At 35.5% G+C, this 72,089-nt stretch overlaps 1 long non-coding RNA gene across 1 annotated transcript; it reads right to left on the bottom strand.

The window, feature by feature from the left end:
* Nucleotides 1-13,637: 13,637 nt before the first annotated feature.
* Nucleotides 13,638-39,028, bottom strand: LOC117071185. The gene is made up of 3 exons (XR_004432186.1): nt 38,988-39,028; nt 16,092-16,748; nt 13,638-15,781 (listed from the first exon to the last, which is right to left on the bottom strand). It is a non-coding gene; the product is annotated as an uncharacterized LOC117071185 (long non-coding RNA).
* Between the last annotated feature and the right edge of the window lie 33,061 nt (nt 39,029-72,089).

Here is a 72,089-nt window from a genome sequence, read left to right as displayed (position 1 = left end):
GGATACAAACTAACAGCAGAAGGAATTAGAGAAGTGACATCACTATGAATTATATAGATATTAAGGAAATATTAAAACCAATAACAGTATATCAATAAATTCAACAATGTCAATAACAAAGGCGCATTATTTAACAACCTCAAACTACTAAAGGTCATGGAACAAGGATAACTGAAATAGCCTTATATTGACTAAATAAATTGAATTTACAGTTTAAATCTTCCCATAAAGAAAACTCTGACCCTATATGCCTTCACTAGTGAATTCTATTAAACATTAAGGAATAAATAATACTAATTCTACACAAACTCTTTCATATAATTGAAGATAAGGAAATAGTTCTCAACTCATTCTATAGGTCAGCTTTCTCCTAATACCAATGGGACAAAGACATTACAAGAAATATAAACCCACACAAAAAACACAGACCTATATTCTTATAAACCTAGGCACAAACATAGGTGCAAAACGTAGGTGCAAAAACTTTATAAACATGGGTGCAAAAATTTTAATCAGCAAGTTAGATGAAATGACATTTTTAAAAGTATACTATGTTATGAGCAAGTGAATTTATGGAGACTTGCATGGTTCTTATTTTTGAGACAGCATCTCGCTGTGTTGTTCAGGCTGGAGTGCAGTGGTGTGATCTCGACTCACAGAGACCTCATCCTCCCAGGTTCAAGTGATTCTCCTGCTTCAGCCTCCTGAGTAGCTGGGACTACAGGTGCATGACACCACATCTGGCTAATTTTTTATATTTTTGAGTAGAGATGGGGTTTCACCATGTTAGCCAGGATGGTCTCAATCTCCTGACATCATTATCCACCTGCCTTGGCCTCCCAAAGTGCTGGGATTATAGGTGTGAGCCACTGTGCCCAACCTGGTTCTTTTGAACATTTCAAAATCAGCTATGGAAAACCATCACATTTGCAAACTGAAAAAGAAAAAGTGTATGATTATCTCAATGGATATAAAAAAAGCATTTGGCAAAAATCTAGTATTTGTTCCTGATAAAACTATCAGAAAAATAGAAACTGAAAATGACTTCCTCAACTTTATAAATAGCATCTATGAAAAACTTACAGCTAATGTTATATTTCATTGTAAAATACTGACTGATTTTTCCCATACAATCAAGAAAAAGACAAGAATGACTACCCTCACCACTTTTCCTTAATATTATACTGAAGGTTGTAGCCAGTGTAATATGACAAGAAAATAAAATCAAAGGCATACAAATGGGGAAAGAAGTTAAACTGTGTTTATTAGCAAATAACCTAGTCATCCATGTGAACAATCTGATGAAATCTAAAACAAATCTACTAAAACTAGTAATGAAGTTTAGAAAATATTCAGTGTAAAATATTGCTTTGAAACATATCAGTTGTATTACTATCTGCTGGCAGTAAAAATAGAAAAACTAAAATTAAAAAATGTAATTTACAATGGCATCACAAACTGTTCAATACTTAAATAAACCTTACCTAAAATATGCAACACTTGAACACTGAATAAAAACACAACATTGCCAAGAGAAATTTAAAAAACATAAGTAAATGGAGGGATATATTTTGATCATGCGTAAGAGTATTTAATATTGTTAAGGTAACATTTATCCCAAAATTGATCTGTAGAATCCACATAATTCCAATAAAAAATCCTATCAGTTTTCTTTTTGTAGAAGTTGCAAGCTTATTGTAAAAATGCATGTGAAAATGCAAAGAAATCAAGAATGATCAAAATAACTTTGAAGGGAAACAAAGTAGGAACACTAACATTACTTAATTCCAAAATATAAAGCTAAAGTATTTAATATAATTGAGTGTGATATTTGCATAAAGATCGACAAACAGTTTAGTGGGTCAGAACATGAGTTCAGAAATGGACAACAAATTTTTTGGCGAAAGTAAAAAGTATTTGTGTGGAGGTAGGATCAGCATCTGGTGATTGAATAATTAAAATTCAATATCCTCCCTATTTCCTTATAAAATGAACTTATGTCTACCCAAATACAAAAATTTTAACACAAATCGGATCTTATGGTTAAGTGTAAAATATAGAACTATAAGATATCTAAAAGAGGCCAGGTCCAGTGGCTCATGCCTGTAATACCAGCACTTTGGGAGACCAAGGCCTGGGAAACACCTAAGATTGAGTTCAAGACTAGCCTGGCCAACATGGTGAAACTCTGTCTCTACTAAAATTACAAAAATTATCTGGGCGTGGTGGCAGGCACCTGTAATCTAAGCTACTCAAGTGGCTGAGGCAGGAGAATCACTTGAACCCCGGAGGTGGACGTTGCAGTGAGCTGAGATTGTGCTGCTGCACTCCAGCCTGGGCAACAGAGCAAGACTCCATCTCAAAAAAACATAATACTAATACATAAAATAGTAAAATAAAATATCTAAAAGAAAACAAAAAATCTTTGTGACTATATTAGCCCATTCTCACACTGCTATAAGGAACTACTTGAGACTTAGTAATTTATGAAGAAAAGAGGTTTAATTAACTCACAGTTCTGCAGGCTTAACAAGAAACATGACTGGGAGGCCTCTGGAATCTTACAACCATGGTGGAAGGTGAAGAGGAAGCAAGCATCTTCTTCACATGGCAGCAGGAGAGAGAGGGCGAGGGAACAGGGGGAAATGCTACACCCTTTCAACTAATGAGATCTTGTGGAAATTCTATCAGAAGTACAGCAAGGGGGAAGTCCACCCCCATAATTCAATCACCTCCCAACAGCTCCCTCCATGAACACTGGGAATTACAATTAGACATGAAATTTGGGTGGGGAAACAGAGCCAAACCATATCAGTGACTTTGGGTCCCATATGTTGCAAAAATAATGAAATAAAAAGTTGAAAATTTTGAATTTATCAACATTAAAATATTTAGTGCTTCAAAGGACACTGTTAGGACAATAAAAAGAAAAACTACAATGCCAAGACCAGCTCAGTTGGGGAGATCCTAACCCAGCAGCGCTAGAGGAATAAAAGATACACACACAGAAATACAGAGGTGTGAAGTGGGAAATCAGGGGTCTCACAGCCTTCAGAGCTGAGAGACCCGAACAGAGATTTACCCATGTATTTGTTAACAGCAAGCCAGTCATTAGCATTGTTTCTATAGATATAAGATTAACTAAAAGTGTCCCTTATGGGAAACCAAAGGATGGGCCGAAATAAAGGGATGGGTTGGGCTAGTTGTCTGCAGCAGGAGCATGTCCTTAAGGCAGAGATCGCTCATACTATTATTTGTGGTTTAAGAACACCTTTAAGAGGTTTTCCACCCTGGGTGGGTCAGGTGTTCCTTACTGTCATTCCAGTAAGCCCACAACCTTCCAGAGTTGGCGTTATGGCCATCATGAACATGTCACAGTGCTGCAGAGATTTTGTTTATGACCAATTTTGTAGCCAGTTTATGGTCAAATTTTGGGGGGCCTGTTCCCAACACTACAAACTTGTAGGAAAAAAATTGTAAATAATTCTTATTAGAAGATATAGAGAAAATATAAAGAATCCCTAAACTCAATAAGAAAACAACCAAAAATAAAATAAAAAAGAATTTGAACAGATACTTTACTAAAGAAGATATATGAATAAAATATAAGCATGCAAAAATAATCAATATCATTAATCAGTATGGGAATATAAATTGGAACCACAATAAGAGATTACTATATACTTATTGGATGACTAAAATTAAAGACTGACCATACAAATTGTTTGTAAGAATGCGGAGGATCTGAAATTCTAATTCATTGCTGATAAGATTAGAAAATGGTGCAATCATTTAAAAAAAAATAGTTTGGCAGCTTTTAAAAATATGGAAAAAAAAAGAAATCCCTACCATTTGATCTAGCTATTGACTTTTAGGTATTTATGCAAGTGAAAATACAGCCTATAGTCATACAAAGATTTACACATAAATGTTCATAACACTTTATTGTAATAGCCAAAAACTGTAAATGATCCAATTCTCCATTAGCAGGTGAATTGATAAACACATAGTAGTACATCCACACAATGGAATCATATTCAGCAATAACAAAATGAACTACTAACACAAACAATATAGATAAATCTAAAAATAATTATACTAAATTAAAGAAGTCAGACAATAATCTTTATATATTGCCTGATTCCATTTATCTAAAATTTGAGAAAATGTAAATCAATTAATAGAGACAGCAAGGAGATCAGAGTGATTCCATGTGGAGGGCTGCGATGAAGTTGGAGGGAGATATTATATAGATGGAGGGTGGGATTACATAGAAGGAGGGAGGGATTGCATAAAAGCAGGAAGAATATTTGGAGGGGGTGATGAATATGTTCACTACACTAATTCTAATGACGGTTCTTCAGGTGTATGGACCTGTCAAAACTTTCGTTTTAACTTTAAGTATGTGTAATTGATATACATCAATTGTACCTCAGTTAACAAGGCAAATAAAAATATTAAACCTTTTAATTCTAAAAAATTGCATTCATGTGTTTGACTCACATATAAAACCAGTTTGATCTTATAAAAATAACTGGACATTATCCTGTAGTTTTTACTCTGAGGGAATACTTCCTTATGTTCTTGTCTAATTTAAAATAAATTTCTTCAGTCTTACTGAGGTAGAGATAAATAAAACAGCAAATTAGCTCCTCTGTCTAAAAATGCCCATTAGTGTTCTCTTCTAAGCAATTTACTTTTCATTAGTAATCAGATCTCATTTTGGCAATAGTAATTTTCATTCCTTTTCTCTAAGCCATAGTTTCCTTGTTCATTCAAGGGTACATTAGTCGCTAGAAGATCTTGTCTAAATCCTAGAGGAAAATAGTTGACATATTCTAATTCAGTGATTCTCACTGGAGTCTGAGAATCTGGGCTAAGCAGAATTTATATGTATCACCTGGAGAAGTTTGTTAATATTATCAGTACTTGATCCACACCTTTGTAAATTCTAAATCCTATCAGGAGTGGACAATCTTTATTTCTTAAAAGGTTTCCTGTGTTGATATGTAATGCATGGCCAGTCTTGGGAACCACTGGATGTTTCTGAACAGTAGGACTTCCTAAGAAGTGGTAAGAAGTAGAAAAATTCTGATAAGTGGATTTGCATCAATTTATAAGATCAAGGAAATACGTATACATTTCTTCAAAGGAGAGACTCGACTGTGATTAACAATTTAGATCAGCTAACTACTCAAAAAAAGTAAAAAGACCTGTTTCCTTAACTACAGAAGGAAAGGGGGAATATGGACACTTGCCAAAGAGCCCAGGCAAGTGTAAAATGAAGTGAAGAGTAAATGTTTCTTTAGTTTATATCCTGATAGAAGGATATAAAATATAATAATATGTTCAGACTATAATTATAGAAATTCTGACTGATATGATAGTTTTACCCCTTGCCATTCATTACTTCCTAAAAATAAATAACATTCTGAAATAGCTACAAAATATTTGCAAAACATAGTTATGTCTTGTTTTGGCATGAATTATTTCGATGATTTCTGCAATGCTCCACTTAATTTAGCTTGAAACTAAGAATGGTTTCAATCTTAGGCTAAACATTGGGGAATTACTTTTGCAGCCAAAGCTCACAGTTTTGCCTTGCATTCCAATAGTATTTCCCTTCCCAACTACCCACCCAAAACTCATTAGTTCCCAAATCATATTTTAGCGATCATATCAAGGATCATTGTATCCAAAATCCCTTCTGGAGAATTCACTGGAGAATAATTAGAATTTAATGACAGAAAGGCTAGCATGTCCTTCCTCAGACAATTTCCACACTGCAATCAAGCAAGAAAGCCAGAGATTTCCATTTTGTTAATGTGTTTGACTAGATACGCTGAATATCTTTCTATCATAAAGCACTTAAACTTATGGATAAAACATTGAAAAACAAATATTACAAATGGACAGCTAAACTCTCAATAAAGTAAATAAAATATTTATGTTTCAGATTGATGATGAGACGGAAAATTAGAGTGATAAATTTAGGAGGTGATGATGCAGCTTTAGTCTCAGGGAGGAAAGAAATTTTAGTAGCTTGGTTACAATGTTTACATTAGAATAGAAGATGAAGTAGAGAGTGCTGGTAGTGAACTGAAACTGAGATTTTCAGCAGGAAGTGCTAGATCTGCAGAAGTGCTATACCTTCACTGGAATGATAGAATAAGAAAACGCAATTTTCTTCTGGCACAGTAAGACAAATTACACCAGTCATGGTGGCTCACGCTTGTAATCCCAACATTTTGGAAGACTGAGGCAGGGGGATCACTTGAGGTCAGGAATTTGAGATCAGCCTGGGCAATATGTAGAGACCCTGTCTTTACAAAAAATACAATAAAGAGCTAGGCGTGGTGGTGCATGCCTGTGGTCTCATCTACCCAAAAGGCTAAGGTTTTTTATTGCTTTTTTATTGTGACTTGGTCTCTGGGTAAAGAGTAAAAAACATCCTCCTTAGAATTTGTAATCAGATATTGAGGTTCTATATCACATGCTCTGTGTCCATCTTCAATTTATGCTACAGCTGTGGTAGAGACTTTCTATGCGTTTAGTGGAGTCCTCAACTCATGTAACTGTCCCACCCCCCAGCTTTTCTCTAAAGCCCATAACCCCTCTTGGACAATCCTCAATCAATGGAGGATGGAAATTAGGAAAAACATTTCTCAACTCCTTTCCAAAGGAAGATTCTGAGGGATATTTCACATTGTTTCTGAGAACAGCCCAGAAGTGTTGAGCTCCATCTCCCTCCAGCGATGATGACAGCTTAGTAGCATACACTTTATTGGTATCATGTTCTTCACCGCCCCATTCTGACTTACTGAGAACCCCCTCCCAAATATGCCACCTATACATAAGTCATTGTATCAAGCAATGCTTTCAGGAAAATACAAATTAATACAATGCATTTCATGACATGTGAATCTGGGCTTCATTTTTTCAATTTTCTATAAGATGTGGGCATCCTCAAGCTAAAAGTATTGGTGTCAAATTATACTTAGATCAGTGGATCCCCCATGTATCTGACAAAAACAAGTGCAAGACACTCTGATGGTAAACACTCTAAAACCAAACCACCTGGTGTCATTCCAAATAAAACTCTTCCAAAATGAGTTCAAAATACAAAATGGCAAACCAGGAGAAGAAATAATCCATTCAAAGCAGTATCCAGCACTAAAGATTGTGGTATTTAACTTGCTTAGCAGCTTAAAGAACACTAATCATATTATCTCTCAGTTTTTAAGGGTCACACACTCAGTGCAGAGGGGTGCTTTCTTTCCGCTTCCACATTATTTGACATATCAGCTGGAAGACTTGACGGCTCACTGATTTGAATTGTCTAAAGAATTCATTGGGGATAGAGAAGCTGCTTCTAATGTTACTTCACACGGCTGGAGCATTGGCGCTTACTGCTGGCAGTCAGTCTCAGTTTTTTCTCCATATGATCTTCTCTACATGGCTACTTGAGTGTCCTCAGAACATGGTAGCTAACTCCTCCCAAAATGAGCAAAATGGAAGACTAGAGAGGAGGCTGTAAACTTTTTAATGACCTAATTCCTACATCACACACTTTCACTTAAACAATATTCTATTTGTCACATATGTAAGTCCTATTAATTGTGGGACAGAATTATATAGGAGTGTGAATACCAGGAGCCAGTGCTTACTAGGAAAATATTGAATGTTGGTTACTACAGAGACCATGGTGGATTTGTCTTATATGCCAAATGAACTGAACTGGAATTGCATTCCCCAGAATTCCCCTCCAAGCATAGTTCTTTTGTATTAGTCCATTTTCATGCTGATGATAAAGACTTACCTGAGACTGGGTGATTTACAAAAGAAAGAGGTTTAACATGGACCTATAGTTCCATAGTGGCTGGGGAAGCCTCACAATCATGGCAGAAGGAGCAAGTCACATCTTACATGGATGGCAGCAGGCAAGGAAAGAGAGAGCTTGTGCAGGGAAACTCCCCCTTATAATACCCTCAGATTTCGTGAGACCCACCTAACACCACGGGAAAGACCTGCCCCCATGATCCAGTTACTTTCCACCAGGTCCCTCCCACAACACTCGGGAATTCAAGATAAGATTTGGGTGGGGACACAGCCAAACCATCTCATCTTTGTTAGTGAGGGCCATGAGAGATATTTTGTATGAGATTTGGAAGGATGAAATGAAACAGCATCTATATTCTTTGTATTTTCAGAAAGTCAGCACTGGGCACATGGCACTATTGTGGCACATGGCACTGTTGTAGCTCATGCAGGTGTCATTTATCTGTGGGATCACCTTGTTGGAGTAGGGCAGTAGCTAGGCCCTCAGAAATGCCACAGCTGCCAGACACCCACTTTCAATCACTCAATTTGACTTTCAGTGAGGTATAGTTTAGCTCATAGCAGCTCCTCCTGCAGATGGCCCCAACTTTGAAGTTGGACAAATGGAAGCAGGGTTGCAACTCTGTCCTGATAGATTCAGGTTTATTCTTGCAGGTACCAGTTTGTCTTGCTTCCCTCATTTTACGTCCATTTTATCTTTCAGACTGTGTGTGCTGATGACTTGAGGCTCAGCACTAGACACACAAACAATAGCTTCACAAAGACTTTTTAACAGTTTCCGCAAATATATAAGGCAAATCCCTATTACAAATCCCTTATTATACACAAATCTGGTGGTACTGCTTCCCAGATCAAACTCTGACTGACACAGAGACTATAAAATAAGTAGCTTTAAATTGAATGAAGCAGGAAAGAGGAAATCAATTACTATAAGAGATAAGGTGACATAAAAAGCAGATATATTTGAAAAGAGACCAAATAGAAGTCATAAAATGAAAAATATATTAAATAAGAAAAACCTTCTAATACATGGATTTATTAGTTAGGTATACACTCTGAACAGGATATAGGTGGCTTTGACAAAATTCCACATAAACAGTAGTTCAAATAAGATAGATGTTTATTTCTCTCTCTCTCTTTTTTTTTTTTTTTGAGATGGAATCTCGCTCTGTTGCCCAGGCTGGAGTGCAGTGTTGCATCTCGGCTCATGCAAGCTCCGCCTCCCAGGTTCATGCCATTCTCCTGCCTCAGGCTCTGGAGTAGCTGGGACTACAGGCACCTGCCATCACGCCTGGCTAATTTTTTTGTATTTTTAGTAAAGACAGGGTTTCACCATGTTAGCCAGGATGGTCTCGACTTCCTGACCACATGATCCGCCTGCCTCTGCCTCCCAAAGTGCTGGGATTACAGACATGAACCACCGTGCCTGGCCTATATCTCTTTCATAAATTGTAAGCATTTCAGGACTTTGATGATGGATGACATTTTCACATTGTCAACAAACCAGATCCTTTATTGTAACTTCCTCAATTAGCTTTTTAATCAGAGTCCAGCTTGGATGCTCCACATGCAGCCATCATGTCTGCACCCCTACAGTGAGTGTGTTATTAGGTTGGTGCAAAAGTAATAGCAGTTTTTCCCACTGAGAGTAATGGCAAAAAACGTGATTACTTTTGCACCAACCTAATAGTTTAGGCTGCTGTCACAAACTACTATAGGCTGGTGGTTTAAACAATAAACAGTTGTTTCTCATGGTGCTGGAGGCTAGGAAGTTCAAGATAAAGGTGCTGGCAGATTATGTGTCTGTTGAGGCTCACTTCTTGGTTTATAGACTACCAAGGTCTTCTTATTTTCTTATGAGGGGAAGAGAGTTAGCTACTCTATAGCCTCTTCTTATAAGAGCACTAATCCCATCCATGAGACCACTAACATTATGACTTAATTGACTCCGAAAACTACCACCTCCAAACACTATCACATTGAGATTAGGAATTAGGGTTTCAACATATGAATTTGGGGGGCCAAAAACATACATTCCATTGTAGTGGGAAAGAAGAATGGGAAGGCCTACTCTTTTTCTTTTAAAACTGTGATCCAAATGTTGTACAACAATTTTCAGGTATATACCATTTATCTGACCCAAAGTAGCTGCAAAAAAGGCTGAAAAATGTTGTATTTAGGTAGATGGACACATATTCAGCTAAAACCAACATTACTACAAGAAATATATGGATATTCAGAAAGCAAATAATAGATTGTGACACAATGACTAAAAAGTGGATAATTCTCAACAGGCAATTAACAGAGAGAAAGAACTGAGGATTTTACAGATACTAAAAGCAAATTTGAGAGATAAATAAGATACTAGATTAAAATGGGATAGATTGAATGAAAGACTAAGAGGGAATAAGATGGTAATTATGATTTTTTTCAAAATCAGTAGCATGAACCTAGTATTTGAGAAGCACACTGGATCTGGAGCAAGATAAGATAAAGTTCACACACACACACACACACACACCCAGTGCTAAAACCAAAACCAAACACCCAAGATATAAAGATCTTCAAAATCAACATAAATAACCTATGAGGAAAACTACTAGCTTCTTCATAAAATCTACATTTCAATGCATTGCTGTGTTTGTGGGAAAATAAGTAAATCTCTAAGCACTCCTTAGATAAGCAACCTAATAAACATGCAAAAAATGACCTGAATCCTGAGATAGAATCAAAGAACAGTGCGCTGCCTGCAAGATACAAATGGGAAAGTTGGAGCTAGCCTGAGACAAATGTTGATATTAGCATTGTGTTCCAGAGACTAAGCCTGAGGGAGCTGATCCTGGAAACCTGGCATTATGTCAGCAAGCCTGGTCCCAGGTCTTACTACACCACACTCCTGGGAGAGATCATTTCAAATTCTACCCTGGAGAAAAATTTGACCCTAGGATACCTAAAGATTAAGATTAAAGAAATCAAGCCATGGTGAGTGAGACAGCAGAAACAACAAATAGCAAACATCTAATTAAGACTCCCAAGGGCTTCAGATATAGAAATTATCAGAAATTGAATGTAAAATGATTATATATGAAATGTTTAAATAAATAATAGGTGAAATTACAAAATCAGTAAACACGAAAATGTTGTCATGAATGAACAGACACAGAATTTTACTTCTGGTCATGCTGATTAACAGAGACAGAAGCTTTCGTAACATTATAAATATCTGGAAAACTTGGAAAATGTATGAGTCAAATTCTTTCAGATATAGGAGATTAGGCAATTTAGGATTACAGTCCAAGGGAACTGGAAACAAAGTGAGCTCTATCAACCGCTGGGAATCACTTTGCAACCTGTTGTGCAGAGGGGGTCACTAGCATGATCTCACTGAGCTGAGTAAACAGAGATCAGAGTTAGGGAAGGCTGAATTACCTGGAATATAGAATATGTAGGGCACATTACCAATGAGAAGGAAAGTAGGTGAAGGAGGAGCTCCAGGAATATGCACAGGGGTTTCCTTGAGAATGTTGCTAGGTACTAAGTTGTACATGCATGGGAAAAGTCAAAGGCTGGGAACTTTAAGCTAAAGGACTCCCAGAGCCCAGGTAGGGCAGGGAAATGTTTACTTCTCAATCAACCAGAACAGATTGAACATCTAAGACATTCAGTGGAAACATGGGAAGGGTCAGGCCTTAGTATAAGTGCTAAAGTAGTCCCGAGGTAAAGAATTCTCTAAGTCCAGCCTAAAAAGCTTAAAAGCAAACCTCTAAAGAATCACACTGGGCCGGGCGCGGTGGCTCAAGCCTGTAATCCCAGCACTCTGGGAGGCCGAGACGGGTGGATCACGAGGTCAGGAGATCGAGACCATCCTGGCTAACACGGTGAAACTCCGTCTCTACTAAAAAATACAAAAAACTAGCCAGGTGAGGTGGCGGGCGCCTGTAGTCCCAGCTACTCGGGAGGCTGAGGCAAGAGAATGGCGTGAACCCGGGAGGCAGAGCTTGCAGTGAGCTGAGATCCGGCCACTGCACTCCAGCCTGGGCGACAGAGCGAGACTCTGTCTCAAAAAAAAAAAAAAAAAAAAAGAATCACATTGATCCACAATTACATACTGAGCAAAATGAAACTGACATTTGTAAAAGGACGACAACAAAATCCAAACACTCAACAGTATAGCTCTCATAGTTTGGGACCAAATTTAAAATTACTGTACATGAGAAGAAGCAGGAAAATGTGAGCCATGACCATGAGAAGAATCAGTGAAGAGAAACAGAAACTGAAAATGGATTTATACGAGTAGGGCTTCACAAAAGCTGTTTTAAATGTGCTCAAAAATTTTAAAGGAAACATGAATAAAAATAGATATGGACGGTATAAAAATGAAGAAAATGCAAAATTTAGTATTAAGAAGTAAAATATATAAAATAAAAAATTCTTGATTTTTAATAGTAGCCAGACACTGAAGAAGAAAAGATCAACGAACTCAGATATATGATATAAAACTATCCAAACCGAAACACAAAGAAAAATAATAAAAAGCCACTGAACAGAGTCTCAGTGATGTGTGAAGCAATTTCAAGGGGCATAAACATTATGTGATTGATGATATAGAAAGGAAGATGAAAAAATATTTGCAAAAATAATTACCACAAATTTTTCCCATTTTGAATTAGACTATAGACAACTAGGTTTTCAAAACTTAACACACCATTGTCTTTGTATAAAGAAAAAGAAAATCACAGTGAGGCACATTATAATCAAATTGTTGAAAAATCAGTGATGAAAGAGAACATCTTTAAAACAGCTAAAGAAAAATTACACATTACTTACTCAAGAACCAAAATAAGAATATTAGCACATTTCTCATCTGAAATATTACAATCCAGAAAACGATGACACTATATGGTTTATATTTATGTGGGTAAATACATTGTTTCTCCTCATTTAAAAATATTTAGAAATTGTTAAAAGCAAACAGATTATAACAAGTGGAAATAAAGGGAATGTCAATAATAACAATTATAACAATAAAAGGATGAGAAGGGCCAGGCACGGTGGCTCACACCTGTAATCCCAGCACTTTGGGAGGCCGAGGCAGGTGGATCACAAGGTCAGGAGATCGAGACCATCCTGGCTAACATGGTGAAACTCTGTCTCTACTAAAAATACAAAAAATTAGCCAGGTGTGGTGGCGGGCGCCTGTAGTCCCAGCTACTCGGGAGACTGAGGCAGGAGAATGGCATGAACCTGGGAGGCGGAGCTGGAAAAAAACAGAAAAAGGATGAGAGGTAGGAAGTAGAAGTATACAATTGTAAGATTCTTACGTTGTAAGTAAATATATGATATTGGTATACTATTACTCAAAGATATAATACGGAAAGTTTGTAAACATAAGAAGAACTACAATTCACACTTGAACAACTCGACCCCAACGCAGTCGAAAATCCTTGTATAACTTTTGACTCCCAAGAAACTTAACTGCTATTAGCTTCTTTAGAAGTCTTATCAAAAACATAAACAATTGACACATATTTTGTATGTTACATGTATTATGTTCTGCATTATTAACATAAGTTAAGCTAAAGAAAAGAAAATGTTATTAGGAAAATCCTAAGGAAGAGCAAATACGTTTACAATTTATTAAGCAGAAGTGGTTCATCATAAAAGCCTTCATCTTTATGAGCTTCACCTTGAGTAGGCTGAGGAGGAGGAGGAAGGGAGGGGTTGTTCTTGCTGTTTTGGGGTGGCAGAGGTGGAACAGTTGGAGGAGGTAGAAGGAGAAGCTGGAGAGAGGCTGATGTACTCAGTGTAACTTTTATTGAAAAATATCCACAGACAATTGGACATGCACAATTCTAACTTGTGTTGTTACAACGGCTAACTGTGCTACAAAATCAAAAAGTGGGGCATAGTTACTAAGCCAATATTAGAAATAAAAAAAAATACTTAAAACTACAATATCAATTCAAAACAAGGCAGGAAAAGTGAAAAAATCCTAAGTAAACAGTAATATACAACATGTTAATAGATTGAAAAATTCAGTATTGTTAAGATAATTTTCTTTCATTGAGCGCAGAATAAGCAAAATCCCAATTAAAATCTCAGCAGGACTTTTGTAGAATTTGGCAAACTGGTTATAGAATTTCCATGTAATACAAACAATTTTAAATAGCAACAGTGATTTTAAAAATTAACAGCAATATTGAAGAACTTACACTACTAGATTTCAAGACTTATCATACACTGCAATAATAGATGGAGTGGGGTATTGGCATAAGGACACATATTTAGGTTAAAAGAATAACATAATCTGGAAATGTTTATAAGCATACATAGTCAGTTGTTTTTTTTAAAATCAAATTTGCCAATGTAATTTAATGGGAAAAGAATGGTGCTGGAACAACAGAATGTCAATGTACAATCACTGACAGCGATTCTAACAGTAAAATTTAGGCATTTGGTGGTTTAGGGCATGATAGGACATCTACAAAATAAAGGACAAACTATTTCTTACTGCACTGCAGTAAGATGGAAGCACAACGTTTGGTAGTCCTTTTTGGATAGAGGAGGCAGCATAGTTCACATCTGAGGATGCTCTACTAGACCATGTATTGGGTAATACAAATGTTTGCATTCATTAGTGTACACTCACTGTGGTAGAAGTGCGGAAGCACTAAAAATCTTAGTTGACAGAATGATTTGTCCAGTTGATAGCAATCCATGTTTGTCAGAGTTCTCTAGAGGGACAGAACTAATAGGATAGATGTCTATGTGAAGGGGAATTTATTAGAAGAATTGACTCACAGGATCACAAGGTGAAGTCCCACCATTGGTTGTCTTCAAGCTGAGGAGTCAGGAAGCCAGTCTGAGTCTCAAAACCTCAAAAATAGGGAAGCTGATAGTGCAGCCTTCAGTCTGTGGCAGAAGGTCCAAGAGCCCCTGGCCAATCACTGGTGTGAGTCCAAGGGTCCAAATGCTGAAGAACTTGCAGTCTGATGCTCAAGGGCAGGAAGCATCCAGCATAGAAGAAAGATGGAGGCCAGAAGACTTAGCCAGTCTGGTCCTTCCACTTTTTTCTGTCTGTTTTTATTCTGGCTATGCTGGCAGCTGATTGGATTGTGCCCACCCATATTGAGGGTGGATCTGGCTTTCTCAGACCACTGACTCAAATGTTAATCTCCTTTGGTAATACCCTCACAGACACACCGAGGAACAATGCTTTGCATCCTTCAATCCAATCAAGTTGACATTCAATATTAACCATCACACAACCCAAGTGTGAGGACGAGGGGCATGTAGACATGATAACCGACGTGATGTAAGGAAGACTATGCCTAAATTCAGTAGAATGGGTTCCCTATCTCCAAAACAAATGTATCTCCTGTTATTGCATGATGTCCATACATACAAGACAAGCACTGAATCCCCTTAATAGCACCATTCTGCGTGGAGACCAATTAGCCCCTGGGTGGTGCGTAGTGGAACAATGGCATGTTAAGTTAAAGATTTCAATGGGATGCCTAGCTCAGACATGAGACCATACAAAGATGGGCTGTCATTTTTTAGGGTGTGTATTCTAAATCAACAACCATAATATGATTTTTTTTTCCCAGTAGATAAAATACATGAGTCTAAAATCAGGGGCTTAAAATATAAATAACTTACTTAACACCACCCCATTTCTCAATTACAGAGTTTGAGCTTTCCAGACCCGCAAGTCTGGACTGCATGATGCAGAAGTTCTGGTCGACAAAGAATACATTGACTCTGGGACACTGCAAAAATTTCAATGAACTTAAGTTATACCTTCTTTCAGTGTACTTCAGGGGACTTTTCCCAAATGACTTGAAGAGAAATCACTATCCTGATAGGATAATTGATCTGAACTTCAGAGAAAGGTAGACAGAATGTAAAGCAGGAGGAATATTTTTAACAGTAACTAATCCTGGCCGGGCACGGTGGCTCAAGCCTGTAATCCCAGCACTTTGGGAGGCCGAGACGGGCGGATCACGAGGTCAGGAGATTGAGACCATCCTGGCTAACACGGTGAAACCCCGTCTCTACTAAAAATACAAAAACTAGCCGGGCGAGGTGGCGGGCGCCTGTAGTCCCAGCTACTCGGGAGGCTGAGGCAGGAGAATGGCGTAAACCTGGGAGGCGGAGCTTGCAGTGAGCTGAGATCTGGCCACCGCACTCCAGTCCGGGCGACAGAGCCAGACTCCGCCTCAAAAAAAAAAAAAAAAAAAAAAAGTAACTAATCCTAATCCACTTTGGTGTCTTTTGATATTGTCTTGCACAACTTTGAGAATCAATGTAATAACACAGCAGCCAGGACCCAAGAAGGCATAGCGACTGTGACTATACGACTGTCACAGATGAAGGTCTGAGTCTTCCGAAGTTAGGCCACCTGACCAGCAGAGGTGCTATTTAAGGGTGAAGAGGGTGAAAATGAATAACTAAGAATATCTTAGCTCAGGCCTCTGTAAAAAATACAGTGGGTGGCTTAGAAACATAAATTTGTTTCTCGCAGTTCTGGAGGATGGAAAGATCAAGGTGGAGGTGCTGGCAGTTAGTTCCTGGCGAGGGCCCTCTTCCTGGTTATCAGATAGCTGACTTCTTGCTGTGTCCTTCCATGGTGGGGAGAGAGTGAGAGCTTTGGTCTTTCACTTCTTAGAAGGACAGGAATTCCACCATGGGGCCCCCCACCTCTATGATCTTACCTAAACTTAACTATGCCCCAAAGGCTCTTCCTCTCAATGCCATCACATGGGAAGTTAGGGGTTCAACATATGAATTTTGAGGGATACAACATTCAGTTTACAACAAGGATGGTAATGTTGAATATCAGTTACAGCCCGAAAATCTACTGCAGAGTTGGAAGCTGTGTGGTTTCTTCATTTAATAAGTCTCCCCTAGAGAAATAAAAAAATACACACATACCAGAATCATGGAGAAGCTGCTCCCAACGTATGTGTACACATGGATTTGAGCAGCATAGATTAACTGAAGTGGACACTGTGCTTCACTACTCATTTCTTAAGCTGCTTATTATATAAACTGTTGGAGTGCTGCTGCCTAATAGAACTGCCTTCCTGGAAGTCCTTCATCTTTTTATCTTTTCCTGAAGCATCACACATCCAATACTGGTGGATGCAGGAGTAAAAAGTCCTGGTCCGGTCGCAATAAATCAGAGAAATGCTAAAAGTTATCCCAGTTCCAGAACTCCAAAAGAAGCTATTGTTGTGAATGAATCAAAATCCAATCTTTTTTTTTTTTTGAGGTGGAGTCTCATCTCATTGCCCAGGCTGGAGTGCAGTGGCATGATCTCAGCTCACTGTAACCTTTGCCTCCCAGGTTCAAATGATTCTCGGGCCTGAGCCTCCTGAGTAGTTGGGACTACAGGTGTGTGGCACCACACCCCGCTAATTTTTGTATTTTTAGTAGAAACAGGGTTTTGCAATGTTGGCCAGGTGGTCTCGATCAAAGTCCAACTTCTTTGTCTTTCAATTCTGCTTCCTTTCCTTTCCTTCCCGGTGTTAATTCTAAGAACACTACCCAATCAACCTACTGTGCTATGTTTTACCTAAAGTCTGCTTCCCAGGGAGCATAACTTGCAACATTAAAAACTTGAGAACAAACATATAAAAGTGAAAAATCAACAAAGCAACAAACTCTTTGAAATGATGAATCAAAGTAATAAACTCCTAGGAGGACTAATCAATAAACACAGAAAGCACACATTTAAAATATGCAGAATAAAAGAGGATATCACTATAGACTGTAAAGATGTTAAAATATAATAAGAGGATATTATAAACAATATTATCCCAATAAAATTTGCAAGTTATAAAATAAGAACATATTTCTTGAAGAACACAATTTACCAAAACAGACATTAGAATAAATAGAACCATGAAGAACTTCGCTAAAAAATTTGAAAAGAGAAAAATAATTACAAATACATAGATAAATATAACTTACCAAAATTTATAAAGAATGGCTTTAAGTAGTCATAAAAGAATTTAAAGAAAACACCAGGCTCGATGCTTTTATGGTGAAGTCTGCCAAAATTGAAAAAAAAATTTTAATTCTATGGACAACTTCAGAGGATAAAAAATAATTATAGGTCAGAAACTCAGATCTACATACAGAAAGGAAGAGCATTTTTAATGAAGGCTAAAATAAAGACTTATTTTTCTTATTCTTAAGTGAGCTAAGAAATAATGATTAGTTCAAAATATTAATAACAATAACATACTTTATTATGTATATGTATACGTATGTATGTGTACTATATATATATATATAAGTGAAATGAATGACAGTGATGATAAAAGATGAGAGAGAGGAATTGAGATATTTAAAAATTATTATTATAAGGTACTTGCACTAACCATAAAATGGTATAGTGTTATTTCAAAGTGGACTTGTTTAATGTATATTTCAAACTCTAGGGCAACCTCCAAAAAGCACTAATAAAAGAAGTATAACTAACGCTAAGAAAGGAGAGAAATAGAATTATATAAAATGTTCAGTTAAAACCACAGAAGTCATTAAAAAAGTGGAAGACATTAGACTAAAAATAAAGCGAGAGAGAAAGACATGCCATGATCTCACTAATAAAAAAGCAGGAATAGCTATATTGATTTTAGACACAGCAGACTTCAGAGCAAATACAGGTATCAGAGGTAAATTAGTACAGTCATTATGGAAAACAGTATGACTAGTTTGTTTAAAAAAAAAAAAACTAAAAATGTAACTAGCATATGATTCAGCAATCCCACTTATGAATGTATATCCAAAAGAAATGAAGTCAGTATGTCAAAGGGTTATCTGCCCTTTCATGTTTATTGCAACATTCTTTGCTAAGACATAGATTCAACCTAAATGTCCACCAATGGATGAATGGATAAAGAAAGCGTGGTACCTATGCACAATGGAATATTATTCAGTCTTATTAAAAGAAAAAATATATGAAACAACATCGATGAGACTGAAGGAAGTTATGCTAAAGGAAATAAGCCAGACACAGAAAGACAAATATGGCATGATTTCACTTATACTTGGAATCTAAAATAGCTGAAATCATGGAAGTAGAGATGAAAATGATAGATACCAAAGGTTGGGTGGGTGAGGGGGATAGAGAAAATGGGAAGTTTTTAGACAAAACGTACAATGTTTCAGATAGGAAGAGTAAGTGTTGATATTTATCGCACAGCAGTGTGACTACCGTCAATAATGTATTTTATATTTCAAAATAACTAAGAGAGTACATTTCAAATGTCTCACCATAAAAATGATGGATAAAGTAGGTGATGCATATATTAATTAGCTTGATTTAATTATTTCACATTGTACACACATATCAAAATATCACACTGCACCCTATAAATGTACAATTATAATTTGTCAGTTAAAAATAATATTAACTTAAAAGGAGGAGCATTGCATAATGGTAAAAGGGTTTATTCTTCCAGAAGTCATAACAACCTGTAATGTATATGTGCCTAAAAACAAAGTATCAAAGTATGGAAGGCAAAAACTGATGGAACTGCTAGGTGCAATTGATGAATCCACTGTTTTAATCAAAGATTTCATCCTTCAATCATAAATGGACACATCCAACAAACAGAAAATAAATTTAAGAACATAGTTGCACTCAATAGCATCATCAATCAACTGAATATGATTGACATCTATAGACCTACTTTATCCAACAACAGCAGAATATATTTCTTCTCAAGCTCACATGGTACCTTAATTAAGATAGAACACATGCTGGGCCATAAAACACACCTTAACAAAAATTTTAAAAAAGAATGATGCATTGTCTGCTCTCAAGCCACAATGTAATTAAACTAAAAACCAATAACAGAAAGATAACTGGAAAAATCTCAAAATAACACATTTCAAAATAACATATAAATAAAAAAAATTAAAAAATAAAAAGAACGGGAATACACGAAAACGAAAACACTGTAACATTTGTGGGATATAGTAAAATTAGTTCCTAGAATTTATAGCATTGAATACATATTTTAGAAAAGTGCGGTGGCTCATACCTGTAATGCCAGCACTTTGGGAGGCCAAGACGTGCGGATCTCTTGAGGTCAGGAGTTCCAGACCAGCCTGGCCAACATGGTGAAACCTTGCTTCAACTAAAAATACAAAAACTAGCTGGGCGTGGTGGCATGTGCCTATAATCCCAGCTACCTGGGAGGCTGAGGCAGGAGAATCACTTGAACCCAGGAGGCAGAGATTGTGGTGAGTCAAGATCACACCACTGCACTCCAGTCTGGGCGACAGAGCAAGATTCCATAAAAATAAATAAATAAATAATAAGAAGAAGAAAGATCTAAAATCAATAATTTAAGCTTCTACCATTGGAAATTAGTAACAGAAGATAAAATTTAATTCAAAATAAGCAGAAGAAAAGAAATAATAAAAACTAAAGCAAAAATCAATGAGTTTGAAAGTAAGATATCAATAAATAAAATCAATGTAACCAGAAGCTGATTTTTGCAAGGTAAGTAAAATAGATAAAATAGATAAACCTCTACCAGGTCAACTAAAAGAAAAGGACAAAGGACACACATTTTTCATATCAGAGATGGAATACGGAATATCACTACAACTCCACTGACAACAAAAAGATAGTAAAGGCATACTATGAACAACTGCATGCCTATAAATTTGACAACCTAGATTAAATGCATCAATTTCTTGAGTAACAAAATCTGCCAAAGCTCACACAAAAAGGAATACAAAATCCAAAGAACCCTACATCTATGAAAGAAATGGAGTCAATAATTAGCAACCTTCCACAACAGGTAACAGGCCCAAAGAAGTTCACTGGTGAATTCTAACAAAGATTGAAGAAAGAAATTATACCAATTCTCTACCATTTGTTTCAGAAAATAGAAGTAGAAGGAGTACTTCTCAACTCATTCTATATGAGGTCAACATCATCCTGATATCAAAACCAGACAGACTTTATAAGAAAAGAAAACTGCAGACTAATATCTCTTATGAGTATAGATGCAAAAATAAACTTCAACAAAGTATTTGCAAATGTAATCCAACAATATATAAAAAGATTTATGCATCAGAATCAAGTGGAATTTATCCCCGATATGCAATGCTGGTTCAACAACAAAAATCAATTAATGCAATTCATTGCATCACGTGGCTAAAAAAGTCATGAAATTGTATCAATAGATACAGAAAAGATATTTGACAAAATCCAACAGTGACATATGACAAAAACTCTCAGTAAACTGGGAATAGAAGAAATCTTCCTCAAACTGAAACGGAATAGCTATGAAAAGCCTACAGTTTAACATCATCTTTAATGATGAGGACCTGGAAGCTGTCCCACTAAAATAGAAAGAAGGCAAGAATATTTTGTGTCACTACTGCTTTTCACCATTGTCCTGAAAGTCCTAGTTAATGACATAAAACAGAAAAAGAAATAAAAAGTATACTGATTGGAAGGGAAAAAATAAAACTTTGTTCACATACGACATAATCATTTATGTAGAAAAGCCTAAAGAATTGACCCAAAAACCTCCTAGAGCTAATAAGCAATTATAGCAAGGTTGAGGGACAAAAGGTTAATATGCGAAAGTCAATCACTTTCCTATATACCAGCAATAAAATTTGAATTTGAAATTAAAAACACAGTGTCATTTATATTAGAACCTACAAAAATAAAAACTTAGGTGTAAATCCAACAAAATATGTACAAGACCTGTACAAGGAATACTACAAAACTATGATGAAAGGAATACAAGAAATAGAGTGATAATCCACGTCCATGGACAGGAAAACTCAATATTGCCAACACGTCAGTTCTTCCAAACTTGATCTGTATATTCAATGCAATCCTCATCAAAATCTCACTAGTCATTTTGTAGATATTGACAAACTGATTCTAAAATTTATGTGAAAAAGAAAAAGAACCAGAATAGCCAAGACGATATTAAATACTAGAACAAAATTGGAGGATTGGTAGTATTGACATCAAGACTTACTGTAAATCTACAGTAATTGAGGTAGCCTAATATTTGCAAAAGAATAGATAAACAGATCAGCGGAACAGAAGAGAGCACCCAGAAATAAAGCTACATGAATGTACTCAACTAATCTTAAACAAAGGATCAGAATCACACTGTGGAGAAGATAGTCCTTTCAACAAATGGTGCTGGAATAACTGGATATGTACATACAAAACATTAAATCTAGATGCTAACCTTATACCCATCACAAAAATTGATTCAAAAAGGTGGAAAAATGTAAGTGTAAATGCAAATCTATAAAACTAAAAGGAAACATAGGAGACATTGTAGATGACCCCGGATTCGCCGATAACTTTTTATATATGATAGCAAGGGCACAATTCATGAAAGAAAGAATTGGCAAGCTGAACTTAATGAAAATTAAAAATGTCTACTCTGTAAAAGATATCGTTAAGAGAATGGAAAGGCAAGTCACAGACTGAAAATATTTGCAAAAGACATATCTCATGAAGGACTGTTATTCAATATATACAAAGAACTCTTATAATGATAAGAAAACAATTTTTAAAATGGGCGAAAGACCTGACACCTCAGCAAATATGATACACAAATAGCAATAACCATGTGAAAATATGCTCCACATCCTATATCATGAGGGAAATGCAAATTAAAATAAAGAAATTCCAGGCCGGGCGCGGTGGCTCATGCCTGTAATCCCAGCACTTTGGGAGGCTGAGGCGGGCGGATCATGAGGTCAGGAGATCGAGATCATCCTGGTGAACATGGTGAAACCCCATCTCTACTTAAAATACAAAAAAAATTAGCCGGGCGTGGTGGTGGGTGCATGTAGTCCCAGCTACTCCAGAGGCTGAGGCAGGAGAATGGCGTGAACCCGGGAGGCGGAGCTTGCAGTGAGCCAAGATTGCACCACTGCACTCCAGCCTGGGAGACAGAGCGAGACTCCGTCTCAAAAAAAAAAAAAAAAAAAAAAACAACCCACTACACACCTATTACAGTAATCAAAATCCAGACCATTGACAACACCAAATGCTGATGAAGATGTGGAGCAACAGGTACCTTCATTCATTTTGCAGGGGAATGCAAAATGGTATAGCCACTTTGAATGACAGTTTAGCAGTTTCTTACAAAACTAAACATTCTCTTATCCTACAATTCAGCAGTTATGCTCCTTAGTATTTACCCAAAGGAGTTATAAACAGGTCCAAGCAATGATCTGCATATGGATGTTTAAAGCGGCTTCATTTATAATTGCCAAAACACGGAAGCAACCAAGTTGTGTTTCAGTAGGTAAATGAGTAAGTAAACTGTTGTATATCCAGACAATATAACGTTATTTATTGCTAAAAAGAAATGAGCTATCAATCCAAAAAAGACATGGAAGAAACGTTAATGCATACTACTCAATAAAAAAGCCAGTTTGAAAAGGGTATATACTATATCATTTCAACTATATGACACTCCGGAAATGGCAAAAGTATTGAGACATTCAAACAGTACAGTGCTTTCTAGGGGGTGAGGGGAGGAATGGATAAATAGGTGAAATACAGAGCAAATTCAGGACAGTGAAAAATCATCTATCTGATATTATAAAGATGGATACATGTCATAAATTGGTACAAACCTATGGAATGTACAACACGAACAGTGAACAATAATGTAAATTTTGGACTCTGGGTGCTGATAATGTGTCTGTGAAGGTTCATCAGTCATAAGAAATGTACCACTCTGGTGGGGGATGTTGATAATGAGAAATGCTATTCGTGTGTGGAGACAGGAGGTACATTGGTGCCATGACCCTTCCTGTCACTTTTGCTGTGAATATAAAACTGTTCTAAAAAAATACTGTAAAAAAATCCATGGTGAAGAAATTTATAAATAAAGACAGGCTATTGTTGCTTGTTTGTTTTATAACCCTGTGTTTTGTGCAAGAGAAAAAGTTGTTCCCAATGAGCCCTAGGTTCTAGTCAGGGCCACAAAACTGTCACATCCTCCAATAAGGGTTGATGATAGTGTTGGAACAAATGAGGCAATGCAAGCCTTTATGTATACTCATGGTTTTTGATTTTTATTACCTTTTATTAGCTTTTTCCATTTGGTTCAACAAATGAAATTTACTGATATTTTACATAAATGTATATTGCAGAGCCCATTTCTTCTTTTGCATCAGGTTCAGACATGGCTTTTCATGGCACTGAGGAAGAGATTTATTCTTCTTGACTCTGGGGTTTCCTAGTCCTTTCTATCTCCATGATAATGGCCTAAATGAACTGAACTTCCCTAGCACTGTCTCTGCACAATAACCTCATGGGTCTTTTTTCCCTAATCTGACTTTTAAAGGCCTTCTGAATAGGGAAAGAAGATCCTAGGGAATTCTGAAGTAGGCAAAGATGTTTCTGTAGTACTTCAATTTCCAACTTTACATCATTTCACTTTCAAAGTATGCCCCCATTTTCACTCACTGACATTCATAGTATTTTACCTTTTTATCATCTCAAAACATTTGAGAAATTTGTGGAATAAATTAACTCATTCTGAGGTAAAAAAAAAAAAAATTAAAATCAGCGGAGTGGGCTCTACATACTCACAGAAATAGCATGTGTTTTACCAAAATTAAAATTTTGTTAGCTAAAATAAAACACTAGCTGCTAAATTTCAAGTATTAACTCATGGGTGAACAAGTGAAATCTTTCAATAGCCTTTTAAAATTTTTTAACAATTACTTCTTAAACTATACATAAAAACCAGTTTTAATATATAACACAACAAAAACACAGAACGACTTTTTCGAAAAGGTCAAGAGTTTTATTTACAAAACAATGTCTCTGGATGTGGACATTAAAAAGACTACTTCCAAGAAAATTAAATTTGAAGTCTTTTTTTTTTTTTTTTTTTTTTTTTTTTTTTTTTTTTTGAGGCGGAGTCTCGCTCTGTCTCCCGGACTGGAGTGCAGTGGCCGGATCTCAGCTCACTGCAAGCTCCGCCTCCGGGTTTACGCCATTCTCCTGCCTCAGCCTCCCGAGTAGCTGGGACTACAGGCGCCCGCCACCTCGCCCGGCTAGTTTTTGTATTTTTAGTAGAGACGGGGTTTCACCGTGTTAGCCAGGATGGTCTCGATCTCTGACCTCGTGATCCGCCGTCTCGGCCTCCCAAAGTGCTGGGATTACAGGCTTGAGCCACCGCGCCCGGCCTTGAAGTCTTAATTAAATCCAAAATAGGCAATGTGTGCCAACACTACAAAAGACATCAAAAGTCTCTTCATCTGCCGAATGTTGCCCAATTTGAGTACAGATTTTATTTCCCGTGTGAATGCCATGTCCTATTCCCTGAAACCTGAATGACTAACATTGAAAAATATAAGACACATAAAGTGATAGGTATTACGTGCGAACTTTCTTAATAACATAACAAATAATCTTTAGTGAACAAAATGGACAGTTTCCATGACTGAATCCCAAGAATTGGAATTACAATGACTGAATGACTGAATTTATAATTTAGATATATTGGTTTTTTACTTGGTGACTTATTTAGGTAGTTACAATAATTGGTATTTTCTAAGCAATTAACATGTGCCAGGCATGATAATAGGCTGCTAACATAGTTTATTTGTTTACTTTTCACAAGAGTCCTATTTAATCTCCTTTTGCACATTTTTCATATGAGAAAGCTAAGTTATATTCTAAGATTAAGGAACTTGCCCAAGTTTACACAGGGATGTGGTTCAGGACGTGCTGTCCAAAATACAGCACCTTGACACAATAAGTATTTTAAGCTGAAGGAATTGATCAAACCACAGACACAGGAAGATGTCTCTGAAGCAGGATATAGAAACAGTTAATAGAAGGGATTCACCTTGACCTTGTCTCCTGAAGCAGACCATAAAACCCAGCTGAGCTTCCCCTGAAAATAGGTCAGAAGACTCTCATTTCAGGGGATTTTTTGAAATATACTCAGAAGAAAGGAATGTCACAGAGGAACACCAAGAAAAATCTGAAGGGGAGAAAATATAATATTTTTTCTGAGTCCTCACAAGGTCTTTGCTAGGATACCTGTGTAAAAAAAAAAAAAAAAAAAAAAAAAAAAGACAAAAAAGACAAATGAGCAGGAACAAAAAGGTATACAAATTTTACTAACGTGTATATAGATATAGGAGTCATGCACAGAGTATGAGACTCAAAGGAAGTGCCAGATAGCTGAAGTTTTTGTACCATCCTGAGGTTACAGAAGGAATAGGGGCAAGGTAGGATATGGGAGGCAGAGAAGAGGAAAAGTATGGTGAGCAAAAGCAGCCTTGTTATTGCAGATGAAATCTCACAGGTAGCAACTCTCACAAAGAACACATGGTGGCCAGCAGTAACATTTTTCTGTCAAACCTTCTTTAAAGGTATAAGACTTTAAGTCTCTTTTTCTGCGAGTTAATCTTTCCTAGATCCGGATAAGAGGACCCTCAGAAAATGTCTGTTTGTGTTGCTGTATTTTTTTTTACTAATGCAGATTTTCTCTATAATGCAAATCTCCCCTAGAAAAGGGCAATTTTTTTCAGAGGTATTTCTGTGGGTTGCAACCCTTGCGAATAGCCATACAGAAATATGCCCAAAAAGTATATTTTGTGGTGAAATATTCTGGTTTCTGTCAGAACAAACAGGTCTTGCTAAATTTTCCCCCAGTTTATAGCTATTAGATCACATTTTCCTTTTTCCCAATCATGTTCCTCCACAATTGTCTACTTCTTCGTCAGGCTTAGCACAAAATACACACAGTTTTCCCTGTTTCTTTGAGTCTTCACCTCTGAAGTTTCCATATTACACAAAATGTATATTAAATACATTTGTATGGTTTTCTCTTGTAATCTGTCTTTTGTTATAGGGGTCACAGTCATAAACCTAGTGATGGGCAAGGAAAAGAAAGAGCTTTTTCTCCCCTGCAGTTTCACAGATAGCACATGCAGAAAAGCCGGTGAGACACACACACTCAGCTGGAGAAAAGACTTGGCATATCACTTTTTTTTTTTTTTTTTTTGAGACAGGCTCTCACTCTGTCACCCAGATTGGAGTGCAGTGGCACAATCTCGTCTCTGATAGAGATGGGGTTGCCTAGGCTGATCTCGAACTACTGAGTCCATTGGATTCACCCACCTTGGCCTCCCAAAGTTCTGAGATTACAGGCATGAGCTACTGTGCCCAGCCCATACCACATTCTTAACATACGCTACTACATTCTTTACTCACCAACTTATAGTTCACTACTATTTTCCCTCTCCCTTTCTCATTTGTTAATTTATTAATTTTGCATTACTTGGAAGGCAAAACTTTTATATAACATAATAGCAATCTGTATCCCTTTAAAAATATTGACTATTTTTACATGCCATGTAAACCTCAGTAAAATGAGTACCTTAGAGAATTATATAGATCCCTCATCAATTCCAAGGGATTCAATATACTTTTCTTGTTGCAGATCAGAACTTTATCAGGCTACTTAGGTGTGAAGTAAAACTACCTGTTCCTGTTTTCCATGAAGCAGAGCAAACAATAGGCAACAAACAAACAAACAAAAACCCAAGCTTGTTGAAGCAACAACAGCTACGGAACAAATAATAATATGAAATTGCAATACAGAATTATTTCAAAGTTTTTCCTTCTACTGTTCACAAAAATGTTCACCAAAACATCAGGGTCACTGACACAGGCCAAACTGTGCATAATGCAATATGTTAAATAACAAGCATTGTCCATTATAATGAAATGAAACAAGTGTCAAAGGCACAATATTCATAAAACACTTGGAATCCATAACCCACTAAAATTCAGGCTACCAGTCAAATATTACAACATCTTCAAACATCAGGTAACTTAAGGTGTATGATTTGAAACTCATAACACATAATTTCCAAAGAGCTCTGTATAGGTAAACAGTGGTGATGCAGTTGAGCTATTTGTGTCGAGTATGTCTTTGCTGTTTAATTGCTCCAACTCCCTAGAGGTTAGGAGTCTATCACCTGCAGTTCTTCAGCTGCTAAGATCAGAGAATATAACACAGATGGAGTGAGCTATGGTCTCATGGCTGCTGCTTCACAGAGATAAGGCTGCAGGTTGGAGAAGTGCTTAGCTCTGCCTTCCTCTGAAAGAGCCTGAACAGCTATCAGTAATTCCCAGTTACTTCTCTACTGTTATGTTAAACAACACTGCCTTGCATACACAGGTGCAATTTGATGAAAGAGAGTTGTTTAAATCACTTGAAATGCCTGTAGCTTTATTATTGCAGGTCTTTGTGTTGTCTCTCGTCTTTTCTTTTTATAAAAAAACTTCTTTATCCTGCCCACTCCTTCCCCCAGGTCTACTGCCAAACTGCAATGATTTAAGAACCTGGTTAAAATATTGGATCACATTTCTTCACCAGTTGCCTTGAGCGTGTTTGGTGAGCTATTCTTTAGCCACCCTTGTCATTCTGCTGTCATTCACAGCATTATATTTCTAGGTATGAGAACATTGCAAAAATCAGCTACGCTCATTCAGGAACATGTATTATGTCTGGATATGATCTCACAATTAAAATAGCCAATTTTCAGCAGCCAGGGTATGGTAGCTGCAATCCCTTGTGTCACTGAAATTTATACAGTTCTAAATTTTATCAAAAGACAAAGATCATTTTACTTCCAACTCCTAAATATGCAAATACAAACTCTCCACACCCTCTTCCTGTCACTGGAGAGTGGTAGAAAGACTCGGACTGTGCTACTAAATCAGGCTTCATATAATTTACCATTTTGATCAGTTATCATAATTGGCATCAGCTTTTGCTTCCTGTGAAGCAACACATGGAATGCGCTTAGTACAGGGCCTCCTAGCCTATTTTCAGATATCAACTACTGCTGATTGCCAATGTATTTGCGGCCCTTTCCCTCCTGATATGTCCTTGAGCATCAAGTTCAGTGGCTGTTTTCCCCCACTCAGCCTAGATACTCTGGGATTCTTTGAAAATAAGCTGATATGACTTTCAACAGTGTCTCCACACTTTAAAAATGTATCACGAACACTGGTACAAGTGTTCTTTATTATATAGAAACAATGATAAGGGATTCTTTGTCACAAGATTTTTAAGCAGTGAACTGATTAAATACTCATTGCTTGGGTTAATTGTACATATTTAAAACACATTTTTTTTTTTTTTTTTGAAATGGAGTCTCATTCTGCCACCAGGCTGGAGTGCAGTGGTACAACCTCGGCTCACTACAACCTCTGCCTCCCAGGTTCAAGCGATTCTCCTGCCTCAGCCTCCCGAGTAGCTGGGACTACAGGTGTGTGTCACCATGCCCAGCTAATTTTTTTTTTTGTACTTTCAGTAGAGATGGGGTTTCACCATGTTGGCCAGAATAGTCTCGATCTCTTGACCTCATGATCTGCCTGCCTCCGCCTCCCAAAGCGCTGGGATTATAGGTGTGAGTCAATGCGCCTGGCCAATGCATATGTTTTTTAATAAGTGTTTCTCATACTTTTCCTTAATCTCCTTTATAGTACTGGCACCTTATTCTTTACTGTTAATACAACATTCTGATTCCCCCTCTAAGCCCAAGGTAAGCTGCTTCTTACTAAAAACCAATCATTTTTGAAACAGTTAAACATGACCAAGCAAAGACTGAGCTGCATGGTCACACTCTGTTATGTAAATGAGGTAATTTAAAACAAACTTAGTGTTTTGTTCTTTTATATTTAAGCTTATGTTTTACCTAGATGTTTAAGCAACTCTGCCAAATGTACAGTTCACAGTGTATCATAAATACTATTACAAATTTATTAACATTATTTTCTGACATTTATGTAGTATATATGGATATATATTTTAAATTTTAGTTTAATTAAAAGATGTTAAATAATTTGTAAATCTTAGAAGTAAGTTATTTTCCAGATGAATGAATTTCTAATTTTATGTAAAATTCAATTGGAAAATAGCACTACAGTGTTCTGTTAGCAGACCACATCTTCTGTTTGATACCTAAGAGATATTCTATAATCTCAAGTCTCTATGGTTGTCTACAATTCATCTGAGCTCATCAGGCTTACTGGAGAGTCAGGTTTCCCTCTGTGATGCAATATTTCATAGACTAAGCATCTTTCCCCTTTCCCCTGGATGTTCATGGTTTCACACCCTGGAATGGTAGAAGTCACCAGGCTCCTCTAGCCCACAGTGTTTCCACGTTGACATCCTCCCAGTGGATACCCCAGTAATAAACACCAGCAGCACCGGTTATGGCAGCAGTTTCTTTTAGTCTCCTAGATGACCCAGAATTTCTTCTTTCCTTCAGTAACTGGTACTTCTGGGAACAATACCTCTGAGAAAACCTGTTTATCTCTTATGATCTTTTGGTAGCTGGGCAACTCATTATTACTTTCCTGACTCCATGTTAAGAATTCATGTTAGGCATGATTTTACAAGCATTCAGTGTCCTGTAGTACATTGTCATTAAATGAGTATCTGTAAGGGGAAACATGTGAGATATTTTCTGTAAAGTTGGAAGACACAGTTCGCAAGACCATCCTCACTTTGAATACCAATTGTATGTTTAGGGTTTCCCAAGATCACTCTCAGATTTAACAAGTCACTAGAAAGACCCACAGAATTCACAGAAAGCTGTGATATATTCATGGTTATGGTTTATTATAGAGAAAGAATGCAGAATAAAATCTGCCAAGGGAAGAGGTGCACAGGGCAGGTTCAATGGAGTGGGGGTGTGGGTGTTTCCAATGTGAGGCTTCTATTATTTTCAGGATGCATTACCCTCCTGACATCAATGTGTGACAATATGCATAGAATATTGGCAACTGAGGAAGCTCTTCAGGGCTTTAGTTTCCAGAGATTTTACTAGAACTCCATGTTTGACTGCCCACATGGCTGGCCTCTAGTGTATGGACTGTTAGAGGTTGAATGGTATCATGTCGCCCAAAGCTGTCATCATAATTCACATGAAAAGGAGCACGATTTCAAATTATTACATGTAATATGTATGGATCAGTGGAACTTGTGGTTTCCATTGCTCTGTGTGTGTGAGGGTGATGATAGAAACCATGAATTATTTTGCCTGATGACTGTATTTTAATGCATATCTTTTGAATTTAGCAGGCCAGTAGATGTTTTGTTTTTTTCTCAGATCAGCGGAGGTCTCTCTAGCACCTCCGATTTGAGTTTCAGAATCCTATAAAGATAATATTCTAGGGAAGTCCATCGACTCAGGTTTTATTGGTTTATAGAAACATAATTGTATTGTCTTTATTTGGATTTGAATATAAGTAAAATGTTTTCCGTGGTAACTCTTTCTTTCTAGGAATATGTGGTATCTTTCTAATTATTCAGGTCTTGTTTTACATTTTTAAGTAGAGATTTATTATTTTCTTCATAACAGTCTTGCAGATTAATGTTGTTTAACCCTTCTTTTATTTGTATTGTGGGAAAGATACTTGTATTAGTCTGTTTTCATGCTGCTAATAAAGGCAAACCTGAAACTGGGTAATTTATAACAGAAAGAGATTTAATTGACTCACAGTTCCACGTGGCTAAGAAAGCCTCACAATCGTGGCAGAAAGCAAAGGGGAAGCAAGATATATCTTACATGGCAGCAAGCAAGAGAACATGTGCAGGGAAACTGACCTTCTATAAAATCATCACATCTCATGAGACTTATTTACTATCATGAGAACAGCACAGGAAAAACCTGCCCTCATGAATCAATTAACTCCCACTGGGTCCCTTCCACAATTATGGGAGTTACAGTTCAAGATGAGATTTGGGTGGGGACACAACCAAACCGTATCAAGACTTTTACATTATTTTTAAAAAATCTGGTTATTTCTGATATTATAGAGCTATAGTATAGAGCAGGGATATGGCATAAGGTATGATATATCTTGTCTTGAATCTTACTGTGTTCTCTGATAAATTTGAATATCATGTTAGTCAATGTACCTATATTTCTATTTATTATTAATAATAAAAGCTATCATTATTAACATTCCATTACTAAGATGACTGAATTCTTCAATTTTCTACTATATTTCTTAAAATAATAATATAAATAATAGTTGTTGAATTGGGCATCGTTTCTTTGTTCTCTGTTAATAAGGGGTTTTCTATTGATTCATGACATTCTTCAATAGGGTAAATATTTTGTGTTCTATTCTTAGTTCGTCACATAATTGTTTTTTGAAAAGTAAAGATGCACACTGATTTCAAATTATTTTTTCATATCTTAAAATATCTTTGTAGAGTTTTCTTTTTAATGTAATAATACATATTTTTATATCCTACTTTCTCATAATATTTAAGAGTTTTAATTTTTATGGAAAAATTTTAGCTGCATTGTGTAGTATTTTTATACATTGTATACTCAGTTTTGTTCAATTCTAGTTTATAACATACTTTGATTTCTTGTTTATTTGAATAAATATTTGGAAATGTAAAACATTTTATCTTTATTCCATTTCCTCCTTCTCTCCTTTCTTTTTTCTTTTCCTTTTAATTTTCTAATACCACTTTCCAAAACTGAACAATTTGCGCTAAATATTTTTATGTTTGGCTTTATTATGTTGTTGGATTATTTAACAGTGCATCCAAAACATTGTTATACTGGCAAACACTATGGTTTGCTTAGCTAATAGGTGTTCTCCAATCTTGCCTACCAACAAAACTCTTTGTTTTGACTCCAAAGTTCCCAGTCTAAGAGGATTGATTATCATTAGTTTTGGTCATTGAAGCCAATCTTATTCTCCTTGATAAATCCTTGCTTTCATGACTGTCCTTGCTGCTAGAGCTGAGCATGTGACCTAGTTCTGTCCAATGAGTTGTAACTGGAGATATCCTGAGGAAGCAACTGGAAAAAGAATATCCTCTTAGATAATAAGGGGACAACGGATGGAGACAGCTCCTACTTCTTCTCCCTCCTGCCCTTGAATAAAATCTAACTTGCGGTGGCTGAAGCTGTGACAATCCTTTGGTATCCCAGGGGAAAACAAGAAAATTATAATAGAAACAGCTTAAAGTCTATATATGTACCAACTTTTCTTGATGCTAGTTGCTGTCAGGTCTTTAAGTTGTGACCAAAGATATGCAACTTTTGATATTTTTCCTCTCTCTGGTTTATCCTGTTGCATACAGCTCTGCCTAAAGCATTTTTTTTTTTTTTTACCTTAAGGTGAATTGAAAATGGAATTCCAAATCAAAATGATGTAACAAGGTAAGAAGATGTTAGATCTCCAATTCTTTGGAGCATCTTTTCAGCCATGGTTCATGTATCTGAACTTTTACACAGTAAATAATTAAATTTCCATATTTTTAGCCAATTTTTATTTTGAATTTTCTGCCCCTTAAATCTAAAACTAATCTTAACTAACACTGGTGCTGACTCAGAATCCTGATTTTTTTGAAATGAGTAAGGAAGAGCATGACTGCTTAACTTTAGGTTCTTGTTAAGTGAAATATTCTCTTACCTCATGGTTGGTTTTTCTGTTGCTTGTAGGAAAAGTGTTCACTATAAAAAATAAAGACCTCACAGATATAGTCATAGATTTGATAACTATCCTTATTTGTTATATTAAGTTCCCTACGTGAGAAGAAAAGGAACTGCCAATAACCTACAGAATTGATACTTCTGGAGTACATTTTGAAGCATTGTATTTGAAAACGAACCTATTTACCTCTGTTGCTGATTTTCATAGAGCTTTTAAAGAAAATAATCTCCCTTAAAAGATAGTATTTCCATTTCCATATTTCATAGCTATGTTAAAATATAGCTTTTTTTAGCATGATAGCATAATTTCTATTTAATTTGATACCTGACTTAATATATGTGTATTTATCTATGTGTTTAAATTCTAATATTCAAAATTTTTCCAAAAACACAATCTGCCCTTTGTGACATGATAAAGCCCAGATAAAAAGCTCTTAATTTTTGTCATTCAAACATCTACATTTTAATGGCTTAAATAAAAGCTGTCATCCAAATATAAAGCATTCTTTGGAGATACTACATATTATGAAGATCGTGGCTAGTGGACTGAGTTTAGTAAATTAATAGGTACAAAGTTAATTCTAAGTTAATTTCATAAAGAAAGTCCAGGGGACAATAAGTAGCTTGAAGAAGACAATTGTTCAGAAAAATAGAAAGTTGTTGCTTTTTCCAGCTGCTTGATATTTCAGGGTCATTTCATATTTTAAAATTACCAGCCTTTCTACCACTTGAATGTCTTGGAGTTGTATATATGAACACAGTCAACTCTTCTATTGCCTTGAGCATTGCTGGAGGATATTCAAGCTATTTGCTGATCTCTAGCTATGTTTTAACCAAACTTTATTTTATAAAGAGTCCCTAGGTGCAACTATGAGGCATTTTTATGCCTCCTTTGATTGATTCTTCCAGCCATAGCCCTCGGTGATTTCGTAATACTTTAAATCCTTGCCTAAGTTGCTTCACTATTAGATAACCAGTGTGTAGAGCTGCCGGAATATTTGTATTCCTTTCTCTGTGGCCAAGAACTGACTTAATGTTCCCTGAAAGAATTTTATTGTTTGATGGCCCTCCTCATTCTGTTTTCTACAGTCTGTGGTTTTACAGAAAACTTATTATCTTTGAAGTTAGACCTCATCTTCTTATCCTTCTAATCCTATCACTTCCAGGTTTTTTTTTTTTTGTCTTAGAGATGGAATTAAAAGGCAGTCATACCTGATTTTGAAACTAAGCCCCACTAGTGTCTAACTAAGGCTAAAAACTGACATCTTAACCACAAGTTCCATAAACTGTACATTGTAGAAAATAAATAAAGTTGTGATGTAATAGTGCCAGTCACATGGTAATTGCTTAATAAACTTCAATTTCTCTCTTTCCCTTTTACTCATATTGCAGTTATAATTTGTCTTTTTGTATTGAAGAATTAATGGGCTTTTTAATAATAAATATAATTTTTAGTCAACATTTATCATATATGTATACTCAGATTTAATCAATAATTTGTTTTTATTCTTTTTGTTCTTGAGCTAACTGGTTGCTAATTTGTAACTCAGAACTTTTCTGATTAATTGGACAACTATGCATTTTTTAAACCAGAAATAAATGGTTGAAATAGAACAATACCAATTTGTTACTACATTTGGATGAAGATGCACATTTTTTAATTTATTGAATAAAAGTAATTTTTATGGGTAAGCCATTCATTAGTACTTTAGAATATATTAATCTGGAGTTTTCAAACATATATTCAAGGTGATTGTATGTTAAATTGCAAATAATATTTTATATTCAGGTTTTGTAAAGAATATTGTTTTGCCTCTCTTAAGCTTTAAGCATTGATTTACATAAGGTCTAAATGATCAATTTTTTAACTGATCAATAAGTGATGAATCTTTGTATTCAACATGACTTTTATGTTCCCAAAACTAACTTAATCTCATCTGGAATTTTGCACTTACACTTCAAGATTCTTAATTCCATAGCAATATTGTTCTAGTTTTACATGCAGGAAAATTTTGCTTTTAACTTGTGGTGTAAAATCAGAATATTTTCTTAGCAGTTAACTGTGTTTGATTGTTATTTTAGCTACTGTAAATTGGATTTATCCTGGGATTTACTAAGCTCAGGACAAAAAACTGTGTGTGTGTGTTGTGTGTGTGTGTGTGTGTGTGTGTTTATTTATTTATTTATTTTTTGAGATGGAGTCTCACTCTGTCACCCAGGATGGGTGCAATCTTGGCTCACTGTAACCTCTGCCTACTGGGTTCAAGCGATTCTTCTGCCTCAGCCTCCCGAGTAGCAAGATTATAGGTGCCCACCGCCATGCCCAGCTAATTTTCTATATTTTTATTAGAGACAGGGTTTCACCATGTTGGCCACGCTGGTCTCAAACTCCTGACCTCAGGTGATCCACCTGCTTTGGCCTCCCAAAGTGCTGAGATTACAGATGTGAGCCACTGTGCCTGGCTGAACCTGTTTATTTTTCTGAGAAATTCCAATATGGTGTGCATCTCAATATTTTTAGGAAAAATAAAAGCTTTTATTCCTAAATAAGCTTTTAGAAATAAAAAAAAATGCAATTAAAAAAAATTCAAAACTTTCTTGCTTAATCATTTTACAAAGATACTAATGGGAGAATTAGTCCATTAAAACTAATAAATGATATTTTCTTTTTCCACTTAGAACGTAGAGTTGCAAGAGGATGTCTCTTCAATCCTAACCACAAGAACCTTAAAGTCATAGTTTCTTAAGCTCATTACAGTGGGAGCAAGCAAAGAAACCTACTAAATTATAACCCACACAGTGATTTGCTTAGAACAGAAGTAATCCACAAATGCTTTAATCTGTGGCCAGACAGCTGGATAATGAAGAAGCCACCAAAGCTATGACCAAGAAGAAAACAGTTATACTTTCAATGAGTTGTTAAAACCTAATAACAGACTGGTATGACAGAATCCCTAGGAGTCATAGCTGAAAAATATCTGCAACTATCTGCCAACTCTTTCCCACAAGCCTTATTGAGCTCTCATGAGAAAGATCGTGGGCAGCACAGGAGAGCTGAGACAGATTCCATGGGAGGTTCAGGTGTGTGGGGGCTGCTGAAGTCTGAGGGGAAGAAGTAGGACTGAGAGAAATCTCTGGACACTTCAGGTACTCATCAAGTGGTAATGTGATGAGCCTGCTAAAATGAGGGCAGAGCAGTAATATTGCAAGAAAGTCCTTAAGCCACGGTGCCTTATACTTAATAGGGAAAAGCACCTCTCTGTGCCTAGAGAACAGGTGAGAATGACCTCTAAAGGTGCAAATGTACAGAGATTACTGAGGTCTGAGGACCATGAGAGAGAGAGAAAAAAAAAGGAGGGCATCTCTATATGCATTCTGGGACTGACAGTAAGCATGTGGCAGAAGCCATTTGTAGCTGGGTGTTGGGAAAGAAAGATGAGATAAAACTATCCCAAGTGCATGAGCATGAGGCGTGAGGACAGGAAAATAAATGGTCGTACACTCAGATCCCAAGTTGATTAAAAGAAAAGTTCTAAAACTACCCTCAAATAATTTGAAACCTGTAGGAAACTAAATCTACCTGAAGCAACAACAGGTTTAGACCTAGGTCAACTATAGACTAGGTTGACTCAGAAGGAGCATGCCCTTTTATTGCCACTCAGAAGGAGCATACAATATTTATTTCAGCATCCTTTTTTTTTCACAAATTGTCCAGAATGTAAGCAAAATTTATTAGACAAATGAAGAGGAAAGAAAATGAGACCCATTATCAGGAGAGAAGCAGTCAAGAGATGTGAGAGTTATCAAACAAGACTTAAAAATAACTGTAATAAAATGTTGAACGGTCTTAAGGAAAGGCCAGCTATTTTAAAGTAACTATGTGAAATATGTTAAATGACCTTGGGCAAAAAGCAGATGACAACGAGCAGGAACAGATGGGAACTGCCAGCACAGACAGATATGATAAAGAATAAGGTCAAAGGAAAATGCTAGAAATTAAAAATATGGCAACAGAAATGAATAATCCTTCTGATCAGCTAGCTTATTGGAAGACTGTGCAGAGCAGAGGAAAGAATCAGTGCATCAGTGACCAACATGCAGGTAAGTAGAAACCGTTCAAATTGAAATACCAAAAGTAAAAGAGTGTATTATTCAATTCTCTCATTGCTATAAAGAACTACTTGAGACTGGGTAATTTATAAAGAAAAGAGGTTTAATTGACTTAAGGTTCCACAAACTGTACAGGAAGCATGGCTGGGGAGGCCCCAGGAAACTTACAATCATTGCAGAAGGCAAAGGAGAAGCTGGCACATCCTTCATGGATGGAGCAGAAGGAAGAGTGAGCAGTGGGAGGTGATACACACTTTTAAACAACCAGATCTCATGAGAATTCACTCACTATCACGAGAACAGCACGGGAGAAATCCACCCCCATAATCCAATCACCTCCCACCAGGCTCCTCATCCAACACTGGGGATCAAAATTCTACATGAGATTTGAGTGCGGACACAAATCCAAACCATATCAAAGAGTAAATAAAAGAGAATGGAGCTTGCAAGATTTGAGGGATGCTATAAAATGTAAATATTGAATATAAAACTAAAACATAATATGAAATATAGTATTTGAAGCTCAAGAAGCTGAAGTAAAATTGCACATAAAAAACAATTTAAAGATAGAATAGCAAATGTTTTTTCAAAATTGGTATTACATCAATTCACAGGTTAAGCACAATGTGCATGCTGAAACTGTACATGGACATATCATAGTGAAACTGCTGAAAAATAAAGAGAAAGAGGAAATAGTAAAAACTGGTGGAGAAAAAAAGACATTACATTCTTTAAGGTGGAATAACATTAAGAGAGTTGCTGATTTCTTACCAGAAATGATTGAAACCAAAAACTGTTAGAATGAAATCTTTATACTGTTGGAAAAAATTATGCATAAAAATTTCTATATTCAAAGACAATAATCTTGTAAAATAAAGGTATGTTTAGATAAACAAAAGCTCAAAAAATTTGTATTACAAGAAATGCATTACAAGAAAGACTAACATAAGTTCTTCAGGCTATAAAAAGTGAATATCTATAAATCTAATACACATAAACCTAGAACATCAGAAAGAGCAAATATGTAAGTAATTATAAAGAACATATTTACAAAAATTTCTAAATATCTACATCTATGTTCATGACTTTGTATCAATATTTATATCTATCTCTTTAAATATCTTTAAGATACTGTTGACTGTTTAAAGCAATATAACAAAGAACTGTGATATCATGTAACATTTGTATAATTAAATATATGATGAGAGTACAAAAATCAGGAAGGTAGTAATTCAAATTATATTTTTGTAATATTCTTATTGCTTACAAAGTAGTACATTATTTTAGAAGTTAGATTGTTATAAATTAAAGATACATAAGAGAAACTACAAGATAAATAACACAAACATAACTAAAAATGTAAAGAAGAGATAAAATGGAATACTAAGATATCAATTCACTCTAGAGATGAAAAACAAATACCATTGTAGTAGACTTAAACTCAAACATAGTAATTATTACATTAAAAGTAAATGTCATTTGGTTCTTCCAGAAAGTTTACTCACACAGAGTAGAAGTTCAAGATATTTTCTCCTGGTAACACCCGTGAATAACAAACGCAAGTGTCATTAGGAATAGCAGGAAAGCCTTCCTATTGCCAACGTGTTAATACTGGTAAAACTAGAAAGAGGAGGAAAACAAATTGCATAAAAAGAGCTTTAGATTGTAAAGTATCTTTTTCATCACCTTTTAGTAAGGATGTATGCTAACAGCATGACTTATTGTTGATATTAACTTTGATTACCTGACCAAAGTAGTGTTGAACAGCTTTTTCAACTGTAAAGGCATTCTCCTCTCTTCCATACAGTAGTTTTTGAAAGCAAGTCACTATTTGCTACAACCCACACTCAAGAGAGAGTGTCTTAGTCTATGTGGACTAATATAACAAAATACCATGAACTGAGTGGCTTAAAAATAACAGAAATTTATTCCTCACAGTTCTGGAGTCTTGGAACTCTTAAGTTCAAGGTATTGGCAGATTCAATGTCAATTGTCAATATGTCAGTACTTACATATTTGTATCTGTATTATGCTGAACATAAGTTCATACAGCTGTCTCTAACTCTAATCCATTACCACGTGGTTCATTCTAGTTTTCCCTGTCCTTGCCTATCTGAAACTGCTCTTCCAATAGGAATAAACCTGCCTCACAGCATCCACCATATATTTACATATTCGTTCAACCCTACTCTATATATACAGTTTTTTCAGAATTGTTAACCCAGGCCACTGTGAAAAACAACTAGAGTATAGTGTTTACGTACAGTTCCTTTTGTTTCTAGTCTTAACAGTTTCCAATCAAAGCACCATTTTCCAAAGTTACTTGTTGGCTAGTTTTCTGCCCACCCTTTTCAGTGAGGATTTTCCATAAATTTGTTATACAACTAGAATCTTTTTGTCACCATGTTCATTGCACACAATACATTCTTCTGGTTAATTCTTTTAATTTGCATAAATTAAGGTTTACTCTTTTTGTTGTACATCTTTATTTGTTTTGAGACGGAGTCTCTCTCATCGCCCAGGCTGGAGTACAATGGCACAGTCTTGGCTCACTGCAACCTCCACCTCCTGGGTTCAAGTGATTCTCCTGCCTCAGCCTTCAGACTAGTTGGGATTACAGGGACCCGCCACCATGCCTGGCTAATTTTTGTATTTTTAGTAGAGATGGGGTTTCACCATGTTGGCCACGCTGGTCTTGAACTGCTGACCTCATGATCCACCTGCCTCAGCATCCCAAAGTGCTGGGATTACAGGTGTGAGCCACTGCGCCTGGCCCTTTTGTGGTACAACTTTATGGGTTTCAATAAACGCATAGTGTTTTATATCCACCACTACACTATAATACCAATTAGTTCCACTGAACTGAAACATCTTAGTGCCTCTCCTAGTCAAACACTCTCCCTTCCACAATCATTTGAATACCCTGATCTGTCTTTCAATCCAACAGTTTTTCCTGCTCAAAAATGTCATATGAATGGACTTCAACATGTAGACTTTCAGACTGACTTCTTATGCATAGCAACATGCACTTAAAGTTCATCTAAGTAGCTCCGTGAGTTAATAGCTTGTTTCTTTTTATCACTGAATAATATTCCATTATATGGACATACCATTGTTTGTTTATCCATTTATCTAACTAAAGGATATTATTTCAACGTTGCTTGAAATTTTTGGTGATTATGAATAAAACTGCTAAAAACATTCCTCTGCATATATTTTTCAGACATACATTTTCAAATCAATTGTGTAAATATTCAGGAACATGCTTGCTACATTGGATGATAAATCTAAGTTATATTTAGTAAGATACTGACAAACTACCTTGCAAAGTGCCATTTTGTGTCCCCACCAGCAATGAAAGAGAATTCCTGCTGCTCTGAATCCTTGCCAGGTTTGGGAATTGTCGGTGAAGAGTCTATTTAGATCTTTTACCTTGTTATTTAAGTAAAAGTTCTGTATCAGATATATTATTTGCAAATATTTTCTCCCAGTTTATGACTTGCTTTTCATGCTTGCAACTGCATCCTTCACAGAGCAAAATATTTTAAAGTTTTATTTAAAGTTAATTTATCATTATGTTCTTTCATGAGTTATACTGTTAATGCCATACTTTAAAACACATAGTCAATCCCTAGATAATGTAGATTGTTGTCCTATGTTTTCTTCTAGATGCAGAATTTCGTTTTTACTCTTTTTGTTGTAAATTTTTATGTGTTTTGATCCTATTTGTGTAAGTGTATTTTTAGAATCTCTACTGTGTTCCATTGATCACTATTTCTATCTTTTTGTTAATAGCAAACAGTTTTAATTACTGAAGGTTAATAACATGTTTTAAAATCAGGTAATTGGAGTCTTGGAACTTTTTCTTTTAAAAATTGTTCTGATTATTTTAGTAGTAGTTTTACCTTTCCACATAAATATTGAACCATCTTATGAGCAGAACATCTACGAAAAAACTTGTTGAGATTTTTATTTTTTTGAGATAGAGTCTAGCTCCATCACCCATGCTGGAGTGCAGTGGCACAATCTCGGCTCACTGCAACCTCTGCCTCCTGGGTTCAAGAGATTCTCCTGCCTCAGCCTCCTGAGCAGCTGGGATTACAGGCGCCTGCCACCATGCCCAGCTGATTTTCGTATTTTTAGTAGAGACGGGGTTTCACTGTGTTGGCTAGGTTGATCTAGAACTCCTGACTTCGTGATCCACCCGCCTCAGCCACTCCACTTGCTGGGATTTCTATTGAGATTCTGTTAAACTGATAGATGAAATTGGGAAAAATTAACATCTTAACATTATGGGATGTTCCAATTCTTTCTTCTTTTCATTGCTGAATATAAAAAATTATTTTAAACTTAAAAAATACTAATTATAATAGCACAAAAATTGAAGCACATAGACATAAATATAGCAAAATATGTTAACATAAGTTTTAAAGAACAGAAATCAACAAAGTATGTTCTCTGACCATGTGGAAATTAAAATATAAATCAATAACAGAAAGATAATTTTGACAAACAGCAAATATGTGAAAATTACCCAGCATACTCTAAATGACCATGAGTCAAAAAAAAAAAAAAAAAAAAAAATCAATATTAGGAAATACTTAGAAATAAATAATAGCAACAATGTGAATTTTCAAAATGTGTGAGATGAAGCTCAAGTGTATACTACAATTGCCCAGCCACAAGAACTGTGAGAAATAAATCTCTTTTGTTTATAAGGTATCCTGTTTATGATGTTTTGTTATAGCAGCACTATTGAATTAAGACACTAAGTTAATATCAAAAAATCACTTGAATTTCTATGCATTAGCAATGACCAATTAGAAAACAAAATTTTTAAAAGAACAATTTACACTAACATTTAAAAACATAAAATACTTTATGGTAAATTTAATGAAAAGTATGTAAGACTTCTCCAAAAGCTCATTGATTAGACTCTAAGAGTATTTTAGGCATAAAAGAGAAGTGAACAAAGTACTTTTTATTAAGGTAAAAATGACACTGGTAAAGTGGAGAAAGGAGCAAATACAGTATTTTTGGAATTACCAAGTAGTTCCTTCACCTCCATATCATGGTTCTTCAGCTCACAGATGCGAAGAGTCTTACTGCATGACACAGAAAACAAAATCAAACCGCCACTGGGTGTAAAGCTCAGATCTGTCACAACATCTTGGTGGCTGGAAAGATTCAAAAGCAGGAGCCCCATCTGCACCTCCCAAATCTTGATCTGCCTATCATTGAGTCCCATAGCAAGGACCCCGCAAGAGACGTCTGGCACTTGGGGATGGTGGCATGCCCAGAGCTTCCTGCTGGGTGGGAAATAAGTCATGAAATAAAAATATATACCGTGTGTGGATTAAAGTACTTCATTTATGAATATCTTAATTATCCCCAAATTGATATATAGATTTAATGCAATCTCAGTATCCTAGCAAATTTTTACAAATAAATTAACTCACTGTTTTAAAAATTTATATAGAAAAACAAAATAATTGTGAAAAAAGAACAGACTTAGAGAACTTACTCTAATTCACTTCAAGATTGATTATTAATAAAATATATAATAATCAGGATATTGTGATGCTGGTGAAACAAAAGACCATAAATGGTATGGCACAGAAGAAAAAGTTAAAAACAGTTCCCGATAAAAGCCTCAAATGATTTTGATCTAGTAGCCAAAGCAAGTCAATTGGGAAACAAAAATTATTTACAACAGATAGTGTTTAAACAACTCTATACATATATATATACACACACACATATACACATATTCATATATATTTATATATATGAACCCTTGACTTCTATACCACATTTGAAAATTAATAGAATATGAATAATAGACCTAAGATAAGAGCTAAAAGTAAAAGCCTTCTGTGGACAAAAACAAGATATCTTCATGATATTATTTGTGGATACTCAAAAAGTATCACTGGACATTTTGGTATGTTAAATGAAATATTACATTATTTTGTAAAATAGAAGGAGGAAGAGAAACCCTGAGAGGCCCCTTTATAACAATATATTCTAAAAGATGTAATTTCTCCAAAGACATGCCCAAAATATAATTGTAAGAAATGGTTTATAAATAAACATGAATCCATTTAATAACAGAAAATACAAATACTGGTTTAAAAATGTATAATTACAATATATGAAAGTGTGCACTAAGATGTATTCTTTTAAAGAATGTAGTGATTTAATTAATATTTGATCTCTGGAGATACATATAAAACTTTTTATAAATGAACAGAATTCATTTCTAACAGAATTTGATGAACTGTTACACGACTAAAATACTAGTAAAGAAAAATAATGTTAAACTGAGAATTTATTATTAACATTAAGAAAATTAGGAATAAAAAATTATTGAAATTAAATGAGATGCAGATAATTATCAGGAAAATAGGGAATATTATTTAAATAATTTTATCTGGATATACAAAATTAAAAAGAAAATAACAATGTTTTTAAAGTTGTAACACTTTCAAATATTAAGTAGAGTCAAACACAATAAATTAAATAATCAAAAAGGAAATAAAAAAATTATTCCAGAATCTACTATGTAAAGGCTTTGACTTAGTGCACTGTGAATAGCAAAGGGCATAAAATATATCTCTGGTATCAGAAAGCTCAGATCCTAACTGAAAAGATAAAAGATACTCATAAAAGAAAGGCTTTGTAAGCAGCACATGACAAGTACTCCATGATTTGTGTGCACAAGTGCTGCTGGAGATAAGATCAATCTTTTTGAACTATGGTATTTATTAGTTAGGAGTAAATATAAATAATAACATAAAGCTATGAGTTCACAGATTTATTTTTTCTTTCTCTTCCCTAAGTTTAGGAGTAAAGCTTACTGTAGTAGCCATCTTGATTTGTTATCAGTCAAAGGGAGGGCTGAGACTGCCAAACTGTAGCCCTGAAACAAGTCCAGCGAGCAGCATCTATGTCCAAATATTTACTCTGAATCATGGCAATGAGCTGTGTTCTTAGGATCCATTCCAACAAAGTAATCCAAGAAATCAGGTAGCCAGAAAAGACAAAATTTGTCACACTGCACAGAGATATTTTTCTTAGAGAAGACAATGGAAATATAGGCTTTGTTTATCACAGAAATAGCTCATACATTCTTATTGTGAATTAATTTTATTCTTTTCAATTTGCAATAGACATGGAATACTCCTTAGAATAGAAGACAGAAGAATGGTATTATAATGTTAACTCTTTTGTTGACAAGTTGTTGGAATTTCTGAAAGTCACTTAACCTCCATAAGACAGTTTATTTTCCTAAACAAATAGAAAGTAACAATCTCAGATTGTTATAACTAAAATTTAGATAAGATAAACAAATGAAAGCAAGCGTATATTCCGAATACCCAGTATACATGGAAATATTTCTTTGCAAGAATTTTATTGGGGCAATTTTGTGATATTATGCATTATCATCTTGTTTGTTCTATCTTTAAAACAAGCAATATTGTACTTGCTCCTATTTCTCCTTAAAGGTTCAGTAACATAAAAGTGGATTAATAACCTGCAGTATTTATATATATAAATTCAGTGATACATAATATAATGCTAAAAAGAGCAAGTTGGTTTTTATCTTGGAAATTACTTTCTGCTGTAAATAAAGAGAAATCTATGCCTTGGCAGTTTCTGTTCACCCATAATGAAAATATATGCAACGCTATTTTATTAAAATAATCTTCAATATATATTCTATCTTAGTAATATCTATCCTTAAAAGCTATTGATATCTGTAATATACTTGTCATTAAAAAATTAACAATCCTGTATTTGGCACTAAGTAATTAGGGAAGGATAATATTTTGATTTCTTCTAATTCTTACTGTACCAGGTTAAAATTTTTGATTTTGTGGAGACAACGTCTTCAATCAAAAATAGTGTTTCTATTTATGATAATCTTAGTCCTTATGCAGATCAATATTGTGAGCAGAGATTTGCTGAAGAGAGATACAGTTCTATAAATCGTATGAGGAATGTTGTTTAGGATCAAAACTGTAATAAGGTTAGCTACATCATTAGCAGAATTATCTTTAAATATATATATTTGGATTTTTAAAAAAAGGTACAGCATGTATCTTTCATTTAACATAAAATTTCACATAAATATCCTATGCAAACCTCACAATAATAGAATAAAGCAGATAACAAACTTCATTTTGCTATGCAGGCCAGTGGTATCCATGTATGTAAAATCAGAGTTGAATATTTTTATATTTTTGGCTTAAAATACCCAATCTCCGATTTTCATAGATTACACTAAGCCACCGTAAGTTAAAACCTGAATTTGCAAGTCCAATGACTCTATGATCCTGCCAGCAGTGAGCAATGCTGATTAAGGACCATATGTCATTTAGTGATTATTTCACGACACAACGATCATTTCAAATTGTTAATGAAACAGAAGGATTTTCATAAAAATACAATTTTGAATACTATTTTATTTCCTAGATGAATGCCCATTTATTGTTCTTTTTTTTCCCTCCCAAATCCCATGGAACATGTCAATATGTAAATAAGTCATTAGCCAAAGGGAAGGGAAATAAATAAATCCCTGTACTCAGCCCTAATAAGATTTCAGATGGGCTCCTAGTAATAAACATATGAAAATAATAGATATATTCTCTACTTCCTCCAGGAAATTTCTATCTGACCTAGTTGCAATGCTACAGAGTTGAGTATGTTTCCCTAAATGTTAAGGGAAATTTGGGAAGCTTTGTGACTTCTTAATGTATTAAAAGAGAAGTGAAATAACTCGGGTTTAAGTGAGTCAAACAAATTAAAACCTTGGTTTTATAAAACTGGAAAAAAAGAGTAGAACTGTTCTCAGTGATTATATTAATAGAGCATAATTTCAATATAATGTGGACATACATATGCATACATTTATATATGTATGTATTGGTATATTTTTCTTTTTCAGGACTCAAAAGCAACTGGAAGATTACAAAAAAATAGACTAAAAACAGAAAAATATATAGCTCCAGAGTATCCTGAAGCTAAGGCCACTTGCAATCAAGGCCCTTCTTAAAATGACAGCCAGCAGGTGAGCACTGTGAGACAGGGGAGCCAATGGAGTGCAGGCTTCTTGGGCCAGACAATGCCCAAGTGATTGCAAATGTGTCAGAACTGTATTCCACTACAATCACCCAACACAGCCCAGGGTGGTGCGAGGTTCTGTTGACAAAATTGTATGACGTTCAGTTTCTTCAAAATAGAACACATTTTCAGGAGAAGACACACTGTCATCCAGAACCCACGTGCTTTTATAGCTAACAAAAAAAAAAAAAAAAAAAGGAAGAGAAAGAAGAAAATAGGATTTCTGTGACCCTTCCTTTTCAAAGACCCCATTTGAAATATGAGAAATGTTCTGTGGAAGTGAAATAAGAACATTTAGAATAATGCAGGAATTTAAATAGCTTTTAAGGAAAAAAAGAGAGCCTATTTCACTGAAAATTTAATGTCAAAAATGGAAATAGCATGGGAGGAAGACAAAAGTGAGTTGGACAGGGCCAATTTGTTGTAAATCAGGTCTCTGAGGAGGAGGGAGACTTAAGAGTAAGCTCAATGGCAAGCAGTGAGAGAAATGTGTTAGGAGAAAAGGACAAACAATGAGAGACTAAATTCATTACTCAGGATTTCTGCAGCTACCTCTCATTTCTCCACCATCATTCCTGCTTGTCCCAACACTCATCCTTGAAGTCTGCAGTATTATTGCTTAACTTGCTTGAGATTTTGAGTTCAGGCTGAAGGATGAAAGCGAATTTAGGTCAATTTATCTAGTCAATGTATTAAAGTTGCATGCCAATGAAAATATTTGTTACAAAATTGTAAAACTACATTTTTTGAAATCTATTATGGGCTAGATATAGGTATGAAGCTCAAAATCTAAATTACTAATTTTTATAAAAATATTTGATAGGCTGGGGGCAGTGACTCACACCTGTAATCCTAGCACTCTGGGAGGCCAAGGCAGGTGGATCCCAAGGTCAAGAGAGTGAGACCATCCTGGCCAACATGGTGAAACGCCGTCTCTAGTAAAAATACAAAAAATTAGCTAGGCTTGTAGTCTCAGCTACTCCGGAGGCTGAGGCAAGAGAATCACTTGAACCCAGGAGGCAGAGGTTGCAGTGAGCTGAGATCGCGCCACTGCACTCCAGCCTAGCGACAGAACTAGACTCCATCTCAACAGACAAACAAATATTTGATAAAATTTAATATTAAATCATAAGTATGTTATAATCTGGTTAAAAGCATAGATAAGAATTATGTAAAAATGAATATTAGAACAATTTCTTTAAAACTTTTAAAGAGGAGAAAATAGAAAAAGACAGAAGTAGAACAATGATTCTTCACAACATGTACACTATGAGTTGCAGAATGATATCATTGGAGAATCATCACGGCAAATTAGTAATAACTTTACTTATTGAGCACTTAGTAAGCATATGATAATTACCAGTTATTATCATATGCCAGATACTGTGCTAAGTATTTTCATAATGTATTATATTCCATCCAGATAACTAGTCTATGGGAACAGATTTGATACTCATGTTTTCCAGACAAAGCGTAGTTGCAGATACTCAGTAACTAGTCCATACTCATAGGGTCAGTAAATGATAAGTATTTGAATTTGTACTTCCCTGACTCCAAAATTTATTTTGTTTACTGAGCTATGTATGTTTTTAATATCATAAGCTATCTCCAGACTCAGAGACAATACACAGATCTTAGGCTATGACTCCCTGAGAGCATGTTAATTAATGAGAACCTCAACCTAAGACTTAAACTAAACCCCAGACTTGTGTCTAACCCTAACTCTACCTCTGGAAATAGTAATGATCTCAATTATCTTGCTCCTCTATGAAGGTGTTGTATTTTGAGAGGAGAGGCCAGGCATTTCTGTTGGTGAGGCTGGTGAAATTGCGCAGGCCTGAATATTCAGACTTCAAACCTTTCTCGTTTTGGGAGTCTAAGCCATGATAGGCAACAACCTCAGAATTACAATGTGTCAGCATAACATTTAATGTTTTCTGAGGATGCATGTCCAATGTACATCATCATGTGAACTCTGCTTCACAGCCATTGAGAGACATGAGTCAGGGAAGAGTACAGAGAGAACGCACACCTTCATGTCCATTCTTATCCTGGAAGTGGCACGATTCACTTCTGGATTCATTGCCTAGAATTAGTTTCATGGCTCTCTCTTCATATGGAAGCACATGACGTATTTGGTAAATTTTATATTTTTGCTACTAGGGGTAGGGAGAAGTACCTGAAAGGCTGTCGAAATCACTTTCTCTTCACCCTGTGCCAGGATTTGTGTAGACAGAGAATGTATTTGATGTTATGGGCTTTTCTTGAGAAGTTTTTTAGTTTGTTTTGTATTAAAGCAGATTCTCTCAAGAAAGAGTTGTTTAATTGGCAATGTTAAAATGTATTTTTATGTATTTAAGAACCATAATATTCTCATAGTTATCAATTAGATTATATGTTAAAATTGTTTATTTTCATTGGCATGAATTTTGTAGATTCAGTTTTATTCTAACAATACAAATTTGACATTTAATTTTTTTATGTTAATGGCAATATTGTGCTATAATACTTTATATATTATGTAGAGTCATGTATTAAAATAATTTCAATAATCTAATTTATATTTTAAATTCTATTGATTTTACAGCATTCATTGTCATCTCATTCTTTTTTAATTTTTAACTTTTGTGGATACATAGTAGGTGCATATATTTGTGGAGTACGTGAGATATTTGGATACAGGCATGTAATGTGCAAATCATTATTCGGGATTTCTACAGCTACCTCTCATTTCACACCAGGGTAAATGGAATATCTGTCATCTCAAGCATTCATCCTTTGTGTTACAAATTATCCAATTATACTTTTTAAGTTATTTCTGAATATACAATTACATTATCATTGACTATAGTCACCCTGTTGTGTATTCAAATACTAAATCTTATTATTTAATTTTTTGGTATCGATTAACCACCCCAATTCTTCCCCACTCCCCACTACCTACCCAGCCTCTTGTAGCCATCCTTCTACTCTCTATCTCCATGAGTAAAATTGTTTTACTTTTTAGAGCCCACAAATAAGTGAGAACATGTGAAGTTTGTCTTTCTGTGCCTGGTTTATTTCACTTGACATGACGACCTCCAGTTACATCCATGTTGTTGCAAATGACAGGGTCTCATTTTTTTAATGGCTGAAAAGTACTCCATTCTATGCATGTACCACATTTTCTTTATCCATTCATCTGCCAATGAACATCCAGGTTGCTTTCAAACCTTGGCTATTGTGAATAGTGCTGCAATGAATGTGGGAGTGCAGATATCTCTTTGATACACTGATTTCATTTCTTTTGGGTATATATCTAGCAGTGAGATTGCTGGATCATACGGTAGTTCTAATTTTAGTTTTTTGAGGAACCTCCAAAATGTTCTACATAGTGATTGTACTAATTTACATTCCCTCCAACAATGTACCAGGGTTTGCTTTTCTCCACCTCCTGCCAGCATTTGCTATTGCTTTTCTTTTTGATAAAGGTCATTTTAATGGAATGAGATAATATCCCATTGTTTTCATTTGCATTTATCTGATGATCAGTGATGATGAGCACCTTTTCATATATCTATCATTTGTATGTCTTCTTTTGAAAAATGTCTATTCAGACCTTTTGCCCATTTTTAAATTGGATTATTAGATTTTTTTCTATAGAGCTGTCTGAGCTCTTTATATATTCTAGTTATTAATCCCTTGACAGATGGGTAGTTTGCAAATATTTTCTATCATTCTGTAGGTTGTCTCTTCACTTTGTTGATTGTTTCCTTTGCTATGTAGAAGCTTTTTAACTTGATGTCATCCAATGTGTCCCTTTTTGCTTTGGTTATCTGTGCTGGTGAAGTATTACTCAAGAAATTCCAGCCCCATTCAATATTTGGAGAGATTTCCCAATGTTTTCTTTTAATAGTTTCACAGGGTGAGGTCCTAGATGTAAGTGTTTAACCCATTTTTGTACATGGTGAGATAGTCAAGTTTTATTCTTCTGCTGTAATATCCAGTTATCCCAGCACCATTTATTGAAGAGACTGTCCTTTCCCCAATGTATGTTCTCGGCGTCTTTGTTGAGAATGAGTATCCTATAGATGGATGGATTTATTTCAGTGTTATCTAATCTGTTCCATTCATCTATGTGTCTGTTTTTATGCTAGTACCATGCTATTTTGATCACTATAGCTCTGCAGTGTAATTTGAAGTTAGATAATGTGATTTCTTCAGTTTTGTTCTTTTTGTTCAGGATAGCTTTGATTATTCTGTTTTTTTGGCTCCATATACATTTTAAGAATTATTTTTTCTATTTCTGTGAAGAGTATCATAGATAACTTGATATACATTGCACTGAAACTATAGATTGCCTTGGGTAATATGGTAATTTTAGCAATTATTTATTCTTCCAATCCATGAGCATGGAATATTTTTTGATTTTTGTGTCCTCTTCAATTTCTTGCATCAAAGTTTTATAGTTTTCATTGTAGATATCTTTAACTTCTTTGGTTAATTTCTAAGTATTTTATTTGTAGCTATTGTAAATGGGATTCCTTTCTTGATTTATTTTTCAGATTGTTTGCTGTTGGTACATAGAAATACTATTGATTTTTGTGGATTGATGTTCAATCCTGCAAATTTACTGAATTTGTTAATCAATTTCAATAGTGTTTTGGTGGGGTATTTAGTTTTGTACAAACATGAGGTCATAGCATCAGTAAAAAAGGATGATTTGACTTTTTCCTTTCCAATTTGAATTGACTTTATTTATTTCTTCTTTCTGATTGCTCCAGCTAGGACTTCCAGTACTACATTGAATAACAGTGGTGAAAGACGGCATTCTTGTTGTATTCCAGATTTTAAAGGAAAGGCTTTCAGTTTTTCCCCGTTCAGTACAATACTAGCTGTGGGTCTCCTGTAGATGACTTTTCTTATGTTGAGGCATGGTTTTTTATACCCAGTTTATGGGGTTTAGATAGTAAAGGGGCATATGTTGAATTGTTTTTTAACTACCAGGGAGAAATCCCACTTAAACATAATTAATGATCTTTTTATTGTGTTGTTGAACTTGGTTTGCTAGTATTTTCTTGAGTATGTTTGCATCAATTTTCAACAGGGATATTGGCCTTTAGTTTCCTTTCTCTGATGTATCTTTGTTTGCTTTTGTTATTAGGGTAAATCTTGCCTCATAGAGTAAGTTTTGAAGTGATTCCTCTTCTAATTTTTGGAATAGTTTGAGTACAACTGTTATTAGCTCTTCTTTAAATGTTTGGTAGAATTCAGCAGTGAAGGCATCATGTCTTGGGTTTTCTGTTGCTAGAAGAATTTTTTATTGCTGCTTCATTCTCATTACTTGTTATTGGTCTGTTCAGGCTTTGGCTTTCTTCATAGTTTAATCTTGGTAGGTTGTATGTGTCTAAGAATTTATATATTTATTCTAGATGTTCCAATTTATTGGCATATAGTTGCTCATAGTAGACACTAATGAACCTTTAAAATTCTGTGGTATGGATTGTAATGAATACCTATTCAAATCTGATTTATTTGTGTCTTTTCTCCTTTTCTCATAGTCTTACTAAAGGTGTGTTCATTGTGTTTATCTTTAAACATAACCCATCTTTTTGTTTCATTAGTCTTTTGCATTATTTTCATCATTCCAAATTTATTCAATTCTGCTCTGATCTTTTTTTATTTCAATAGGTTTTTGGGGAACAGGTGGTGTTTGGTTACATGGATAAGTTCTTTAGTGGTGGTTTCTAAAATTTGGGTGCATCTATCACCCAAGCAGTGTACACTGTACCTAATGTATAGTCTTTTACCCCTCACTCCCCTCCCACCCTTCCCTCTGAGTCCCCAAAGTCCATTGTATCATTCTTATGCCTTTGTATCCCATAGCTTAGCTCCCACTTATAAGTGAGAACATACAATGTTTGGTTTTCCATTCTGGAGTTACTTCACTTAGAATAACGGTCTCCAGCTCCACCCAGGTTCCCGCAAATGCCATTACTTCATTCCTTTTTATGGGTGAATAGCATTCCATAGTGTATATATATATACACCACATTTTCTTTATCCATATGTTGATTGGTGGGCATTTGGTTGTTTTCATATTTTTGCAATTGCAAATTATGCTGCTATAAATATGTGTGCAAGTGTCTTTTTCATATGATGAATTATTTTCCTCTGGGTAGATACTCAGTAGTGGAATTTCAGGATCAAATGGCAGATCTACTTTTAGTTCCTTAAGGAATTTCCACAATGTTTTCTATAATGGTTGTACTACTTTACATTCCAACCAACAGTGTAAAAGTGTTCCCTTTTCACCACATCCACACCAACATCTATTGTTTTATGATTTTTTGATTATGGTCATTCTTGCAGAAGTAAGGTGGTATCACATTGTGGTTTTGATTTGCATTTCCCTGATCATTAGTGATGTTGAGCATTTTTAATGTGTTTGTTGGTCACTTATACATCTTCTTTTGAGAATTGCCTATACATGTCCTTAGTCCAGTTTTTGATGGGATTATTTGTTTTTGTCTTGCTGATTTGTTTGAGTTCCTTATAGATTCTGGATATTAGTCCTTTGTTGAATGCATAGTTTATAAAGATTTTCTACAACTCTGTGGGTTGTCTGTTTACTCTGTTAATTATTTATTTTGTGGTGTAGAAGTTTTTTAGTTTAATTAAGTCCCATCTATTTATCTTTATTTTTGTTGCATTTGCTTTTCAGTTCTTGGTCATGAAGTTTCTGCCTAAACCAATGTCTACAGAAATTTTTCTGATGTTGTCTTCCAGAATTTTTGTGGTATCAGGTCTTAGATTTAAGTGTTTGATCCATATTGAGTTGATTTTACTATATGGAGAGAGGTGAGGATCCAGTTTCATTCTTCTCCATGTGGCTAGCCAATAATCCCAGCACCATTTGTTGAATAGGGTGTCCTTTCCCCATTTTATGTTTTTGTTTGCTTTGTTGAAGATCACTTGCCTGTATGCATTTGGGTTTATTTCTGGGTTCTCTAGTCTGTTCCATTGGTTTATGTGCCTATTTTTTATACCAGTACCATGCTATTTTGGTGTCTATAGCTTTATATTATAGTTTGAAGTCAGGAAATGTGATGCCTTGAGATGTGTCCTTTTTGTTTCATCTTGCTTTGGCTATGTAAGCTTTTTTTTGGTTCCATATGAATTTCAGGATTTTTTTTTCTAGTTCTATGAAGAATGATGGTGACGATTTGGAGAAAATTGTGTTAAATTTGTAGATTGCTTTTGGCAGTATGGTCATTTTTACAATATTGATTCTACCCATCCATGAGCATGAAATGTGTTTCCATTTGCTTGTGTCATCTACGATTTATTTCAGCAGCGTTTTGTAGTTTTCCTTGTAAAAGTCATTCGCCTCCCTGGTTAAGGATATTCCCAAGTATTTTATTTTATTTTACTTATTTTATTTCATTTTTACCACTATTGTAAAAGTCGTCAGGTTCTTGATTTGATTCTTGGCTTGCTCACTGTTGGTGTATAGCAGTGCTACTGATCTGTGTAGACTGATTTTGTATCCTGAAACTTTATTGAATTCATTTACCAGGTCTAGGAGTTTTTTTGATGAGTATTTGGGGTTTTCTAGGTATACACTCATGTCGTGGGTAAACAACAAGAGTTTGTCTTCTTCTTTACCGATTTGTATGATCTTTCTTTTTTCTCTTGTCTTATTGGTCTGGTTATTGCTTCCAGTACTATGTTGAAAAGAAGTGGTGACATTGGGCATCCTTGTCTTGTTTCAGTTCTCAGGGGGAATTCTTTCAACTTTTCCCCTTCAGTATAATGTTGGCTGTGGGTTTTTCATAGATAGCTATTATTACCTTAAACTATGCCCCTTCTAGGTAGATTTTATTGAGGGTTTTAATCATAGAGTGATGCTAGATTTTGTCAAATGCTTTTTCTGCATTTATTGAGATAATCACATGATTTTTATTTTAAATTCTGTTTATGTGGTGTATCACATTTATTGACTTGCATATGTTAAGCTATCCTTACATTTGTAGCATGATACTCACTTGATCATGGTGGCTTATCTTTTGGATATATTGTCGGACTCAGTTAGCTAGTATTTTGTTGAAGGTTTTTGCATCTATATTCATCAGGGATATTGGTCTGTAGTTTACTTTTTTTGTTAAGTCCTTTCCTGGTTTTGGTATTAGGGTGGTACTGGCTTCATAGAATAATTTAGTTAAAATTTCCTCTTTTTCTACCTTATGGAATGTTATCTAATACTTTCAATGGGATTGGTACCAATTCTTCTTTGAGTGTCTGATATAATTCAGCTGTGAATCCATCTGGTCTTGGACATTTTTTGGTTGGAAATTATTTTATTACCACTTCAAACTCACTGCTTGTTATTGGTCTGTTCAGAGTTTCTATTTCTTTCTGATTTAATCTAGGAGGGTTGTCTATTTTCAGGAATTTAGTCATCTCTCGGTTTTTTAGTTTGTGCATATAAAGGGGCTCATAGTATCCTTGAATGATCTTTTGTATTTCTGTGGTATTGGTTGTAGTATCTTTCATTTCATTTCTAATTGAGCTTATTTGAATCTTCTGTCTTCTTTTCTTGGTTAGCCTCACTAATGTTTTATCAATTTTATCTGTCTTTTCAAAGAATCAGCATTTTGTTTCATTTATCTTTTGTGTTTTTTGTTTGCATTTAATTCAGTCCTTCTCTGATCTTTGTTATTTCTTTTCTTCTGTTGGGTTTATTCCTATTTCTCTAGTTCCTTGAGATGGGACCTTAATTGCCTATTTGTGCTGTTTCAGACTTTTTGATATAAGCAATGAATGCTATGAACTTTCCTCTTAGCACTGCTTTTGCTGTATCCCAGAGTTTTTGATAGATTGTGTTACTACTGTCATTTGGTTCAAATATTTTTTAAATTTCCATCTTGATTTTGTTATCGATCAACACTCTTTCAGGAGTGGATTATTTAATTCTATATATTTGCATACTTTTGAGGATTCCATTTGGAATTGATTTAAATATTATTCCACTGTTGTCTGAGAGAATACTTAAGATAATTTTGATTTTCTTAAACTTATTGAGACTTGTTTTGTGGCCTATCATATGATCTATCTTGGAGAATGTTCCATGTGCTGATGAATGTAATGTATATTCTGAAGTTGTTAAGTAGAATGTTCTGTAAATGTCTTATGCCCATTCTTTTCTAGGGTATAGTTTAAGTCCATTGTTTCTTTGTTGACTTTCTCTCCTGATGATTGTCTAGTGCTGTCAATGGGATATTGAAGTTCTCCACTAATATTGTGTTGCTGTCTAACTCATTTCTTATATCTAATAGTAATTATTTTACAAATTTGGAAGCTCCAGTGTTAGAATATATATTTAGGACTGTGATATTTTCCTGTTGGACTAGTCCTTTTATCATTCATTACATAATGTTCCTCTTTGCCTTTTTTAACTGTTGATGCCTTAAAACAACTCATTTTTGGTGTCCATTTGCATGGAATATCTTTTGCCACCTTTTAACCTTCAGTTTATGTGGGTCCTTATGTGTTAAGTGAGTCTCTTGAAGACAGCAGATACTTGTTTGGTGAATTCTTATCCAATCTGCCATTCTGTATCTTTTAAGTGGAGCATTTAGCTCGTTTATATTCAGTGTTAGTATTGAGATATGAGGTACTATTCTATTCATCCTGCTAGTTGTTGCAGGAAGACCTTGTTTTTTTTCTTCATTAGTGTTATTGTTTTATAGGCTCTGTGAGATTTATGCTTTAAGGAGGTTCTCTTCTGGTGTATTTGGAGGTTTTGTTTCAAGATTTAGAGTTCCTTTTAGAAGTTCCTCTAGTGCTGGCTTGGTAGTGGAGAATTATCTCAGTGTTTGTTTGTCTGAAAAGGACTTTATCTCTCCATGTATGAAGCATAGCTTTGCTGGATACAGAATTTTTGGCTGATAATTGCCTTGTTTAAGGAAGCTAGATACAAAATTCTTAGCTGATAATTGTTTTGTTTAAGAGGGCTAAAGATAAGACCCAATTCCTTCTAGCTTATAGGGTTTCTGGTGAGAAAATTGCTCTTAATCTGATAGATTTTCCTTTGTAGGTTACTTGATGCTTTTGCTTCACATCTCTCAAGATTCTTTATGTTGACTTTAGATAACCTGATGACTATGTGCCTAGGCAGTGTTCTTTTTGCAATGAATTTCCCAGGTGTTCTTTGTGCTTCTTGTATTTGGATGTCTAGGTCTCTAGCAAGGCCAGGAAAGTTTTCCTTGATTATTTTCTCAAATAAGTTTTCCAAACTTTTAGATTTCTCTTTTACTTCAGGAACACCAATTATTCTTAGGTTTGGTCATTTAACAGAATCACAACTATTGGAGACTTTGCTCATTTTTTTAAATTCTTTTTTTCTTTGTCTTCATTGGATTGGGTTAATTCCAAAACCTTGTTTTCAAGCTCTGAAGTTCTTTCTTTTATTTGTTTGATTCTATTATTGAAAATGTCCAGTATATTTTGCATGTCTCTCAGTGTGTCTTTCATTTCCAGAAGTTGTGATTATTTTTAATTTATGATATCTATTTCTCTGGAGATTTTTTGGTCTATATCTTGTGTTATTTTAAAAATTCCTTTAACTTGGTTTTCACCTTTCTCTGGTACCTCCTTACATAGCTCAGTAATCAACCTTCTGAATTCTTTTTTTTCCTGGCATATCAGAGATTTCTTTTTGGTTTGGATCTATTGCTGGTTATCTGGCATGATCTTTTGGAGATGTTAAAGAATCTTGGTTTGTTATATTACCAGAATTGTTTTTTGGTTTCTTCTCATTTGAGCAGACTATGTCAGAGGAAAGATCTAGGATTCAGATTCTTTTGTTCCAAAGGGTGATCCCTTGATGTGGTGCTCTCCTCCTTCCCCTAGAGATGGGGCTTCCTGAGAGCTAGACTGCAGTGATTTTTATTGCTCTTCTGAGTCTAGACACCCATTGGAGCCATCAGGCTCTGGACTGGTACTGGGGAGTGTCTACGAAGTGTCCTGTGATGTGATTTTTCTTCAGGTCTCTCAGCTGTGGCTACAGCGTCCTTCTGCAGTGGAGGTAGCAGTGGAGTGATTTGGACCCCTTGAAGGTCCTTGGTTTTAGTTTTGTTTAATATGCTGACTTTCTCAAATGCTAGTTGTGCAGGCAGTGAAGTCATGTGGACAGACTCAGAACCTCTGGTTAGTCAGGATATTAGAGGTGGTAGAATTAGCCATTGTTTTCTCCTTTCTTGGAGCAGGGTCATTCTTTTATGAATTGTTGCAATGGCTTGAGTTGGTTAGCTTTCAGTCAGGAGGTGGTGCTTTCAAGACAGCATCAGCTGCAGTAGCATAGTGTAGATACAAGCTTGCCCTAAGGTCATTTGGATAGGTATTTTGGTTTCTCAGGCACTGGAAGAGCCATAGAACTCCCAAGAGATTATGTCTTTTGTCATTGGCTACCAGGATGGGTAGAGAAAGTCCACCAGATCAGGGCAGGGTTAGATGTGTCTGAGCTCAGACTCTTCATGGGTGTGGCTTCTTGCAGCTGCTGTGAGAGATGGAGGTGTGGTTCTCAGGCCAATGGGGTTATGTTTCCAGGGGGATTATAGCTACCTCTGCTGCATCATACAGGTCACCAGGGAAATGTGGGTAACACCAGCAATGACAGGCCTTACCCAGCTCCCACACCACCAACAAGGTCAGTCACTCCCTCCATGCTTCATCAACAGTACTGAGTTTATATCCAGGTATCTGGCTGAGATCTTGCTCCAGTCTACATACCTTCCCACTGAGAAAGCAAGCAGGGCTTTTAGGACTCACCCCTTCCACCCTGCCATGGCTTCTGTGCTCTTATCTGTACCTCCTATTCACCCCCCTGCTACCTAACCCCAGATTTTGCCCAGGAAAATTTACGCTTGGGCAAAATTATTACAAAGTTCAGCTGAAAGTTTCCTTCTCCCCTTCATCCTTCCCCAGTTCCACTAGCAGCCCTCCCCTAGTATCCCTGTGACATAAAGTAAAAAATGGCTTCCCAGGGGACTAGGAGTACCTATGGGGCTCTTCCTGCTGTTCATCTACTTTTATACTTTGGTTAACTCTCTAAATTCATTTCAGCTCTGGGTAAAATTAAATCCTTCTCCCGTGATTTGGATTTTCAGGTTCCCCAGTGAGGATGTGTGTTCAGAGGGGAATTTTCACCTCTCGCACTTTGGACATTCAGTTTTTTGGCTGCCTAACAAAGTTTGCAGCAGCAAAGCTGTTTCTTTCAAACAGAAAATTCTTTCTGTTTTCCTGGTATGTTCCTATGGTAGTTCTAGGAGCAAATGTTTACAATGTGAGCCTCCACACATTGTTCTGGGGCTGAAAGAACAAAAGAAAAACTGGCATTGCCATAGTAAAGGAAGGACCACAGGTGGAGGTCAGCAACAGAGGGTTTCTACTCTGATATTCATTATTTTTTTCTTCTGTGAATTTTGATTTTGGTTTGTTCTTGCTTCTCCAGTTCTTTAAGATGCATTGTTATGTTATTTATTAGAAGTTTTTCTACTTTTTAATGTAGGCATTTATAGCTATAAATTTTCCTCTCAGTACTACTTTTGCTGTTTCCCATAGGTTTTGGTATATTGTGTTTCCATTATCATTTCAAGACAATTTTAAATTACCTTCTTAATTGACCCACTAGTACTTTAGCAGCATATTGTTTAATTTTGACATGTTTGCAGAGCTTCCAAAATGCCTCTTGTTATTGATTTGTAGTTTTTTTGCATTGTGGTCAGAAAAGATGCTTGATATTTTTTCTGTTTTTTGAATGTTTTAGGACTTGTTTTGTGCATTATATGCACAAAATAATATATGGTCTATTCTTGAGAAAGATCAGTGTGTTGAGGAGAAGAATGTTTATTCTATATCCATTGGATAAAATGTTCTGTAAATATCTCTTAGGTCTATTTGGTCTATAGTGCCAGTTAAATCTGATGGTTCCTTGTTATCTGTCTAGAAGATTGGGTCAATGCTGAAAGTGGGTTGCTATGTCTCCAGCTATTATTATATTGGGGTCTATCTCTCTCTTTAGTTCTAATAATATTTACTTTTTATATCTGGATATTCTAGTGTTGGGTGCAGGTAAATTTGCAATAGTTATATCCTCTTGTTTAATTGATCACTTTATCATTATTTAGTGACCTTCTTTGTCTCTTCTTATAGTTTTTGTCTTAAAATCCTTTTTTTATGACATAAGTATAAGCTACTTCTGCTCTTCTTTGGCTCCCTTGTCATGGAATATCTTTCTATTTTTTTTGGTTTTGGTCTATATGTGTCTTTATAGGTGAATTGTGTTACTTGTAGGCAGCAGATCCTTGGGTCTCATTTTTTCATCCATTCATCCACTCTATTTTGATTGGAGAGTTTAGTCCATTTTCAATCCATGATATTATTGGTAAGTAAGGACTTACTGTTGCCATTTTATCATTTGTTTTCTGGTTGTTTTGTGGTCTTCTGTTTCTTCTTTTCTTCCTTCATGTCTTCCTCTTAGTAAAGGTGATTTTCTCTGCTGGTATGACTCAATTTCTTGCTTTTTTCTGTGTATGTATCCATTGTGTTTTTTTTTTTTATTTGAGATTACCACGAGGATTGCAATACTATAACTTATTATTTTAAGCTAATATCAACTTAACACTGCTTGTCTAAGTAAACAAACATGCAAAATAAAAACTCATAAAAACTCTACCCTATAACTTTGTCTCCTCACTCTTTAATGTTTATTGTTTCTATTTTTATCTTATTGTACTGTGTATGTCTTGAAAAGTTGCTGTAGTTGTCATTTTTGACTGGTTCATCTTCTAATCTTTCTACTTAAGAGAAGAGTAATTTATACACAACAACTAGAGTATTATAATATAATATTTTGTGGGTTTTTGTGTACTTACTAGTGAGTTTTGTACCTTCAAATGATATATTATTGATCATTAACATCCTTTTTCTTTCTGATTGCAGAAATCTCTTTAGCATTTCTTTTAGGACAGGTCTGGTATTGACGAAATCCCTCAGCTTTTGTTTGTCTGTGAAAATCTTTATTTCTTTATCATGTTTGAAGCATATTTTCAGTGGGTATACTCTTCTATGGTAAAAGTGTTTTTTGTTTTTCCTTCAGCACTTAAAATATATGCTACTCTCTTCTGCCCTATAAGGTTTCCACTGAGAAGTCTGCTGCCAGACATATTGGAGCTCCATTGTATGTTATCTGTTTCTTTCTCTTCCTTTTACAATTTTTTCTTTATCATTGACCTTTGGGAGATTAATTATTAAATGCCTTGAGGTAGTCTCGTTTGAGTTAAATCTACTTAGTGTTCTATAACTTTCTTGTACTTGAATGCTGATATCTTTCTCTAAGTTTTGGTTATTCTCTGTTATTATCCCTTTGAATGAACTTTCTACTTCTATTTCTCTCTTTAACTCTTATTTAAGGCCAGTAACTTAGATTTGCCCTTTTAAGGCTATTTTCTAGATTCTGTAAGTATGCTTCACTTTTTAAAAAAATTTATTTTATTTTATTATTATTATATTTTAAGTTCTAGGGTACATGTGCACAATGTGCAGGTTTGTTACATAGCTTCATTGTTTTTTATTCTTTTTTCTTTTGTCTCTTCTGAGTGTGTATTTTCAAATAGTCTGTATTCAAGCTCTCTAATTCTTTCTTCTTCCTGATCAATTCTGCTATTAAGAGACTGATATTTTCTTCAGTATGTCACTTGCATTTTTCAACTCCAGAATTTCTGCTTGATCTTTTAAATTATTTTACTCTCTTTTAAAAATGTATCTAATAGGATTCTGAATTCCTCTGTGTGTTACCTTGAATTTCTTTGAGTTTTCTCAAATCACCTATTGTGATTTCTTGGTCTTAAAGGTCATATATATCTGCTTCTCTGGGATTGGTCTTTGATGCCTTATTTATCTCATTTGGTAAGGATATGTTTTCCTGGAGCATCTTGAAGCTCATGGCTGTTCATTGAAGAGTTATCTAACCATTGAAGAGTTAGGTATTTATTGTAGTCTTCACATTCTGGGCTGGGGGTACTTGCTCTTCTTGAGAAGACTTTCCAGGTATTTGAAGGGATGTGGGCATTGTGATCTAAGCCATATCTGCATTGGAGGGCACACTAAGTTCAGTACTGCTGTGGTTCTTGCATATTCATAGATGTACTGCCTTGTTGGTGTTGGGTAATATCCAGAAGAATTCCTTGATTACCAGACAGAGACTCTTGTTCTCTTCCCTTACTTTCTCCCAAATAAATGGAGTATCTTTCTGTGTGTGCTGAGCTGCCTGGGGCTGGGTGTGGGATGGCATAAGTAAACCTGTGACCACCACCACGGAGACTGTGCTGAGTCAGACCTGATGTCAGCACAGCACTGGGTCTCACCCAAGACCCACTGTAACTACTACTTGGCTATTGCTTATGTTTGCTCAAGGCCCTAGGGCTCTACAATTAGCAGGTGGTGAATTCAATCATGCTTGTGTCTTTTCCTTCAGGTTGGCAAGTTCCCCCAGGCCCCAGGTGGATCCAGGGATGTTGTCCAAGAATGAGGGACTGGAGGCAAAATCCTTAAAACTCTACCAGATGCTCCCTCTCTTCTACTGCTGCTAGCCTGGCCATCAAACCATGAGAAAAAAAGTCCTTTCCACTTTCTCTCCCTTCTCATAGTAGGCAGAGGAGCCTCTTCCTGTGGCTACCACCATTACAGGCCTACATAGAATACTTCCAGGTGACTGCTTATGTTCACTTGAGGTCCAAGGGCTCTTCTGTAGTTTGTGGTTAATGCTGAGAATCACTTTTTGGGTAATGGGCTCCCTTTTGGCCTAGCAGGTCCAGAAATGCCATCCAAGAACCAGTGCTTGGAATTGGGGACCCTAAGAGCCCACTTGGTGCTCTACCCAACTGTGGTTGAGCTAGTACCTGAAGCCATCACAATCTAGAGTCTCATATAAGGCCCATGATGAATGTTACCTTGGTATTGCTGCTGGTTTTCAGGGCCTAGATGCTCTTTAGTGGGTGGAAAATGAAATCTTCTAATATTTTGTTCTTCCCTTATAGGAAGTGGGTTCCCTTCTGGCCCAGGTGTGTCTAGAAAAGTTGTCCATAAGCTAGGACCTAGAATGAGACCCTTATAACTCTGCCCGGGGCCCTATCCTACTGTGGCTGAGCCGGTATCCAAGATACAAGACAAATCCTCTTTATTCTTCCCCCTCCTTTCCTCAAATGGAAGGAAGGGGTCACTTTTGGGGCTGCAAACTGTGCTTCCTGGGGTTGGGGAATGGGTGGCACAAGCACTCGCTTATTCACCCCAGCTCATGTCTCACTAAGTCACATATCCCTTATGAACACTGGATTTGAGCCCAACACAACACTCTGATTTGGCTAAGAATTGTAGTCTTTATGGCCTAGACTGACCTTCAATTTTGTTTAGGAATCCAGAGGCCTTTAACCCTCACTGATCTGGCTTGCCAGAACTTGAGATCTGATTACTGGGATGAGCAATTTCCATCTGGCTAGGGTTGGCTAATTGCCCCCTCTATGGGCTTGTATCAGCTGAGTTCTGCCCAGTTTTTCTTTCCACTGTGACAGGTCAGCATTGAGTTCAATGCAAAGTTCAACAATTGCTATGCTCTCCCTCACCCAAACACACAAATTCTCTGTCTGCACTACCTGCTGCTACCACGTGATGGGGGAAAGGGTGGTGTTGGCGATTCAAGACTGTCTTCCTACCTTTGCAGTGCCTTCTTTTAAGAAATATAAAGTTAAAAACAGATACTGAGGGCTCACCTGATTTTGGGTTCTTATAAAGGTGTTTTTTTTGTGTATAGATAGTTGTTAAAGTTGATGTTTCTGCAGAGGGAATGGTCAGTGGAGGCTTATATTCAACCATCTTGCTCCTCTGCTCCAGCCCCATTGTTTTAATGCACATGTATTTGTTTATTTCTGATAGTAAACATGTAAATCTTTATAATTATTATTAATAAAAGTGAGTTTTAAAACTTTTTAATGAGATTGAATATTTCAAATAAGTCATATATGTTTGCTTGTTTAAGCACCTTACACTATAAGTCATTGTAATAAGGCATACATTTACAAGCAAATGTGTTTCTGCTCCATAGAAATTAATGAAAACTACAGAAAGCTTGAATGTAGAAATTGGAAATGATTTTATTAAATGTATTTTTAAAGAGGCTCCATTCTAGAATGCTTGTTTTCCTATGAGGATTCTCTTATGAGCAGCTATTTGTTTGCAGCATAAACTGTTTTAAAATTGTTTTAGGTCATGTTCAATTATATGAAAACAAGTATACCACTATACATGTTTATAAATATAAAGTGAATTAACATTTGAAGTTGTTTTATTATTTTTTTAAAGAATTACTTTCTTTTGTACAATGTACATAACTTGTTATTTCTAGATTCTTTATTTTAGTTTCCTTACATTGGATTTTCATTTAAAATATCATTTTAATTGTCAAAATTTGTTTTTGGTCTCCACTATATATCTTAATTGCATGAGAATCCATATCCTTAGAGAACTGGATAGTGTACTTCATTTCTAAAGTCAGAGATCTGATTTTCTTCTTATTCTCTCCATTTCAACTATGCTATTTTCTTTCCATTTTGGTCAAAATAAGGCAGTGCAATTTCACTTCCAAATTAATTAATTCTCTAATCTCTAACAATTATAGGGATTGCTTTTTTTCCTGCAATTTCTACTTATCACTTTTCTTTTTTCACTGCAGCATCCTGTAAAACAAAATATATTAACAACATTAAATTTATAAGTATTTATTTTGAAGTGGAAACTAGTATCAGCTGTTTTCAAGTTTTATCAGTAGTGGTCCTACAAATTAATTTCTTAATAAAGATCAAACATTTATGGGGGCATCCATGAGTGAAGGAAACTTGTGGATGTGGAGAAGCGATAAAAAGCAATGATTTGTTCCTATAACGTTTACATATATAAGTAGAAATTTAGAACATATCAATAATAAGAATAAAGAAGAGGAACACTTTTATGCATCTTTCCCATTTAGTATTTCTACATTTATTTATACTGTGGGTTTGTGATACTAGGAAGTATTGTTTGTGAAGAAGAAAACACAACAAGAGAGAGGATGATAATGAAGATAACCAGATGTTTTGCAGACAATCTTAAACTCATACAGACAACAGATATTTAGCCCAGTGTGCCTAGGAAGAAAATATTTCACTTTCTCCTTCACCTTGCCCCACTGCCCATGAGTCTACTTCCAGTTTTCTTTTTTACTGAAACAGGATCTCACTCTGTTGCAGGCTGGAGTGCAGTGGCTCAGTCTTGGCTCACTGCAGTCTTGACCTCCTGAGCTCAAGCAATCCTCCTGCATCAGCCTCCTGTGTAGCTGAAACTACAGGTGTGTGCTGCCACACCTGGCTATTTTTTTATTTTATTTTTTTGTAGAGACAGGGGTCTCACTTTGTTGCCAGGCTGGTCTCAAACTACCTGACTCAAGTGATCCTCCAGTCTCTACCTCCCAACTTTCTGGGATTACAGGCATGAACCTTTGTACCTGGCTAGGTCTACTTTTTTAAAGGAAAAAAAAAATTGCCTAGGAAAATAATGTGGAGTATTTCAGGTACCAGGGAACTGACGGCAGAATCAGAGAGCGAAAGTGCTTATTATTTTCCAATGCTGGAAAATTACTCTATGGTGGGAAATTCAATGGGAGATGATTGGAAATGAAGCTGTGAGAAGAATAGCTGACTGTCCCAATTAACAGCGTAAAACAGCAAGAGAAACTATATAAGTCTTCACAGGAACGAGTGCTTAAAAACCTAAGTTTATATCAAAGACTAATGAATAGCCTGGCTGGGCTGAATCTGTCTCTTTAAAAGTGAGAAGAAATGCAGATACAAGTAAGACTGGGATAAAAGCCTGAGTGACCATAGGGAGATGATAAATTGCTTTCCAATCATCACATCATAAATACTACTTTTCAGTGAGACTAATATTAGTGGAATAGATGATTTATGGGTATTCCAAAGAAATTGTGAATATAGAAAGCATCTTAGAAAAATAAAAATACTGAGGAGTAAGAGTCTAAAAAGAACTAAATAGGTTTATTCACACTGTTAGTTCTGATGAGGTTTCTGAAATGGATTTTCTCACAGTTCTAATTATAAAACTAGCAATATTCTTAAAATCCTCACATACAAGTACAACTTTTAAATTTACCAGTTTAAGGAAATTCAGTACTTTCAGTATAAATATGAAACACAGTAGCATTGGCTTGTTTATTTCCAAAATCCATGTTACTAGTCTACAGACTATAGCAAACATATTTTAGGGGAAATATGCATTTAACACTTATTCAATAATCAAAATGCTCAATATATTGAACAGCACATGATTAAAAATAGCAGGATGCTTCAATAGCCTTAAAAGTGAACAGAATAAGTTGAGTATAATGACAACAAGAGAGCAAAGTATCAAAACAAACAAACAAAAACTAGATGCCCTAAAACACATTTCCAAAATTATTTTGATATTCTGGGGAAAAAGGAGCACTAAGTCATTACAATACGTATTTATCACTAACAAGGGGGCCTTTTGAAAGGAAAAATTTGGAACACTCCATGCACATACAAGCTAAAATGGAAGGTAGGGTGGTAGAGTAGAGAGGCTTAACCAAACTCGACTTTCATTATGACTTTGACAATGTCATTTAATCTGAGATTTATTTCTTCATCTTTAGGAGCTTCTTGGGATTGTTGTAAGGATTAAATGTGTATTTTAATATTTTGATAATATTAAATGCACACTAAGTCCTTCCCTCATTTGCAACAAAGACATAAATACTGTATGCAAAAGCAAGTCAATGATTACTCTCAATTGTGTTTCAAAGGGCAAAGCTATGTTATTTTTTGATTTAAAATATATGTGGTCACTACAACATTTAATAAATGACTGTATTTATATAAAATATGTTAAGATGAACCTGTATCTTATATGTTTAATGTAAAACTATGTGTCTAGCAGTATAGAAACAGAAATTTTGTGTTAGAAATACAAAAAAAATCATTAATTCTCGTGAACTTGCTAAAAAGCCCCCTAATATTATCTTTCTGTGATGAACCCAAAAGTCTCTTGCAAATATTAAGTTTTTAATAATAGCTGCTTTTATGAAGGAGATTATGATATAGCTAAGATTATTGATTTAATACAAAAGGACACTGGATAGCAGATAAGAGGCAAATGTGGCATGAGTCTGCAATGGTTTTCCCATGGATAACAGAATTCACTGTTTTATATCTGAGTCAGTGCTCTCCTTGATGACACAGCCATAACCCCTCAGGTCATTTAGAAATTTATTGGAGGCATTTCTTTGATTATTGTTAAAATATTAGGGGATGTTCCTGCATTAGTAGATGAAGACCAAGATTATTAGGCATCTAATAAACCATGGAGCTGTCCTGCAATACAAACAAAATTCTCCCATGTGCACAAATGTTGAATGTCCCTCATTGCCGTTTAAAATCATCTCAGCCTAGAATCTAACTCCATGACACATATAAGTTTAAACATTTTCAGTGGTTGTAATATGCACTAAATTTTCCTGGAATTCATCTATAAATCAAGAGAACATTTTCCACTGTTTTGCTCAACTTTTACCAAAAGTTGTTCCTTATTTTGGAAAATGATGTTACAATGTCAAAGTCGCTAGTGACATTTGAGTTACCAATGTAACATACCTGTGTATGTTTGCATTCATAATATTATATTTAAGAAAATTTTAAATATAAATTTTAAAATCTTATTTTAAAATGTTGAATACAAAGAAAATGTATCAATTATATTTAGCTGGTTATTTAACACTGTTTTATAGCTTATCTAATAATTGAACTATTTATCATATGACTAGTGTACCAACACTTTTAATTTTGAGACAGGATCTCACTCTGTCACCCCAGCTAGAATTCAATGGCATGGTCATGGCTCAGTGCAGCCTCTACCTCCTGGACTCAAGCCATCTGCCACCTCAGTCTCCTGAGTAGCTGCACTACAGTTGCACACCATCAGAGCCAGATATTTTTTAATATTTTGTAGAGAGGAGGTTTCACCAGGCTGATCTTGAACTTCTGGTCTCAACTGATCCTCCCGCCTCAGCCTCCCACAGTGCTAGGATTATAAGCATGAGCCACCACAGAGCAACAGATGTTTAAATGAAACAATAAAACTACAAGATTGAATGTAAATTTTTCTAAGCAGCACACTGATTAAATTAGCAAGGATATAGTATAATGTTTCTGAAATTTATGAGAAAAGTTTGAAAACTGTGTTGCTGTCACCAAACTGTTTTAAATGTGTCCTAATTGGAGAAATAAAAGTCTCATTATTTCTTACTGAATAGCACAATGCATTATAATATAAAGCCAAAATATTAAAGAATATTAATATTACCAGATGTATGAAACATTGCTATTTTATGTCAGAAAGAAATTCAAATAAAAAATTTGTATTTTACTAAGCAATGATATTGTATTAAGAAGGCTTGATGAAATTGTGAAAAATGTCAAAGATCATTGACACTTGTTGTACGAAAATGTGCAATGAACTGCATCCAAACACATTTTCATACAACAGATGAAAGTATCCTGTATGAAAATGATTCAATGCTGCTTATAAATAAGGTTCATAAAGACTAAAACACATGAAAAAAATGTTACTTTCAAAAGTACTGAGAATAGATACAAAGAGATTGTCAATTTGCAAATCCCTTAAAAAATATGGAAAAACATATTCACTTTCAAAGATTTGGATATCAGCAGTGATGGGTCTACATAGTGAATTTAGAGTCAACTTCAATAGCACTAGGTACTTTAGTAATTCACTGCATTATTAAGTGGCAATATGTAAGCATTAGGGATGCTAAAGGAATTATTCAAAATCAACGAATGTTGCATTCGGTGTATTAGTACATTCTCAGGCCATTATGAAGAAACACTTGAGCCTGGGTAATTTATAAAGGAAAGAGGTTTAATTGACTCCCAGTTCTTCAGGGCTGGGGAGTCCTCAGGAAACTTACAATCGTGGTGGAAGGGGAAGCAAACATGTCGTTTCTTCACATGGTGGCAGTAACAAGTGCACAGTAAAGGGACGGAAAAGCCCCTTATAAAACCACCAGATCTCATGACAACTCACTCACTGTCATGAGAACAGCATGGAGGTAACCACCCCCATGTTTCAATTACCTCCCACTGGGTCCTTCTCATGATATGTGGGGATTATGGAAACTATTATATAATTCAAGATAAGATTTTGGTGGGGACACAGTTAAACCATATTATTCTGCCCCAGGCCCCTCCCAAATCTCATATCCTCACATTTCAAAATGCAATAATGCCCTTCCAACAGTCCCCCAAAGTCTTAACTCATTCCAGCATTAACTCAAAAGTCCAAGTCCAAAGTCTCACCTGAGACAAGCAAGTCTCTTCTGCCTATGGGCCTGTAAAGTCAAAAGCAAGTTACTTACTTCCTAGATACAATGGGGGTACAGGCATTGGGTAAATACAGCCATTCCAAATGGGAGAAATTGGCCAAAACAAATGGGCTATAGGACCCATGAAGTTCAAACTCCAATAGGACAGTCATTAAACCTTAAGTTTCCAAAATGATCTACTTTGACTCCATGTCTCATATCCAGGGCATGCTGATGCAAGATGTGGGCTTCTCTGGTCTTGGAAAGTTCTGACCCTGTGGATTTGCAGGTTACAGACCCCTCTGTCTGCTTGCAGAGGCTGGTGTTGAGTGTCTGAGGCTTTTCCAGTTGCATGGTGCAAGCTGTCAGTGGTCCTACCATTCTGGGGTCTGGAGGATGGTGGCCCTCTTCTCACAGCTCCACTAGGCAGTGCCCCAGTGGGGACTCTGTGTGGGGGCTCCAACCCCACATTTCCCTTCTGCACTGCCCTAGCAAAAGTTCTCCATGAGGGCTCCATCCTGCAGCAAACTTCTGCCTGGACACCAAGGTGTTTCCACACATCTTCTGAAATCTAGGTGGAGGTTTCCAAAGCTCAATTCTTGACTTCTGTGCACCTGCAGGCTCAACACCACCTGGAAGCTGTCAAGGCTTTGGACTTGCACCCTCTGAGGCCATGGCCTGAACTATATCTTGGTCCCTCTTAGCCATGGATGGAGCAGCTGAGATGTAGGGCATCAAATCCCTAGGCTGCACACAGCACTGGGGGCTCTGGGACCAGCCCATGAAACCATTTTTTTTCTCCTAGACCTCTAGGTCTGTGATGGGAGAGGCTGCCACAAAGGTCTTTGACATGTCCTGGAGACATTTTTCCCATTGTCTTGGTGAGTAATATTCAGCTCCATGTTACTTATGCAAATTTCTGCAGTAGGCTTGTATTTCTCCCCAGAAAATGGGTTTTTCTTTTCTATTGCATCATCAGGCTGCAAATTTTCCAAATTTTTATGCTCTGCTTAGTTTTGAATGCTTTGCAACTTAGAAATTTTTTCTACCAGATACCCTAAATCATCTCTCTCAAATTCAAAGTTCCACAGATCTCTAGGACAGGTGCAAAATGCTGCCAGTCTCTTTGATAAAGCATAGCAAGAATCACCTATGCTTTAGTTCCCAAGGAGTTCATCAACTCCATGTGAGACCACCTCAGCTGGAACTTCATTGTCCATATCACTACCAGTATTTTGATCAAAGTCATTCAACAAGTCTCTAGGAAGTTCCAAATTTTCCCATATCTTCCTAGCTCCACCTCCATGATCCAATTACTTCCCACTGGGTCCCTCCTACAACATATGGGGATTATGGTAATTACAATTCAAGATGAGATTTGGGTGGGGACACAGCCAAAGCATATCACAGTGTCAGCAACAAAAAATAAATTATGCAATGGTAATTGCATTCGTTTCAAATTGGAATTTAGATGAGTTTTTAATGAATATTTAACTTTTTATTATATAAAATTATTTTTAAAATTTTGATTCATTAAATGAAAAATTAAATATCATAATTCAAATATCACAAAATGATATGATATATCTTTCAGATGTCTTTATATATTTGTACAGTTAAATAATATCCTTTATAAGCTGCTAGAAAATAAGATCAATCTTACAGTAATCAGAATTGTCATGAGATATTTAAGCAAACATATGTTATTTAAAAGTAGCTTGAGCATCAAACATTTTTACAGCTCTTATTTTTGCAGAAGTTAAATAAATCCAAGTAGATTGCTTTTCTTTGAATGGCTGCTAAAATGAGATGATGATTACTTTTTAAAAATTTGGGTTTAATTTACAAAGCTGGACTGGGTAATTAATTTATTTGAAAGAGAGGAAGAACACTGTTAGCCAAAATTTTCTGAAAAATTTAATTGAGCTAAAAATCAATGTTTTCAGGGAGCAAAGTACACTTTAATCAATCTAATTATGCAAGGTGTTTGATGTTATTAAGTCTTATATACATTTCTTTGGAAAGAAGAAAGTCAAATTGCTCTGGAATTTCCAAGAACATATTTGGTTGAAAGGCTGTCAGGGTTATAGTTTAGTTCTGGCAAAAGTAAGATTACTGATGGGTCTGTGTAGCACAGGAAACACGAGATTCCTTTTAACACACTTTAAGCAACTTCAATAGAACACATAAAATTGAGAATTCTCACTGAATTTCATGAATAAAGATTGTTTCAAAATTATATATATATGTATATGCACACACATAAGTATGCAATTTTATTTTTTGTAACATGCACAAATCTAGGTTGCAGAAATCACATATTGAAATAATGTATCTCAGTTATAAAAATCACATATTGAAACAAATTAGAGAGATAATTTATCATTAATCAATTTTATCCTGCTACTGTGCTCAGAGGTCTAGCACTCACTTTGACAAGGGCAACACTGTGTAAGTCACATTTATCATTTGAAATGTTTTAGTGGCCACATTACAAAAGGTATAATAAAGTAGAAAAATAATTTTAATTATGTACTATATTTAACACAGTGCATCTCCTAATTGTAATTCAAACCTGTAATTAATCAGTGTAAACACTATTGAGATATTGTACATTTTCTTAGTTTTTAATATAAATCTAACTTTACTAAAATTAAATAACATTAAAAATTCAATTTTCAGTAGCACTGACCACATTTTAAATGCTCCATAATCACATCAGGCTAGGGGTTATCATATAAGGCAATACTGGTCTGTACTGTTATTTATTACCGTTATTAGCTATCTTACTGACAACTATTCATTAGCTTAATACAGTTTTTATTTTAGTATCTGGACACACCTCTCTTTTTTTATTTTCCTGAACTAGTTATATTAAGCTCCTTCTCTTATGTTCACACTTACCTTAAGAAGGTGTAGGAATGTAATGACTTCATAAGGTCTTTTATAACAACTAACTATTTTGCAATAAATCATGTGTCTTTCCTTTTGGTTATGT

Source organism: Trachypithecus francoisi, unplaced genomic scaffold (assembly GCF_009764315.1).
Source record: "Trachypithecus francoisi isolate TF-2019V2 unplaced genomic scaffold, Tfra_2.0 Lachesis_group3, whole genome shotgun sequence".
In the NCBI taxonomy this organism is placed as follows: Eukaryota; Metazoa; Chordata; class Mammalia; order Primates; family Cercopithecidae; genus Trachypithecus; species Trachypithecus francoisi.
Note: the sequence above shows the minus strand (reverse complement) of the source record. Positions and strands in the feature narration are given on the sequence as shown.